This window comes from Malania oleifera, chromosome 6 (genome assembly GCF_029873635.1).
Source record: "Malania oleifera isolate guangnan ecotype guangnan chromosome 6, ASM2987363v1, whole genome shotgun sequence".
NCBI lineage: Eukaryota > Viridiplantae > Streptophyta > Magnoliopsida > Santalales > Ximeniaceae > Malania > Malania oleifera.
This window is the reverse complement of record NC_080422.1, coordinates 18,418,817-18,490,905: the sequence shown is the minus strand read 5'-3', so window position 1 is coordinate 18,490,905 and position 72,089 is coordinate 18,418,817. Positions and strand designations below refer to the sequence as shown.

Sequence of the window (72,089 nt, the reverse complement as noted above, 5' to 3'; positions counted from 1 at the left end):
AAAGAAGTTGAATTTTAGAAGAAATTTTTCATTATAATTGTAATTGACTCGTGAGTTTAATTTTGAAGAATTTTCAAGTTCTCTCTAAGATTTTTCCACTAATTATAATTGTATTTGACTCAAGCTTTGCTTTTCTTCTGGTAGCGTCTACTGGATCCTTACTCCTACGGGCAAATTCGCAGTACAATTAACAGAACAGTGAAGAAAACAAATATTTTGTGGGGTTGAAGAGGGCATGGAAACAACAGCTGGGACACTGCTCTTCACTCTGAATCCTAAGGTATGTGAATGCCCAAGTTTTGTTCTTCTGTTTCTTTGAGTTCGTCCAATCATTCCTCAGCTGTGCTCTTAGCCCATCCCCCCCCTCCACGTGTACGAAGAATTATTTTGAAAACTGTAATATACATATATAATATAATATAATATAATATATATATATATATATATATATACATATTTTAATGGTGATATTTTAAATTGATGTTCAAACTGATAATGACATTATAATATCTATATATAATAATATATATCATAGTTGCTAATATAATATTAATTTACCATTGATAGACGAGTTAAATTGATCTTCAAACCGATAATGACATTATAATATCTATATATAATATTATTATTATTATATTATAATACTAATATTATATTTATTTAGCATTGATAGACGAGTTTAGTTGATGTTCAAACTGATAATGACATTATAATATCTATATATAATAATAGTATTATTATTATTATTATTATTATATTCATTAGAGATAATATTTCAAAATAGTGGCACATAATTATTTATTAGTTAATCATAATATAAAAAAAATACTAGAAACAATTTAGAGAAAAATATTTTTCATTTTTAACATATTATTATGTATTATGAAAAGGGTTTAATGATGATTATTCATAATAAGAAAGCAAATAATAAATAATAGTGAAAGGGGATTTTATTTAATTAGTAAAAATTTATTGAAGAGTAAAAGGGTTTTATTGGTTCATAAAGATTGGAGTAATAGGTGTTTCAATTAAAAATATATTTTAAAGAGAGAGAGGAAAAGTTTGCACTTTTGAGCATGTCTTCTAATCCTTGCACAATGCATTCTTTAATTGTACCAAATAAATATTTTAATTAATTATTTTAAATAGGAAAGTAACGATTTCTCCTCTTTACCATATACTTTTAAAAGAAATGAAAGTAAGTATAATAATTAAAGTTTTCCTTCCCCAAAAAAAATGTATTTAATGCATTCTATAATTATATCTAAACATCTTTATTAACTATTTTTGAATAAGAAATAAGGGTTTGTCTTCAATATATATTTTTATTTTAAATTTAAAAAATAATAATTTTAAAATAGGTAACACGTGAGCAATAGGATTCAAATGCACATAGACAAAGCCTACATGATTTGTACTATTTTCTTCTTTCTTATCAAAATCTTAAAATTTATTGGCGAAACCTCATTTATAGCGATGGAGTTTGACCTAAGGGTGATATGTCATTTATTGGTGAATTATGGTGTGAGCATGAATCGCTCCGGTTATTATACCGTTGACGTAGATTACTCTGATCATCATGGCGCTAACGTTAATTGCTCTAACCGAACAGTTGACTTGGGTGATAACTGTCCTCATCAATGTTGGACTTTAGTCTCCTTTAAACTTATGGTATGTGATATATTTGAGGCATATCAGAGTATTTGGTATATATATATATATAAACATAGGAACTGAAAATTAGTTTATTTATCAATTATGTCATTATAGTATAAAAAACTTATTACATATAATTAATATTTTTTTACAGTAAAATCATTTTGATAATTATGTACTTAATTATACTTTGCATATTATATTTTATCATATTTTTATTATTATTTTGTTTTTAACTATATTATTAAAAATGATATGAATTTTTTTTATTATAATTTAGAAAATTAAAAATTAGAAAACGGAAAATACATTCCAAAACTAAACAAACCTTGCAAAAGCAAGGCACCCCGATATTTCCTTATCTGATGTATTGTATTTTTTTTTATAAAAAATTAAAGTCTTTAAATTAGACAACTTTTTAGATGGTCATGAATCGCCAAGCTAGTATTGTGACCGATAATTTCAAACTATTCCTATTTTGATATGCATACATGTACGGGTTACTTTTCGAACAAGATGCAATGAATTATTATTTTAAAAGTAGATCCTATATATGCATGCGTAATTAGTCATAAGGTTGACAAGGTGATCTAAGCCAACTCAAAAATCTTATCTTTTTTTAATGAAAGTGTCCGAAACAAAATATGGTATCTATAACTTTATTAAGGCAGTTGTGGGCATGTGTGGACCAAATTTTCAAATTTGTTATTTAGAAAATAATAAAAGTTATAAAGATGTTTTAGATTAAAAAAATCAAATCATTTTATTAATTTATAATTTGCAACTGTTAAAATTATAATATAGAATGTAAAATTAAGCACATTTTAAAATGAATGAAAAAAAAAATAGACTTCAAATTACCTTCTCTCCTAGCATAAATTATTCACCGTTAAAAAAATAAATTTTAATTAAAAATGTGGGCATTTTAGTCATTTGGGTCAACCAATAAGCAAATGACGGGAATAACTGAACGGGTGGGGTACGGGGTATGCCACCGAAATTCCGTTTTTATCCCTACTCCTAGGAGAGTAGGGCGAGCCGCGAGTTCGTGTGGGAGCTTTGCGTCTCGTGCTCCGCAAGCGGTAGGTGACGTTCGCCCGCTAGCTTTTTGCCACGTGGATCAGTTTCCATCGTTCATCTAGTGGATCGTTTCCCCCCATACCCCGTGACGAGAATATGCGGGGTAAACAGCGTGCCTTTTTTGGACCGTTCCGGCCCAACTTGCCGCTGCTGCCTAATCTCTGGGAATAATAAATACCTTGTGATTCCGTGCGGCACATGTCTTTGTTCCTACCAATAGGCGCTTTCCATGTCAGCACTCTGCCAACTTTTTGGGTCCCATAGGCTTTACGTTGGTATCTCTCGCACCGGATGAAACCCTGCAAAAATCTAAAATATATATTTTTTTAAATAATCCAAACATATGTTTAATTTTATCCTTCTTGTATTTGGAAATATGTTTTTTAAATGTTTATTTATTTGAAACTTGAAAAATGTGAAATAGAATTAATGTAAAAAATATACTTTTTTTTTCTGTAATATCGTAAAAACAAAAATAACAATTCAATGAAGAAAAATTTAATTTTATATATGATTAACATTTGGTTTTTTGTAATTTTAATTTTGTTAAAGTTAAAATTGTTTGGTGTTGAGAGAAAATATAATGAAAAATGAATTTTTTTTCCTTTTCTTTTTTCAAGCAAAATTTTGACTCAAATGCGGCCTTAAACTTAAAGTTGTGAATTTTGACAAACTTAAATATAATTTTATTATTTATTTATTTTGTCTAAATTCAATGATGAACTCGGATTTATGGCCTATTCTCAACAACAATAACAATAAGTCTCAAGTCCGATTATTTGGGATCAGTTATATGAATCTTTTCAAGATTTAATGGTCTATTCACTTATAAAAATAATATTATATTTTTATTTTCTAATATTTGTATAAAATATGAAATATGAAATATTATTATTTTTTATATTTTTATAAAAATTCTAAAAATAAAAAAAATAAGATGAAATTTTTATAATTAAAAAAAAAGAATATATTTTTACAAATAAACCTTATTTTTCTAATTATTAAAAAAAAGAATAAATAAATAAAATAAGTAAATGGGTTTTGAATTTACATGTTAAAATTTGTATTCTTTATTTTTAATAATGTCTTTTTGCTTCGATACATTCCCTTCTATAATATAATTTTCAAAAGGAGATACATTCCCTTCTATGATATAATTTTCAAAAGGAGATAGAAGGTGTAAACTTTGACATTTACTTATATTTTTCTTTTTTATTGTCAACTTTTTCCTCAATTCAAAAGGAACACACACGTAAAAGCAAAGTGTGGAGTGAGAATTAACCCTACTATATTCAATTATTAACTTCTTGTAATTTAGATCTTAAATGGATGAGTCTTTTAAGAGACATAGGAATTAAATCTACATCTATTTTATACTTTGTGTGTTTGAATTCTAAAAGAGTGAGAAGGGGAATTAGAATAGAATATCTCCCATTAATCACGCTTTAATTTTCACAAAACCACTTTAATTACCCTATAAGTATTATTGCTAGCTAGCTAGCTCTCGGCTGTCTCTATTTATTATGTGCCAACATGTTAAAGTGTGTAGTTAAACCCTAGTGGTAGACAGGAAAATCATTTATTTATTTATTTATTTATTTGATTACATAGGAACTTCAACCACCAACAAACCCTTCAAACCCCCTGGTGCGGCACCAAATTTGTTTTTTTTAATATTAAAAATTTGTCCTATAAATTTTTGTTTCTTTCGAGCATATTAAATATTAAGTAAATATTGGAGTAAGATGTTTTAGAAGAGAAAGAACTTATGATATGTCTCTTTTGTGGAATGGAATGAATATTTAAATACAAGATATGATGAAAGTAAGTGAGAAATTTGATTTCACTCCTTCATATTTGATTTCATTATTGCATATCAAACTTGCAGTTATAATTGTTAAAACTTGATATACATTGTTAGTCCACAACCTAGCAGTTTAGACTTTTAAATAAAGTGATAATCTAATATGGTATCAAAACTTTGATACCGTCCAAGAGGTCCTAGGTTCTAGTTTTGTCGCCCACTTTATTTTGTAGTGTTATTTATAATTTATTTATCTCTCCACATGTTGTTGAGTTACAGTGCAGGATAGTGTTTTAGGTAAAGTGATAATCTAACAATAATAACAAAAGAAAACTATGTTATCTTACAAAAACAACTAAAATGAAGAATTAAAGGAATAAAAAACTTTTATGCCTTTAAACATGTCTACCCCTATACTATATGTAAATGCCTTTTTGTACCTTACTCTAACTATGATATTAATAAAGACCTATAATTACATATTAATCACTTACTCGATTAACTTCTAATCTTACAATTGTTTTTGCGAGAGTTAGATGCTCAACGCGTGCTCAGGATTGATCATGAGGCAGTGGCAGGTCTCTTTATCAATCTCAAATTTTGAAATGTTATAAAGAGATTTGACTTGGTGGGCTCAAATTGTGACTCATTACGGACGGTCTACTTCCCTTAATATTTCCTGAGTTAGCTTAAGTGTTACTTACGCCACGTGATATTTCCTCATTTTCTTTCTAATCACATCTTGTTTTATCATTGAATAGCTCAGATTGCCATATTTCCAATTGGACGAATCCTCATATACAACTGTGATTCTCTCTCATTGAATAATAATCATACCTTTAATTTACACTATAAATACCACCATTCTCTCCTCATTAGGGATCTTTTAGCTCTTATTCTCCCTAAAAACTTTCTCTCTCCAAACTAGAGTTTCTCTCTCTAAGTCATCAACATTTTTATGTCATCCTCTCACCACTTGAAACTTAAGCTTCTAAGAATTACATGGTTCTCCTCTCTTGACAATGTCTAGTACATCCCATTGCTTGTATTCAACATTCCCTCCTATCCACATCTAAGAACAAACATTTGCACCATCTTAAGAGATCATGTGGACAATTTTGTCAACATTGGAGAAGTCTTCTCGTAGAATTACGAGTTTCTTGCTCTCAAATTTTTGTAGACAACAAAAAATCCATGTACTTTTACATAAGATACTTGAAGCTAATGTACTAGCATCCAAAAAAGAAAACCAACTATAAACATTTATCTTTTGCATTTAAAACCATTAAAATGTTTTATGTTAGCCTTGTTGGCTACACTATCATAGTTTATGTGTTTTGATAGTATTAACCTATTTGTGGTTCCTAATGTTTTCTTATCTTTGCAGATTATGTTTAGTACAGGTACAAGTGACACATTCATGAAGTATTGGTCAAAAGGCAAAGATCGAACTGAATTGATGTCGAGTAGGAAAGATCAAATGGACACTCACTCGGAAAGGACTCAAACACAACCGAAGGATGTTTTATATTGAATTATATGTAATATGGGTTGTGTGAGGTAGGAATAGTTTGTAACTCTTGCGGTCTTGATTCATACCTGATTTTTGAGCAAGAGTTGAGCAAAATGCATGCATACCAGGACACTTGAATTTATTGGTTTTCACTTAAGTCACAAACTCAATTTTCATAATTTTCAAAGTTCAATCAAAGAGTTTGTCAAAAGAATCATAAACTCAAATATGTTTTCCAAAGGGACAAGTTTTTGATATCTTATATTCAAGGGGAAACCTTGGATAAGTTTTAATCTTCATTAGACTTAATATATTTAATATACTTTTGTCCAAGAATGTGTTAAGTGATTAAAAGACTTTTTGATAAGGAAAAACGGAGCACTCGTCGACTAGTGCATATCACTCATTGACTAGAAAAACCAGTAGTTATTTTATGTCTCGTAACCCAGGTGACTAGTCGACTAGTGCAGGGTACTAGTCAACTAGTGAGTGGGACTAGTCGACTAGTGGTCTTGAGCCCACCGCAATAACAACTAGAAAATGGGTAGTTTCTTGTGGGATTTACTTCCAATGGTCTAATAACAGGTAGTTCGTGGTTTTGGCTATATATACAAGTCCATAGACTTGTTTAGTATGGTTTTTGATCATTCTTAGTGAAAAAAACATCTTTGATTAAAAAACCTAACATTTTGCATTTTAGTTATTCATTTCAAGTGGTCAATCTCTCTTGCTTTCCAAAATTGTGTTTGATTCAATCCTTGAGAGAATAGTGTGAGGTTTGTTTAGTAAGTGATATTAGCTCAATCAAGGAGCATTTCTTTGCATACTCATCCTCTTGTAAAAGGTTCTTTATGAACCAACTTGGTGGAGGTTCTTAGTGAACCAATTGACAAGGCATCTTGGTGATCCTTGTGACTCTTGGTGAGCATGGTAGGGATTTGTTCCTGAGTGGAGGGTTTGATACCCGGTTAAGGCTTGCTCCACCGATGAACGAGTTTTATAGTGGATAGTGGAATCCTTAGTTTGGTGCTAAAGTGTGGACATAGGCTTGATGCCGAACCACGTTAAATACCAATTTTAAGCTTCTCTCTCCCTACTCTTTATTATTTGTCTTGTGTATGATTTATATTTCATATATTGTGATATAATTGCTTGAGTCTTATCAAGTATTTTATTTTGTAGAGAAAATCGAAATACGCGAAAAGAGTCCATAAAATATTATTATTTGTCTTTATTATTTGTCTCCCGAGCTGGGACGTTTAACATTTTATAATATGAAAGATTTAAGTGAAGGAGGATAACTTTTGTCCATAAAGCTAAAATCTAATTAAGGAGTCCATTGGTAGTTACAAAAAACTCTAACCCCATGTTTGGATAGGTTTTAAATTTGGAGTTGGCTAAGATGCGATATAAAATTATATTGAAATTTGTCTAAATATACTCAAATTCAAATCCAAGATTCAAAATTTATGCTTCCAAATGTTGCACAAGGTAGTGTCTATAAGTACAAATTTTGAGCCTTAAACTTGAATTTGTATGAATTTGAATGGAAAAAGTACAATAACAATTATGTACCAAAACAAAATGATATATATTATGTTACTTTTAGGACATGAATTTAGATTTGAGTAGTGTTAAAGCTTGACATACACTGTTGGTCCATAACCTAAAAGTTTAAACTTTTAAGTAAAGTGGTAATCTAACATGACATTAGAACTGATTACCAAGAGGTCTTAGGTTTTAGTCTTGTTGTCCGCATTTATCATGTGGTGTTTAAAAAAAAAATTGTGTTCTTTATCATGAGTGTTATTTATCGTATGTTTATCTCTCCACGTATGTAGAAGTGTTAAAACTTGATATACATGTTGACATACAATCTAAAAGAGTTTAGACTTTAAGTAAAATGGTAATTTAATAGATAGATTTAGAAGAAATTTAATAATACAATCTTGTGTTGTATTTTTTTTTTTTTTCAAGTTCATACAAATTCAAATACATTATTTGAATTTTATGCTTGCAACCCAATGTAAGGGATGTAACGTCATATTCAAACAACGTATGAGATCTTCGGAATTTACTCTTACAAGAAAAAAAAAAAAAAAGAAATAAAAAATTCCCATTTTTTATTAAATTATTATTGACTTTTGAAGCAGCCCTGAAACACATGAACCTAGAAATTTATAAATTTTAATTCATGTAAAACGTGTGAAATTTACATTTGAACTTTGAAGTGCCAAATTTGAAGATGCGAGAGGCAAAATAGGCGAGCTTTACAATTCCCACGCATGTTCATGGGTGGACTTCAAAGTTCAACCCTTAATTAAACCTAATTGAAAGATTACAAGGCAGGTGAGACACTCACACACGCAACGCAACGAGGAATATACAACTTTGTTTGCCCGCAGCTCAACCTCTCCCGGAAAAAAAGATATTTTGTCTCCTATGTCTTCATTGGATCTTAGGGAATTTTCGATTTTGACTTGAGTTCTTCAGTTCAAATCTTAGAAAGGCATAACTATAAAGGACATAAAATTAAGGCCATGCAATTTATTAATTTGGTTGCTTTGATTACGAAAAATGAGAAAAACTAAATCAAATTGAATTTGATTAGAAGGGGTGCGTCAATGGAAGGACGCCTTTCACTTTCAAATTTTGTGTGGCACCATAGTATCTTAAGTAGCACGATGGTAGCGGGAGTCCCCAAATTATCAAAAAAAAAAAAATGCAAACTAGTGGTAAAATATAAAACAAAATTTGAGATAAGTTGTTAACTCAAAACATTATGATAAATCTATATTCAATATTTTTGAGTCTATTTGAATAAAAGATTTTGGTGGTAGAAAGGAAAATAAAAGGACACTTATTTTCTATTTTGATAAAAAAGATTAAGAAAATTTAAACTTTTATGGTGCTTAAAACCAAAATTTATTTACTAATTTGATAATTTCTTTTTTCTCTGATAACTAAACATGAAAAATTAAATTCTTTTATATTCTTCTTTCAATTTCTTTTACATTTTTCAAGTTCAAACGGGCCTCAAAGTCTTACCCTACTTTTCGCAGTTTGAAGGTTGAATTTTAATTTTAAATTTAAATTTGTATAAATGTGGGCAAAACGTAGTATACAATTATATATAATTATATTTCGTCTAAATTTGCACAAATTAAAATAGAAGAGCCGAACCCTATTCTCCAAGCATTACCTTCGCTCTGCGTTTAGAAAAGACTTTAAATTTAAATTCACGTTAGCTCAAACAAAGTATTTCAAAGTCAAATTCAAATTCAATACTTACAATCTATACTCTTAAATTGGAAGAATGAAGTTCAGATTTTGGATTTGGATTTGGACAAATTTTAATATAATTCAAATCATGAATTATCCAAATATAGGGTTGAGAAAAATTATTGGAAAGCAATGGAAGATCATTTTATGATTCGAAGTGCAAAGCTTTGAATTAATTAATGAGCAGGAGCACACGGGGTGTGTGTGTGTGTGTGTTGGAAAGGGGTGCTTCATCAAGCAGGAGTCCCATGGGATTCAAACTTTATAGAACCAACCCCTAGTGCCTTTTGTTTTTCTTTTTTTTTAAAAAAAATTTCTTATCACCTTAATTTTAATTATTAAATTAACTAGAAATATGTTAAAATTCATTACCACAAGATGAGCATTCGGGTTTTAAGCTTATGTTCAGAGGGACTAAAATAATTCTTTGTAATTTTTCATTATCGAGATTCAAATTTTCCTTACAAGTGAATGCCACTTGAAAAAGGTACGTAATTTTTAAAGGTGAGAAAATTAATGAGAATATCTATATTTTTATTTTCAATAATTAATATGGGGAAGATATTATAGAAGCTTCATAATTTCCGACTTTCTTTGATGTAAATTTATTAGGACCCTTTTAGTTGTGAAAAGTGATCTTTATTTTTTAGTTTTTAGCTTTCTAAATATATGATTGAAAATTTTTGCTTGTTTTTCAAAAATTTAAAGATTTTTATTAAAAATATAAAAAATAAAATATTTATTTGGTTGCAAAAAATATTTTAATTTCTAATTTTTATAAATTTTTAAATAATTTCAATTTTTTTTTAAAAAAATTGTATAAGAAGAAAAAAAATATAGGAAATAATAAAAAAATGTTATCTAATTTTCTTATATAAAGTTAGAAAACTAAAAAATAAAAGTGTGATTTTTTTAATTATTTAAAATATTGGAAAAAAATAAAATATTGACCTTATAGGTCACACCCGATTTTGATAATGGGAAATACTCTTGGTATTTGATGACTTTCAAGTTTATATGCAGGATCATACTAAGCTGGATCACATTGATAGCATGTAACAACTTGAAGAAATATGAAGACCCCGACACATTTATTATTTGTTGTAATATTATTGGTTTTGTAATAATTTCATTTCAAATGGATCTGTAATAATATGCATATTATGCATATAGGAACTACAAGCTCAAAAGCCTTAGAACGACCATAGGTCCCTGCACATCACATGGAAATCGAGAGACCTTAGACACGGTCGACCGACGCCAGGTTTTTTAGGCTAAGCTAAGATGCCTAAAACCTTAGAAAAAACCCTAGGTCCTTGCACATACACATAAATTTGTCTCCATATTATATATATTATCAGGGAAAATAATTGAATTAAAATAGGACATAAAGGGCCAAAATTGTGAGATTTCGGGCAACCAAACCCCTAGTGTTCAAAACACTTTGGGCGACTGAACCTTCGACTAGTTAGAAGGTTGACTTAGTTTCGGGCAACCGAACCTTTAACTAGTTAGAAGGTTGACTTGGTTTCAGGCGAGCGAACCTTTTTGACTGTAGTGTCAACGGGTGACCGAACCATTACTCTGACTTTTCCCACCAACTTGGCAACCCGAACTTATACATTCTAAAAGGCCTTGGGCGACCATACACATGCGTTCGGCAGACCGAACTTAGGATCGAGCACCCAAACCATGTTCTTTTGAAATCGCCTTTGGTTCAGCAAACCGAGCCCATATTCGGGCACCCGAACTTTAAAAAAAAACCTTTTCTGAGTGTGTTTGTTTGGGTGACCGAACTATGGATCGGGCACCCGAAACTCTCGGGTTGATCCAATTTTTAATCTAGGTAAATAGGGTTAAACAAGGGTTAATTTTTCTAATCACTTTTAAAACAAATTTAATAATTACCCTTTTGTCCCTAAGAGTCATAATTTTCCCCTTTCCTATATATATCTCCTCATTTGTTCAATTAAGGGGTGATTAGAAAAAAGGATTAAGTTAAAACTCTCTCAATTTCCAAATCCTATTTTACTCCTATCACTCCCATACACTCTCATACACCCATTTCTTTGATCATCCAAGTTTTGTGAGAGTGTCTCGAGTGTTTATAGTCCACTCCAATTTGCTTAAAACTCTCATTGTGTCATTTGTTGATTGATTTTGATATTGAGAGTTAAACATAAGTTTTTACACTGATTTAATCTAATAAATCTTGTGTGGGGAAAACTTTGAGACTTGCGGGTCTTTGCATTGATATTGTAAGATTTCTTATCCAATATTTTTTTGTGTGTAAAATATTTTTATAAGCTTGCATTCAAACATCTCTTGTGCTAAGTACATAAAGAAAATATTTTTAAGTTTGTTTGAATCATCTTGCTAGCATCTTTGAAATCCTAAATTGATATTGAGATTATTTCATACATTGTTTCAAAGAAAAGGTTGTTGATACACTCTTGTGCTTGATTGAGTATATTCTTTATTTTGAGTGTTGATTGCACACATTTACATCACTGAGCTTATAGTTCCTATTATTGATGTGCATTGATTATACTGTGCCGAATTGTTGTACATTTCTACTTATTGTGAAGCACATTTTCGTGTACGTAAAAATTGAATATTTGTTATATTCTAGGCATGAGCCTAAAGAGGGGGACTAACCCTATTGAATAGTCTCAGATTGGCTTAAACCCGGTTAGGAAAGTTAAGTGTACCATCCTGGTAAGGTACAGTTATAGGTTGAGGTCAGTTCCGTTAATTAACCTGATTATAACCTGTGCCGCTCCACCCATTAAGTGAGCATTAGTAGAATCCTTGTGTTGGTAAGTCAAGGTGGGGACGTAAGCAGTATTGGACGAACCCCGATAACATATCGTGTGTGCATTGTTTATATTTCCAAAATTTATATTTTCGCACATGTATGTTATATTGTGAATGTTGTGCACGATTTAATTTCAGCATATCATTATCTGCGCAATTGGTGTATGATTAGATGGAACCTAAGTTGTATTATACTAACATCTGGTTTAACCTAGGAGGCAAAAACTTTTAAATATCCAATTCACCCCCCTCTTGGGAATATACCAAAGTCAACAATTCGTATCAGAGTCAGGTTAGACTAGGCTTAACAGTTTTTGTAAAAGATCGCAATGGCTCTCATTGGTGTATCACCATTCGACGAGGGACGATCACCTTCCAGTCTTCCATTGTTTTATGGTATAAATTACACCCACTAAAAAATCAACATGAGCGTTTTCATAAAATCTACAAATTGGAGGGCCTAGCAGGTGATTGATAAGGGAATTTGTATGCCCGTTAATGAGAATGATACTAATATGTATGCAAATTCACATGCCATGGATTTACTGTACTGTGCTTTAGATACTAATATTCTTCATGAGATTATGGCATGTAGTAGTGCACATGAGATTTAGGTTGAGCTTAAGAAGAGATATGGAGAGACCCAGGAAAAAGAAACTGCCACTCTAGAAGCTCCAAGCTCAAATGATCAGGTAGTGACATATCATGAGCATGTAACATTTGCAATCAGTGAGGTATATAATTCTCACCTATCTCTTTTGATGACTCTTGTTGTGAATGCTGTTATATTACATGTACTGAATCTAATGATAAATCTATTGATGATGCATGCGATGATTCTGGTAAATTTTTTTTTGATATAACTTATGATGAATCATCTACTATTTCTATTGATACTGCATGCATAGATTCATATGATAGTTACTGTAATAAATCTTGTGATGAATCATGCAATGGCTAAATGATAAATTCATCAAAGTTCTGATTTTGAATATTAAAACAGCTGCAAGGTATTTTAATTTAAAAATTTTCAAAAATCAAATATCTAAAAATTATATTTCATTGATTGGAGTAAAGGAATAAAATCTAAGTTTTGAATTTGAAATTTGAAATTTATTTTTAAACTATCCTAATATGATTTTTGGAATTTAATCAGCTGAGTGTCAATATTAAAAATTTGAACTTGAGATTGAATATTGGTTAAACTTAATAGTATCGTGGTTGTTGGTAAATTGCTGAAAGTATATATTGCCGAGATTAAAATTCAACTAAGGAATTCTTAAATACAAAGTAAGCAAAGCAATTTCTTTAAAAAAAAAACCCAATTCGTCCGCCTCCCCCTCTTGGGAGTTCACCTTACTTTTCACATACTTGTAAGCACAAAAGGAAAAGGGAAATTAGACATGTGGGTTTAATTAGAATGCATAGTAAATTGAGCAATTTAACTTAAATTTGATTATTTAGTTAAATTCTGATGAATCAAATTAAAATTGATTGAATTGATCTCCCTACAGAAGGGTAGAGGACATACATATAAATAGAAAAAGAGAGAAATGACTCATTCAAATCAAGAAAGAATTGGGTGCTGAGATTGGGAAAAAACTAAGAGATTGAGAGATTGAGTTCTAAAAGAGGCTAGAGGGTTGGCATTAGGGGTCTACAAACATGAGGATTTCGAATTGAGGAACAAAGGTGCAAGCTGAAGCAGAAAGTGGGGAGAAATAGATAAGAAGGGACATAGGCGACAACAGAAAGAATAAAGGAAAAGAAGAAGGAATTAAAAAGGTATGTCATGATTTATTTAAATGCATGATCTATTTTTCTTAAAATTGACAAAATGCATGATTGGGTAATTTTGCAGAAATTTTTAGATGTTAGAGTTTAATTTTATAAGTTTATTCAAATTAAAAAACCAAAAATTCCTCAGAAAATCCTTAAACAGACACAGATATTTGAGCCAGACCTGAAAACTAGAATACACATGTTTATAGATCTAGGTCCAAAGCCCATATATGAATATCCTAGATTCGATCTGGGAATCCAGGTCCAAGTCAAAAGACCTAGGACCTAGGTCAACTTTGACCTAAATTTGTTGACTTATTGACCTAAATCCATTAAACTTCAGACCAAGTCATTCTCAAATTGAGCCCCATTGGCTTCGGCCCAATTTGCCGAGCCTCATCCAATTAGGCCCAAGCCCATTAGCCCAATAGTCTAATAGAGTTTAACACAACCCCATTTACCCAAAAATTCACAACCTAACTACTTGAAGCCCAATTAAAAAACCCAAGCCCATTTTAGTTCTGCTAGGTCAAGCCCAATTGGACTTAAATTAATTTAGCCCAAATATAAAGCAAACAAGCCAGCCCAATACCTACGCATACAGCCTAAGGCCCAAAGTTCAATTCGAAGCCAGGTATGTTGGCCCAATGTAACTTAACCTAAACCCTATTGCAACCTTAACTCAAGCTCGAAGTCAATTCTAATTTGGGTTAACCAAAACCCTAACCTTCCTTGTTTGGACTCAAAGAAAATCCATAGGAACAACTAGGAAAATTTTCAAAGAGAATTCAACACTCTGTCTTCATAGATTTGTACTTCAATCTATAAAATAAATTGGCAGAATTACAAAGAAGAACAAAATGCAAATAGAAAGAAATTGAAAAAAATGAAGAAAAGTAGAGAGAGAGAGAGAGAGAGAGTACAGGAAGAAGAAGAGAGAGAGAGTTGTGAAAAATTAAAAGAAAGAAAAAGAGGTTGAGAGAGAGATCAAAAACAAGAGCGAGAGAAGAATAGAGAGAGAGTTATGCGAAATTGAAAGAAAGAGAAAGATATTGAAAGAGAGAGATCGAAAACAAGAAAGAAAGAATAAAGAGAGACAGAAAGAGAGTTGTGCGAGAGAAATAGAGTGAAGAGCGAAGAGAGAACAGAAAGAGAAATTAAGGAGTGGAGAGAGAGAGAGGAATGAGAGAGAGAGAGAGAGAGAGAAAGTTGTGTGAGAGAAAGAGAGAGAGAAAGAGTGAGGAGTAGAAAGGGACGAGAGGAATAGAAAGGGAGAGATAGAGAAGAGAAAGATAGAGGGAGAGTGTATTCGAAAAAAAGAAGTAAAAAACAACAACAACAACAACAAAAATAATAATAATAATAATAATAATAATAATAATAATTAGTGAGACACATGTCACTATACAGACGATGACATGTGCGACGCACAGGACAACACATTTGGGGAGTGATGTAGTGTGACCCTAGCCATCCAATGTGTATTTTCTCTAGACGGTCGACTACTGCCACGTTAGTGATTCGTGTCAAACCCCTAATGCCTGTCATAGCTTGCCACGTGATAGGTGACGTCATGCTAACGTCACCCTGCTACAGTAAATTCAAAAAAAATAAAAATAAAATATCAGCGCCACATGTCGCCATCACTGGCTGACATGTGATACCTCTTCTCCAACTAAGTCAACCTGGTTTGCCTGGGTCAACTTGAGCTGACCCCTTGATCTAGTTCAAACTAGTTGAATCGGTCTAATTCGTCTTGAGTAGCTATTTCAGTTAAAAAAAAAATTTAATTTTAAATTTTTAAAAATTTAGAAAAATTGTAAAAAATCAGAAAAATTAGGAAAAATATTAAAAAATAAATAAATAAATAATTTTTTTTGAGTATTTGACTTAGATAACAAAAAAAATGAAAAAAATAAAAATACTAAAAAATAAATAAAATGGAAACAAAGTCTTTAAAAAGATTAGAAAATTTCAGAAAAATGTTGAAAACCTAAGATGTTTTAAAGACTCTTTTTGCTCAAATTTGATTAATTTGTTTGATTATATATATATATATATATATATATATATATTATTTTAGACCACACCTATATTAGTTATGAGGAGGAGTTTATCTAATAACATCTCATTTCTTATCGAAATTAAAAAAAAATTTCCAAAAATATGTTTTTTGCATAGTATTTTCTCAAATTTAAATAACACCAATAATAAAACCCTAAATTTTCAAAACTCATGCATCTTATCACATTTTTCAAATCATCACTCTTCTTCAAAACTCACACATTTCATTTACCTACTTCATTTATCAGTAATACAAGTCAGGTTTCCATTTTCTAAAACTTTGATTTTCAAGTCAACGATGTAAGTCTAACATTTTCAAAACCAATTGTTTTTATGTATTTATTAGCCATCACCATCATCACATTTTTACCAAAATTTAGGGTTCATAGGCTAACCCTTTTAGAGCAATGCTCTGGGTTTCTCAAATCCATATTGGAGTGCTCAGATAGTGATTTTGTTACTGGATGAGCAAGAAAGTATTTTCTCTCTTTCATTTTTTTTTTTCTTTTCGTTTTGAAGGCAACACTTACGTAATTGTGGTAATCGTTCTACGAACAGGGTATCGTACAGAGTGCTAATACCTTTCCCTCACAAAAATATACTCTCAAACTCATGTTTTGATTTTTAGTAGAATTCCAGTGTTTTTTTTTTTAAAAAACGTGACGACTCTGTTTTTTAAGTGTTTTACCCGTTTTTCATCAAAACCTCATCCTTTCTTATTCGGGAGCTGCCATTCCCTCTCTGTCAACTGCCTCGGGCTGAATCTGGCTTTGATGGTTGTGTTTCATTTAATTAAAAAGAAAAGAAAAGAAAAGAAAATAAAAGAACTAATTTAGATGCATACAAAGTTTGTGGTGTTCAAAATAGGAAAAAACTCTCAATTTGGCATTTTCTTAAATTCCTATCGAAACCAAAGTTAAAGTTATAATTAATGTGTGAGATCATGTCAATGACAAGTATTATATTTGCATTAATTTGGAAATTGAGCATCTTCTTCAAGCAAGAATTAAAAATTGTTAGAATAAAATAATAAATTATGTAATAAAGTTCTAAAAGTTTACTCAATTACAAACTTACTTCCTTAATCCTTCATCTTTTTATTCTCAAAGCTGGATTTATAAAGTGTTGCAATTTTTTAAATATTATTTTGGAGAATTTTAGATAAAAGTAATTACATGTTTGTTCAAAAAAGTAGATGTCTAAAACTTTAATACCCCAAATATAATATCTTGTTATGAATACTAAGCACTTGAAATAATTAAGATAATAATGTTATGCAAACACAACTATTATTTTAAAAAAAATTATATGCAGTTTATGTAAAATATTTGGAATGAATATCAATTTTGAGAATCCTAATTTCTTAAATCAAATGATTGATTAAGCATAAAATCATGAGAATTTAATTATTGCATTTAAAACATTAAAAAATAAAGATTTATTAGAAAAGAAAAATACTTTCCCTAAGAAAAATTAAACACTTGAGCTGTACAACAAAATGCAGTTGAATGGCCAATACACACACATACACACACATATATATAAACATATATATAAATTTTTTGAGAAAGAAAGTTATATATATATAGATAGGTGTAAAATGTTAAATTAAACCCAAAAGGTTTAACCTACCATTAGCCCATGGGCCATCTCATCGGACCCCTACCCTACACTCCTACAAGCCTCCCCCAAATGTAGCTCGGCTTAATAATTTGGGTTGGCAGCTTCACATACCCTTCACAGGCCACCTCATTATGCCAATATAAATATTAAAAAAGCATAAATAAAAAAATATTTTTGTGTAGCAAAAATACATAGGGGTGTTTTAGCCATTTCACAAGGCAGGGCCATTTTGGGCATCGTATCATTTGTTGCGGGGCAGTGCTCTTCTTTTCTTCACTGTTTCTGTGTCACATTTTCGCTTAGTTGGGGATTAACCATTAGCTTGAGAAATAATTTTTTTGTTTTTTTGTTTTTTCCACTTGTCCACACTAATTAATCCCTTTTTATGGCGAAATGAAATCTGGGCATCAGAGCATGTGAGCGAATGCTTGACTGCGTGGTGTCTCTTCCTCACATTTATTGTTCATTATTTTTATTTATTTTGTTTTTTTATTTTTATTTTTATTTTTATTTTTAGCCTTTCTTCAACCCTTTCAGGGTTTGGGTTCATCGTCTTCCGCTGATATATAAAAGATATTCGTTTCTCCACCGGGCTTCTCTGAGAAAAATCAATCTTCTCCAGCCACCCTATCTTTCTCTTTATTTTTGCCTGTCTCTCTTATGTTCTGAAGAGGCATAGGAGAGACATGGAGGCTGTGCTGCAGACCAAAGGGCTTCTCTCTCTGCCTGCAAACCCCAAACCCAGGGCTTTAAACCCGCAGCAGAGTCTCAGGCACAGATTTCTCGCTCTTAAACCCAAAACCCTTGGTGGGTTTCCTCTATCTGGTAATGGGTTCCAAAAATTTCATGGGTTTGTCCAAAAAAGGCGCGGGGTTTGCAAGAAGGAGAGAGTTTTGCATATCTGCAGAGCCGAGGCTGCAGCCGCAGCTGATGGGCAAACCTTGTTTGGGGAAATAGAGCAACCCAAGTTCTTGGGTATTGATATTTTGACGCTCAAGAAGATTATCCCACTTGGATTGATGTTCTTTTGTATACTTTTCAATTACACAATCCTCAGAGACACAAAGGATGTGTTGGTCGTGACAGCCCAGGGAAGTAGCGCAGAGATTATACCATTCCTAAAAACTTGGGTGAACTTGCCCATGGCTGTTGGGTTTATGCTGTTGTACACCAAATTGGCTAATGTATTGTCTAAGCAGGCCCTTTTCTACACTGTTATCCTTCCCTTCATCGCCTTTTTCGGGGCATTTGGGTTTGTTTTGTATCCTCTCAGCCACTTCGTCCACCCTACAGCCCTCGCGGATAAGCTTCTCGCCGCGCTTGGCCCAAGGTTTCTTGGCCCGCTTGCAATTATGAGGATCTGGAGTTTCTGTTTGTTCTATGTCATGGCCGAGCTTTGGGGAAGTGTGGTTATCTCGGTTTTGTTTTGGGGTTTTGCAAATCAGGTGATCATCTCTTGTTTTCTTATTGTGGAATTATTTGTTTCTAAAATTCCTCTTCCTGCTTGGTAGTTAAAATTTTTTAGTTTGAGGTTTGATTTTGAGTGCATAGCTAACCTGAGCTTTTGATTCAATAGTTTTTCATCTTATGTTTGAACTTCACAGTTTCCAAATGAGTCTGGAATCGTGCAATGATTGTTTAATAGTACTAACCTATATGGTTGGTCAGTGTGAAATCTACCTTTGTATTAAAAGTTAATTAATTGGGATTTGTTCTACTGTGTTGAGGATTTTGATGATGTATATTTTTCTAGTTTAAGGTACTGGAGTGGATAGCGTGTTTTATGCCCAACAACTGGTAGGAAATATGGAATTTGTGTGACATTTCTAACTTTTTGGCTGTTTGATTGTTATGATGTTATCTTCTTCTTTTCAGAATTTGATTCGGTTTCATGTGTTGAAAAAGGGCGTGAAGTCATTATGTGCTCTTGTTCATCTTCATTTTAATCATACTAATTTTAGTTTTGAGTGAGTGATGCTTCATTTGTTAGGCTTTGTTTGTTATCCACTTGTTCCTCCCCCTTACCCTTCAAGGAAAAAGACAAAATTATGATGATTTTTCCCTTTTTACACTTGGTTAAACCAATGTTCTTTTACTATAGAGCTTCCTTAAATAACTGAAGGAGAATTGGACAATCAAAGGACAGTTTATCTGTTAGAGCATGATATGGGGCTGTGTCAGGCTAAGGAGATGCAGTTATTATGGATATCTCTATTTTACTGAAAATGATGCCTCTGATGCTCTTGTGCCTCATACTGTAATGGGGGAGTTGATGAATGGAGCACTTCTGGACTCGAAAGGTTGCTTGCATCCTTCAGATCGGATTTAATATAATTATGGTCCATCAAATTAGAAGGATGCAAGCAACCTTTGAGTCCAAAATGGTTTGTTCATGAAATTTATCATTACCACATGCAGGACTAGAGTACAATAGAGCTATTCATTTTTTTTTTTTTAAACTGAAATGATAGAACTGCACCTCCTTCACCTGAGGCGATGAATGATAACTAAGTGTTCATGTATGGCTATATATGTCAATCAGGCTAGTAAGCTGGGTGCCTGGATGAACTTGATTAAAAGGAGGTGTTCATGGACATTATGCATGCATTAACTATTTGCTGAAGAAAATTGTAGAAACTAGATGAGTCTAAATTATAATTAGTGATGTTCAAACATGAAAAGGTGGAGCCAGATCTTTCCTTTAAATTCATTGTAGAAGTTTGTCCTAAACTGATATAAACACCCAAACTATTGTCACCCTTTTGACCCACCTATCATGAATTTAGTTAATCAATAAATCATAGGCTGGTTGATAAATGGAATTATGTTTCAATGCATTTTACCAACACTAGATGGACTTAAAATGCATTACTTTCTTTTTGGCATTACCTTCCTTTTATTCTAGGCTTTTAGTTTTAGACTTGTGTTGTGATTGTCGTCGTCATCGTCTTTGCTGTTATTGTTTTGCTATTTTCTGGGAAGGCCATCTGTTATTTAAAGGAATATTATGGTAGGACCGTAGGATTGTCAAACTACAGATATTATGTTGAGTGATTTTCCACGTTTCAAGACACTTTGGTGTATGAGTGAACTTGTGGGTTTGATGTTTTGGTTCATGCCATTGAATTGTTCTGTTGTATTCTTGTCTTTACGTCAACAGTGTTGTTTCCGTTATGGTCTTTAGATTGCATGCATGGTGCATTGTAATAATTTTTAATGCTTTTAAGTGGCATTGTATTTAGGGCTTCAGTGTATATGATTTCCTTGGTGTATGTGCGAGAGTGTGTGTGGACATGTCTTCTTAACATCATAAAGAAGTTCCACTTTCACCTCATGTTTTCCTTTGGGCTCAAAAGAATTGAGATTGAAATGAGCTTTTGAGCACTTAGGCTCAGTATGTCAAAGGGTTATTGGAATGAAAGAATGGGAATGGCTCGAAGGAATTGAGATTGAAATGAGCTTTTGAGCACCTTGGCCCAGTATGGCAGGGTTATTGGAATGAAAGACTGGGAATGCAAAATTTGTTGAGTCCAGGAAACGTTATGTGATATTCAGGAATGCCATTCAGCTTGAGTTGGAGAATCAGTTTCTTGAAATGGGGCTAGGGATGCCATTCCATTTCCAGATGGCAAATGATCTTAATTTTTTTAATTGTAAATTTACACTTCTATATCCATTCTGACAAATTAATATCAAACATGACGTTTAACAACCTAAGGAAACAGATGGTTACTCCATATATATATATATATATTCCAGCTTAGGAATGGGTAATCAATTCCTCTAGCAGTCTTATTTCTCTGAGTTTCATTCCCTATTACTGAACACAGCCTTTATGCTTTATCTAATTGCCAAGAAATTGGAGGAGAGTTGTGGTTAAAATTGCTAAATGAGAGTATAACTACTGCTGATTCAGAGTAGTGTATTCTTCACAATGTTATCTAGAATGCAGAATGTTGTGTTTTCTAGAATGGGAGCAGGATTGCTGTATGGCACATTCTCTAAATGGGTAGGTTAGGGGTATATATATGGATATATTGGGCAAAAATGTGTGATTGCACATATTTAAGAGAGGACATGTGTGATTACTGTTATATTCAAGAGAGGATGTTGGGATTGTTCTTAATCTAATATAAAAGAGTTTTTCTCTGGTGAAGTGAGAATAAAATTATAAGGTGATAATGCTGGACCTTTTATTATAAAAATGGCATGTAGAGTTCGTTGAATTCAAACTTTGGATCACTAGATTTAATATCTGGAATTGAAATGTAACCATGTTTTGGAACGTTTGTACCAATTTGTGGTTCACTAGGGCATTAGCATTTTGTGGTAATTATGAATCTGCATCACCATGGTTAAGTAGCTTTATTTTATAAAGTTTTAAAATTTCTTCTGAATTTATTGAAATTATTTTCTTTTTTGCCATTCGAAGTTTCATTTTGGATCAATTGAAAAGCGCTTTTGCCTGTTTTCGACTATAGGTTAGCAATTTCAAATTTGTGTGAGAAGTGAAGGATAATAGGGGTATTAGAAGAAAAGCTGTAGTGTTATGCATGATTGTTGGTTCTTGTCATCAGAATGATTTATTAATGCGACACATTTGGATACTTGTTGAAATCATGATTTCTTTATTTTAAATCTTAATTTAGTATTGTTTTGAAAATTCAAATTCTCTCTTCTTACAACCAAACTGGGGCATATTTATAACATCTTTTTAATTGTTCTGGCTACATCATGACTACAGTGTTCTATAAGCAAAACTCATGCGCACATGCATGCACTTAAAAATTCTTAAATAGACTATATGTATGTGGTTTGTATATTTCTTTTACCCAAATCTACGTTTGCATCTGAATATTGGTAATTGGAGATGCATTAATTGTTGCTGCTGGCTTTCTATCGCAGATAACTACCATTGAGGAAGCCAAAAGGTTCTACCCTCTGTTTGGCCTTGGAGCCAATGTTGCACTTATTTTCTCTGGCAGAACAGTGAAGTACTTCTCTAATTTGAGAAAAAACCTGGGTCCTGGAGTTGATGGGTGGGCCATCTCCCTTAAAGGAATGATGAGCATTGTGGTGTTGATGGGCCTTGTGATCTGTTTCCTTTATTGGTGGGTGAATAATTTTGTTCCACTTCCAACCCGTAGTAAAAAGAAGAAGGTAACTTTGTGCCAAGGGTGGTATTTCTTCGCTCATCATTTTTCTTATTGCATTTTCAGGCCATTTTTATCATTAAGCCACTTGAGTTTGGTCCTCTCACCTGCCGAAAGCTCAATTACTGCTTACTTTTAAATGTTTGGCTAATAATGTGTCATCTTAATTTAAGCTTTGGAAATCTGAAATAATAAGCACCTATCGTTTCATCCTATACTTGACTTTGTTGCTCTGAATGTCTCTGACTCCATATTTCTAAATTCAGCTCGAAATGAATATTTTTGACTACTTGTCTTAGTGTCAACTAAAGATTGATGGCCATCAATGAGGCCATGATACATATATGCTGAAGTATAAATAGCTCAACAAAAGTAACTTGTCATGCAGTAAAAATGTATATTTAGAATATAATTCTTGTTTATTCCAAAAAGAAGTATCATATCTAATTGATAATAGTCTTTACTAATAGGAACAACAATCACTATATCTTTAGAATTATTCTCTTATGAATTATTCAAGTTTGTTGTTTGAAAAGTTGAAATAATATTTTAAAGAGGGGATTCTATTTTTATGTCATCGGATGGTAGTGAATACTTGATGTCTAGAACCAATAGAGTAGGGATTTTTGTTGTTGGGCACAGAGCTAATGTTCTGATCATATTTTTTGTTTTGATTTCTACACTACGTATGTTCATTTATTTCATTGATTAAATGAGCGGAATTATTTTCCTTCATTTTTTTATTATTAGACATTCTTGATATGTACAGTTTTTTCATAAATTAAATGAATGAATTATTTTATTTCATTTTTTATTATTCGAAGTTCTTGATATGTACAGTTTTCTTGGTCTCTCTGCTTATGTGCTGATTCAAACTCATATCACTAGAAGTGAGTTGTACCATGCTTTGAATTATTTTTTCCCCCAACAAAATTGTCCTCATTGCATGTGGAACAACCACTACTTTGAACATTAATGGGACTATCTTTTCACCATAGAGTTTTCTAAGCAATGGGTGCTAAAATTATCCCATATCACATTCTTAAATTGCCCTCCCTGCATATAGAACTACTACTTCGAACATCAATGAAACTGTTTTGACCATAGAGTCATCCAAGCTATGGGTGCCAAAACTATCTCATACTTGAATTCTTAGTACCATAAATAATTGTCCACGTATTGTCATGCATAGATCCCCTTCTCCCCATCTGCTAGGTTGGTGCAGTTTTTTGTCAACTAATCAATGATTTTTGGGTAGAATTTCTCATCTCATATCTTTTATCACTTTGCAGGAAAAGGCCAAAATGGGGACAATGGAGAGCTTGAAATTCTTGGTGTCTTCAAAATACATTAGAGATCTTGCCACATTGGTGGTTGCATATGGTATTAGCATCAATCTTGTGGAGGTTACTTGGAAATCGAAGCTCAAGGCTCAGGTGAAGTGATTTTTGCTTCTACGACTTCTTTGACTCATCCCCTTTCATTTCTTAATTTCTCCCTCTTCATTGTGTAGTTTCCAAGCCCAAATGAATATTCCTCCTTCATGGGTGATTTTTCATCATGCACCGGAATTGCAACTTTCACAATGATGTTGCTAAGTCAATTTATATTTAGCAAATATGGGTGGGGCGTCGCAGCTACAATCACACCCACCGTCCTCCTCCTCACTGGAGTTGGCTTCTTTTCTCTGATTTTGTTTGGGGACCCCCTTGCTCCTGTTATTGGGAAATTTGGGATGACTCCACTTCTTGCAGCCGTATATGTTGGTGCCCTGCAAAACATTTTCAGCAAGAGTGCCAAGTATAGCTTATTCGATCCTTGCAAAGAAATGGCCTATATTCCTTTGGATGAGGACACTAAGGTTTGGACTCCTTACTCTTTAAGATTTAATTTATTTATTTATGAATTTGGCTTCAATTTGCCCCATGCTCAACACTAGCAACAAATTTGGAAGTTTAAATGGTTTCAATAATTTAATTTCAATCTTGGAAAATAAATGGGGATCTTTGGAACAATCAATTTGGTTTCTTCTAAACCTCGACATTTAACTCACCAAGGTCAAGTCTCTTGTGAAATACATTTATTCACTCTGTCCATTAATTCTTCGCTTTAGGTTAAAGGGAAGGCAGCTATTGACGTTGTCTGCAATCCGTTGGGAAAGTCTGGAGGTGCTCTGATTCAGCAGTTCATGATCCTAACATTTGGATCACTTGCGAACTCGACTCCTTACCTTGGAGGAATACTTATGGTGATCGTTGTTGCATGGTTGGCGGCAGCCAGGTCTTTGGATACCCAGTTCACGGCACTGCGTCAAGAGGAGGAGCTTGAGAAGGAGATGGAAAAAGCAAGCGTCAAGATCCCGGTTGTGGCCGAGAATGAAACCGGGAATGGTTCTCTTGCAAGTGAGTCGACAAGCAGTTCCTCTGAAACATCTGCTACTACCCGCAATAGTTAAGTAGTGTTTTCTTCCCTGAGCTGGTAGTGAAGGGAGAATAAGCAAGAGATGATGAGAACAACTGTTAGGGTATTTGTTTGTTGTAGAATTTTATTTACTTTCATATTTGTAGAAATAATCAGAGCTGAAGCAGGCATGCTACTGGGTTTTTTTTAAGCTCGCTTTTTTCCATAGGTAAGGAGCTCAGTATCTGCTTAATTTTGATTCCTGTTTCTTGTAGAATATTGCATTCCATTTACATTGATGAAAAGCTTTTCCCCTCTCATCTTTTGTTTCTCTTTCAGCCCCTCTCCTACTGCAAAATTCTTGTTTGGATGGTTAATAGGGCTTTAGAATTGATCTGAAAGGTGCGACAATGAAAATAATTTGTAATTAAAAATTCTATTTAATGAAAATTTTAATGCCAAAAAGTTATTAATAAAAAACTCTTATGTTATAAAAATTGATGATTAATAATTAATAAGATAATAAAATTAATTTAGTCATAAAATAGGTCAAATTAGATTTGAATATATGTAGGCATATTTGTATTTATTAAATTAAATTTGTTATTTGAATATTTTGTGGATGTCTTTCTATTAAAAACTAAAGTTGGTTGGGTTGAATTGTAAAATGGAGAAAGTAAGTGGATCTATTATGATCTTAACCCTATATAAATTTTTTTGGCACGCCAACATCTGAGATGCATTTGCTTCAAGACAAGAGTTTGCAAGCTTGGTCTGAACTATTTATCAAAATTATCCTTTCTTGTATTTTTGACCTACCATTTAGGGTAGGAGTGAATTTTTGGGGTTCAATATTTACAAAGTACCTTATTATATATTTTGATAATTGGTTTGGAATAACTTACTAATTTTAGGCATTTGGTAAAATTAAGTGTTAAGTACGAAATATTAAACTTAAATATGATTTTGTGAATCAGATCTAAATTGAATTTGAATCGATCATTCAATCTAAAACCTAAATTATTTAATTGTTTGTTATCTAATATCTAATATGTGTTATTTTTTTAATTTTAATTTTAATTTTATTTTTTTATAAATATTTGATAAAATTAATGATCAATTACTTGAGCTAAAGTTTTAAACTTAATATAAATAATATTTTTTTATCATATTTAATTAATAATTATAAATAAAAACAGTAGAATTTAGTATCATACAAAAAAAATTATTATTTTAATTTTAATCAGTTTAAAATTGAGTTTTATTTTTTTTTATAAGAGAAACAATTAGAAAAAAAGACTTCTAAATTTGAATAAGACATGTTTCCATATCTAATTCTATTAGAGAAATTTAAAGAGAATTAAGAATTACCACCAAACCCTATGGTGTCTAACTAATTCACTTATTTGGTGAACTAGTTGAAACATATTTCAATTCGGAAGTTATTCAGATCAAACAAATGCATTTCTTATCCAATCCTTATAGTGTCATACTAAATTTGAGTAGCAATCGAGAGTTTAGCCAATCTTATGTTACTTTAACTCAAGAAAGAAAAAAAAAAAAAAGAGCTGTGTTTTGCATGGTCTTATTTGTTTCATTTTTAAATTTAAGCCCTCTATAGCTTAAGTGAATAGATAAAAATGAAAGCTATTAAAATACACTTGTAAGTTGTAAAAGGACATGGGAGAAAATCTGGCAGTCCTAGGGGATAAAAATTGAAATACCAATTTTACCCTTCATCTGTTATTCACGCAAATTTATAATCACGTCCATGTCCCAAGACCAAGAGCTCATGCTTTTCTTGCATTCCGCGATTCATTTTCCAACTGCCCCGTTCAACTTTACATCGGCCGTTATGTGCGACCTCTCTTCTTGCTGGAGCCGCACCATCGGAATGTCAATCATCCGTTGGTTATGGCTAATGGCTGTCGTTGGACGATCATTGTGTACTTCCTTATAAATCTGCCCCATTCAATCGATATTCCTCGCAGGTTTTGAAGCAAATTTCTGCACCGAGCAATCACTGCTATAAAGAAGCGAATCGAATCCTGATCTGCAGAAAAATTACGATCGTCAGGTTAATCCAATACCAACCCTTCGTCCGTCCAAATTTATCTACGCAAATTTTGATTGGCATATGCAATACGCTTTATGCCCGCTTATACATTTATGTATACATCTTTATTTTGTGTAAAACATAGTATAGTTTCTAGCATATATGTTCTAATTAGAACACCATTGTTGAAAAGGAGAAATGCACATAGATTGTTTGATGAAATGCTTGTGAGAGGTGAAGTGATTGACTATTTAAATTTTTTCATTTTCATTAAATGTTTTCACTTTGTAATAAAAAATTACTCGAGTATTGTAGATGTATTGCAAATTAGGCAAAATTTTGTTTAAACCTTGAAGTTTGATGAACCAACTATACATGTGTATACACAATCATCTAAAACACCATGCTAATGAGCAGAAATAGATAATCCTGTATCAAGCATATGCATGCTATCTTTGATTCTTGTTGTATCTAGACCCATCGCCCACCTCTACAGTATTTCATATATATATATATATATATATATGCACACATATATTTGTAAAATTTATACATTCATTAGCATGCATTCTTGCCTCTTTGATATTGGCATATGAAACTTGACCTGTTCCTTACCTCTTTGCACTTTTCAATATTAGTACTGTAAGTTCTTTGTGTTTCCTTTATTGTTTTTTTAAATTTTATTTTTCGCTATATTGTGATATTTTGATTAATCTAGGATTACTTTCCTATGAGTAAATTACCAAACACTGAACTAGGATCTGGTTCCTCGTTAAGACCTCAAATAGTAGGTTTAATTGTTTATATTGCGACATTGAGAAGAAAAATATTATTATAAACTATATGTAAAGAACAAAAACCCTAAAAAGAGTAGCAGAAGTTTGGCAATCTGCCATGACATTGGTAGATTATTCATCTTCAGTTAATGAAGCAATGTGGACAATGAAAGGTAATCCCACAGTGTGTTATGGAAGAGAATTGTAAGGGGAACAAAAATCATATTGTTGTGCATTAATGAGGTTCTAAATCTGTCAATTGAATTGATTTGCCAAAGGGTCTTGGAGTGCAAGATGCTACCAATTGTGTAGTCCGAGGCCATCCAACTGAGATCAAACTACTGAGATCAAGATCAAACTATCTCATTGTTCCGTTGTGAACTTCTTGCAATCCTTACTACAAATTAGGCTGAGGGCAGCAGTTGATGATCTTGTCATTATTATAAAAATTCCCTTTAAGGTTCTCGTAAGATTTGGAAAAAAGACGAAGATTTCTTCTAAGATTTTAAAATTCTATTGGTCTCCCTTGAAGTTTTGAAAATGCTGTAAACCTTCCTTGAGATTTGCCAAAAAGATATAAATTTTCTTTCAAAAGACTTGTCTTTTTGTAAAATATAAAAAGAATATTTATATTTTTTTTAGCAAATTTTAAGAAAGGTTCTTAGAATTCTTAAAACCTTAAAAAAGAACTCTGAAATTTTTGAAATCTCGGGGGAGATTCCTATTTTTTTGTCAAACCTAAGGGGAGGTCAATATTTTTTATCAAAAAAATAAAAATAAAAATAAAATCATGGGTTTTTGATTTTAAAATTTTTTAAAAAATATATTTAAATTTTGAGTTTAATATTAAATTAATGAAAGAAGGGTAAGTAGTAAGTATTTTTTAAAATAAGTATTAATATGTTAAAGTATTTTTTTATTATATTTCAAATAAAAAAATTAGTATATTTCATTTGAAATTTACAAACTAATATTTTTATTTAAAAAATGTACAAAAAAAAAAAGAAAATAAAAAAGAAAAACAGAGCGAAAGTAGTTTGGGAGCGAACTCGAGTCACCCGTACACATTGTAGTCAGATATCACAAGATACAAAAGTTGATTGTTACTAATGAGATATAGTTGGTTAAGGTGGCTACACAAGAAAATGCAGTTGACATGTTGGTGAAGGCAGTAACTAAGGAGATGTTCTTGCATTGCCTAAACTTACTCCATATTGCTAGTTGCTAAATCAGTGATGTGCAACTTCAAGTGCAAGTATAGGTATGATAGCTCCAAGAGGTGAATATTTGTCAAGGTGAAAATTGTTGAGTTATGACTCAAATCCAAAAGGATTATCCACTTGAAGTTTTTTATAAATGGGGCTTGTAGGGGGCCCTCAAGCCTTCAATGCGTGGAACCTCTTTGTTTAATTAAACAAAATCCAATGGGGGTGTTATGGTACATCATGTTTGAGTTAGGGTGCAAATGTAATTGTGTTATCATATGAGGGTATTTTGGAGTTTTCATTGTTGGGTTATTTCCTTCCATGTGGAGGAAAGCCCAAATGGACTTTATTAAAAGCCCAAAGCCCATTCATTTTAGTGTGAAAACCTAAAAGAAGTTATAAAAAGAGAGGGGAGAAGGGAGGAGCCGTCATTTCTCAAAAAGAAGGAAAGAAAAACGTGATTTTTCTTATGTTGCCTAGATTTCATAAAGACTCCAATCCCGCTTTGTCTGTGGTCCGATCGAGTTGAAATTTGGAGTAGAGGTTCATGACTTAAGGAGTTACAAAATGAACAGTCGAGATCGGATTTGGAGCTCGGGAGTTGGGATATTTGCTCGTGAACAGTAACCGCGAATTTGGTATATTATCTCTAATTCTTTTTGTATTTGCCAAGATTGTTGATTTCTTGATGAGATATATTTGTAGCCTTTAATCGAGATTAGAGAAGATTTGGTGTACCCATTATTTGATTGATAGTGGAAGTTTTAACTGGATTAGGTTCCATGATTTTTCTTCCTCACATTGGGGAAGTTTTCTACCTAAAAAATTGATTGTGTTCTTGTGGTTTGGTGTGATTGATTATTTTTCTTATTATTTTCAGTACGTATAAAAGTAGAGATATACTATATTTAGTTGCATATAGGGAGAAGAATTATTCCGCTGTGGTTGTTTATTGATATCTCTCCCAACAAAGTGGTATTAGAGATCGGTTCACATATTGTCTGGTTGGCAGTTTGAGTTATGGAAGCAAATACTAGTAGAATGATTAATCTCTATGATTCAAATTATCACATATGGAAAGGAAAAATGGAGGATGTTCTTTATGTGAAAGATTATTACCTATCAGTATTTAGTGCTAAAAAATCAGAAAAAAAGTCTGTTGTGGAATGAACTTTGTTACATCAATAGGTGTGTGAGTATATCAGGCAGTGGGTAGATGACAATGTTTTGAATCATATTAGTGGAGAGACAAATGCACGTTCTTTATGGAGTAAGCTTGAAGAATTATATGCTAGAAAGACTAGAAATAATAAGTTGTTTCTGATTAAACAAATGATGGCTTTAGGGTACCAGGACGGGACTCTTTTATCTGATAACTTGAATACATTCCAAGGAATTATTAATCAGTTGGCTGGAATGAGTATTAAGTTTGATGATGAGATACAAGGGTTATGATTGTTTGGTTTATTACTAGACTTGTGGGAGACGCTCAGAACTTCATTGTCAAACTTCGCTCCAGAAGGTGTAATCACAATGGATATGACCAAGAGTTGTTTGCTAAATGAAGAGATGAGAAGAAAAACACAGTAAAAAATTTTGGTTATAGAAAAGAGAGGGAGAAGTAAGAGCAGAGGTCCGAAGAACAGAGATAATAGTAGAAGCAAGTCCAACAAGTTTGCAAATGTTGAGTGTCATCATTGCGGGAAAACGGGACACATCAAAAAATATTGCGGGCAATTGAAAAAAGAAAACAAGAATGAGAAAGGGAAGGAAACGAAGAGTGGAGATGACAAAGATGGTGATGATAGAGTTGCTACTACCACTCTTGCAGAATTCTTCATTGTTTATGATGATGAGATGATAAATGTTGCATATCATGAGACCAGTTGGGTAATTGACAGTGGTGCCTCCATTCATGCTACATCTCGAAAGGATTTCTTTACATCTAGATCTGGTGACTTTAGAATAGTAAAGATGGGAAATGATGACTTGATTAAAGTAATTGGAATTGGGGATGTGTATCTGAAGACAAATAATGGCACAAGTTTAGTTCTTAGAGATGTGAAGCATATTGCTGACATTCGTTTAAATTTGATTTCTGTAGGTAAACTTGATGACGAAGGGTATTGCAATACTTTCAATGATGGCTATGGTTGTGCTCCGGGACATGAAGCACTCTGCATTGTAAATTCTGCAAGCAATGATCTCCAACGACATTGTTAATGCAATGGAGGATAATGGTACAAGAGAGTTGTGGCACAAGAGACTGACTCACATGAGTGAGAAAGGATTAGCTCTACTAGGGAAGAAAAGTCTGCTATGTGGACTAAAATTTGCACTTCTGAAAAGGTGTACTCATTGTTTTTTAGGGAAGTTGAGTAGAGTTTTCTTCAAGAATTCCCCTTATTCGAGAAAGTCAGAGATACTGAATTTGGTACATTCGGATGTGTGTGGCCCTATGAAGACGAGAACACTTGGTGGTTCCAGATACTTTGTGACCTTCATAGATGATCATTCAAGGAAGTTATGGGTATATATCTTGAAGTCAAAAGACCAAGTGTTGGTTGAGTTCAAGAAATTTCAAGCCCTAGTTGAGAGACAGACTGGGAAGAAACAGAGGTGCGTCCGAATTGCTAACTGTAGAGAGTATTCTGGTCCATCTGATAAGTATTGCAGACAACAGGGTATTCGACATTAAAAAACTCCTTCGAAAACTCCTCAATTGAATGACAGCAAAAAAGACGAACACAACACTAGTTGAGAGAGTGAGATGTTTGCTTTCACAAGCCTGGTTGCCAAAATTCTTTTGGGGGGAGGCATTGAGCACTATTGTTCATGTGTTGAATCTTACACCTCGTGTTCCTCTACAGTTTGATGTGCCAAACTGAGTTTGGACAGGTAAGGATGTTTCTTATAATCATCTGCGTGTTTTTGGGTGCAAAACATTTGTGCATATTCCAAAAGATGAAAGGTCTAAACTTGATGAGAAAACGCGATAGTGTATAATTCTTTGGATATGGTCAAGATGATTTTGGATACAAGTTTTATGATCCAATTGAGAAGAAAATTGTGAGAATCAGAGATGTCGTGTTTGTAGAAGATCAGGCGATTCAGGATATTAAGAAGGCAGAGAAATCTATGTCTCAGCAGGATGACAGTTTGACTGATGTGGATCCAATTCCTTTGAATAATTTTTCATCTCAGGTTGAGAATGATGTTCAGGATAACCACCGGGGTAGCGGTGATGTGGATGTTCCCTTATAGGTTCAGGGAGTTGTTGAGACTGATGAGCAGTTGACAGTGCCAGAGATTTCACCAGAGATTCCATCCAGGTCAGCCAGAGACCGACATCCTTCCACTCGGTATTTAGCATAACAATATGTGTTATTAACTGACGGGGGAGAGCTCCAGTGTTTTACAGAAGCCATGGAAGATGAACACAAGACAGAGTGGATTGAGGCCATGCAAGATGTGATGTAGTCATTGCATGATAACCACACCTTTGAGTTAGTGAAGCTGCCTAAAGGAAAAAAAGCTTTGGAGAACAAGTGGATTTACAAGAAGAAGCCAAATGTGTTCTCTTCACGACCACGGTACAATGCTAGATTGGTTGTAAAAGGGTTTAGTCAGAGAAAATGTATTGACTTTGATGAGATCTTCTCTCTAATTGTAAAGATGTCATTGATCCGTACAGTACTCGACTTAGCAGCTAGTCTTGACTTGGAAGTTGAGCAGATGGATGTGAAAACTGCCTTCCTTCATAGTGATTTGGAGGAAGAGATTTATATGAAACAGCCAAAGGATTTCAAAGTGAAAGGGAAAGAGGATTATGTGTGCAATCTGAAGAAAAGCCTATATGGCTTGAAACAAGCATCGAGACAGTGGTATAAGAAATTTGAGTCTGTTATGGGGGAGCAAGGCTACAAGAAAACAACTTCAGATCACTGTATATTTGTTCAAAAATTCTCTGATGATGGTTTTATTTTCTTACTGCTTTATGTGGATGACATGTTGCTTGTTGGTAGGAATGCTTCAAGGATTGACCAATTGAAGAAGCAATTGAGTAAGTCATTTGCTATGAAGGATTTGAGGCTAGCAAATAAAATTCTTGGTATAAGAATCAGTCGTGATAGTAGTGCCAATAAGTTATATTTGTCATAGGAGTACATTGAGAAAGTGCTTTAGAGGTTCAATATGGACAAAGGTAAAGTGGTTAACTCTCCTTTTGCTACCCACTTCAGACTAAGTACAAAGCAATGTCCTTCTACATATAAGGAAAAGGAAGACATGGAAAGAGTTCCTTACGCCTTAGTAGTAGGAAGTTTGATGTATGCAATGGTTTGCACAAGACCAGATATAGCCTATGCAGTTGGTGTAGTTAGCCGATTCTTGTCAAATCCAGGAATAGAGCACGAGAATGCAGTGAAGTGGATCATGAGGTATCTTCGAGACATTTCTAGTTTGAGACTTGGTTTGGGAAACAAACAACCATTGTTAGTTGGCTACACAGATGTAGATATGGCTGGGGATGTGGATACTCATAAGTCTACTTCGAGCTATTTGATAACTTTTGCAAGTGGGGGCTATAGCTTGGCAATCGAGACTTCAGAATTGCATTGCTCTTTCTACGACAGAAGTAGAGTTCATTGCACCAACGGAAGCGACTGAAGAGTTGCTATGGGTAAAGAAGTTCTTGAGAGAACTTGGTTTCGAGCAGCAGAGGTATGTGTTGTTTTGTGATAGTTAAAGTGCTATTTATCTTGCTAAGAATTCCAGTTTCCATGCAAGATCGAAACACATTGATGTACGATACCATTGGATCAGAGATGCGTTGAACGATACGTTATTGAAATTTGAGAAGGTTTACACTGATGATAATGGTTCTGATATATTGACAAAGACACTACCAAAGGAGAAGCTTGAAGTTTATTGTTCGATCGCCGGGATGACGATTCCTTCCACATAGTCGGAAAAGGGGAGATTTGTTGGGTTATTTCCTTCCATGTGGAGGAAAGCTCAAGTGAGCTTTATTAAAAGCCCAAAGCCTATCTATTTTAGTGTGAAAACCTAAAGGAAGTTATAAAAAGAGAGGGGAGAAGGGAGGAGCCGTCACTTCTCAAAAAGAAAGAGAGAAAAACGTGATTTTTCTCATGCTGCACAGATTTCATCAAGACTCCGATCCTGCTTCTTCTGTGGTCCAATTGAGCTGAAATTTGGAGGAGAGGTTCACGACTCAAGGAGTTACAATGTGAACGATGGAGATCGGATTTGGAGCTCAGGAGTTGGGATATTTGCCCGTGAATAGTAACTACGAATTTGGTATATTCTCTCCAATTCTCTTTGTATTTGCCAAGATTGTTGATATCTTGATGAGATATATTTGTAACCTCTAATTGAGATTAGAGAAGACTTGGTGTACCCATTATTTGATTGATAGTGGAGGTTTTAATTGGACTATGTCCCGTGGTTTTTCTTCCTCACACTGGAGAAATTTTTCACGTAAAAAAATTGATTGTATTCTTGTGGCTTGGTGTGATTGATTATTTTTCTTATTATTTTCAGTACGTATAAAAGTAGGGATACACTATATTTGCTTGCATATAAGGAGAAGAATTATTCCACTGTGGTTGTTTGTTGATATCTCTCCCCACATTCATATGGGGTCATATATACATATATTATATCCAAGGTTTGAAATCTCAAGACAATTTTTGTATGGAAAAACTCTATTTGGAACAAAAAAAGTATCACAAGAGCAAATCAAAAGTGATGTGAGTTTACATAATTTATTAAAATTTATTGAATATGAAAAAGTCAACTAATTTCAACAAATGATGGGATGTCATGTTACTTGTGATGTTTTTCTTGTGATGAATAACAAAACTTTTTTCATTTGATAGTGAAAATTGAGTAGGGACTTCACGGACCCAGACACATTACCGAACCAAGTAAATTCATGTTTTTCTTCTCTTTTTTGATTTCCTCTATTTTTTTTGTATTTGCTGTGTCGCACACATAAGCTTAGGGGATAGTCTGAGTATCCTCTAGTTTAAGTTTGACCTATTCAGTTTTTGAGTTCAAAGTCTAAAATCAAGCTTGACACATTTATCTTAATAAGTGAATTTAAACACACGAGTCATCATCTAGTCGAGCACTGAGTAACTCGTAAATGATTTGACTCGATTGTAGCCCTATATCATGACAAGACATAGGGCAGACTGTAGGATAGCCCAACACATTGTTTGATTAGCTAGAACACTCCCAAGATACTACAAAAATATAATAGCACTATTTAAATAAGATTAATAATAGAGTGCCCCTATATCTAAGTTGAACCCAAAGACCAGGAGGGGCTGCAAAATATTTGGCATTTACACATATGGCATCCTTCCCTAGTTAGCCTTCATGCATTTTGATGAAAGAAAAAGGATGCATACATTTAATAATGAATGAACATCTTGTTGATTCTCTCTGCCATTTGCTCTTCATCATTAAATACTAGTGTATGCATGTTTGGGTGACCACAAGAGAGAGAGAGAGAGAGAGAGAGAGTCTCTTTCAATCTGGAATGGAGGTATCGTTGATTTTTATTCTGCATAGCCAGAGAATGCATGGGACAGAATATGATGATCGAGTTGGATGGGAATGGAATATTACATTAATCACGCTTTGTCCCCTTCTCTCTCTCTCTCTCTCACAGCACGTACAGCTTCCAAACTTCAACGGTAAAGGATAGATCACTGTTCATTGTTAAGCCTCGAATGTCTCTTTCACTTAGTTTCTTCCTCCACATAAAAGCCCAAATCGTAGAAGGTTATTCAGACATTTTAGCCAGCAGTGCTCCACCAGGAGCCGTGGCCTCTTCCTTTCTTCTCCTCCTCTTACCCTCGCGGCTCCACTACTTAATTGGATATGTCGTTTCTGATTCCTCTGATCACCCTTTTCTTTCTCTTTCTTTTAACCTTTTTAATTACCTTGTACTTTTACTAATTTATTATGTAATATTCATGCGCAGGTATATATATATATATACCCCTTACAAAAACCAGTCTCTCCATGCCTCCTAGCTTTAACGATGACTCTCTTGGTAAAAAGTTAGGATTTGAATTTCGAAAGTTATAATTTTTTTTTTAAAGATTAAATCTAATAATAATTAACTTTGGATGGAGAAGGATAGAGGAATGTCACTTATTTTAATTCAAAATTTGAAATTCATGCTCCCAAATATCGCATACATGCGCTAGCTTTGGATAGTCTTTCGATTTTGAATTTATATTGGATTTAAATAAGATATAGTACAAAATTGTATTGAAATTTATCCAAATTCGTCGAAATTCAAATCCAAGATCTGAAATTTATACTCTTAAACATAGTATAAAAAGTTTTTAATCTTTTTTCTCCATCAACCATATTTGTAAAAGACTCTTTGGAATAGTCTTCAAATTTTATATGTCTAATAAGACATATAATATAAAAATAAATTTTTGACACTTTTAAATAACCTATCTCTTGTAGAATATACACACTCTTGTGGACATGTGATGCGTTTGTATTTTACAGTTTCTTATTTTTAAAATTTTTAACAAATTATAAGAAAAAATCGTTAAGACTTAAAGAATGTTTTAATTATTTAATTATACATTTATTATAAAAATTTTAAAAAATTAAAAAGGTATTTTAAAATAAAATTTAAGGTAAATAGTTATAAGAACAAATTTGAAACCTTCAAAAGAAAAAAAGGAACTAAAAGGGTGAATAATGAAATATAAATGTAGATAAACACAAAAGGGTGGTTCTCTCCATTTTTCAGTACTACCTACAGCTAGTATGCGCTAAAATGAAGAAAGCAGCCTCGCCGGGAACCATAGCACTGCACGGAAAACCAGCCCAATTCGCCGCAGAATGCTGGTTCGACGACGTTTGCATCCTCGACATGGACTACTTCGTAAAAACCCTCTCCGGCATTAAGGCCAAAGGCGTCCGCCCCGACCTAATCGGCTCAATTATCGCCCATTACGCCTCCAAATGGCTGCCGGAGCTCTCCGGCGACAGCGCCGGCACCCAGAAGGACATGACTTTAACAAAAGGATCACCGGAGAGCGTGACGGCATCGTGGATGAAGAAGCGGTTCTTCGTGGAAACCCTGGTGGGAATTCTCCCGCCGGAGAAGGACTCCGTCGCCTGCAACTTCCTCCTGCGACTGCTCCGTACAGCGAACGTGGTCGGGGTGGAGCCGGATTACCGGGCCGAGCTGGAGAAGCGGGCGGCGTGGCAGCTGGACCAGGCTTCGCTCGTGGACCTAATGATACCGTCCTTCAGCTACACGTGTGGGACGTTGCTGGACGTGGAACTCGTGACTCGGTTGGTGAAGCGGTTTCTGAGTTTGGATGAGGCGGTTAGGAGCGGCGCCGCCCTGGTGAAGGTGGCGAAGCTCGTCGACTGCTACCTTGCGGAGGCGGCGGTGGACTCCAACTTGACGTTGCCGGAGTTCATTGCCCTCGCCGGAGCTCTCCCCGGCAATGCCCGTGCCACGGATGATGGATTATACAGAGCCATTGATACCTATCTGAAAGTGAGTTATCCAATTAATCTCAATTATGCATTTTTTTTTTTTAAAAAGATCTACTCACTCTAAGATTACAATAGTTCATTTTTTATAATTTGAACTCAAACACTCTTCACATAAAGTCTAATTGAAATTCAATTTTCTTAGTCATATATTTTACATATAACTATCTCATAATTAACAATGCTATGAATAATTCATTATGTTATATTCTTAATGATGGTATGAAAGTTTTGTGAGAAACATCTAAATTTCTAGTAGTTACTGAATGAATGAAACTCAAAATCCCCTTAATCGAAATGTAAAGAGTATATATATCAAACAATATTTCTATTGTGCAACTTAAATGGGTGTAGATTTTGAACTAAAAAATATTATCTTATAAATCAATCGGGTTTTAATAATTCATGGAGGAGAATATATCTGTATTATATTCAGAGCACAAAAAATGGCGTTCTTTTTTCATTTCCCTTTGTCTTGGAGGGTGGCAAAGAAATTAAAATTGGTTCTTTGAATTGTCACCAGCAAGAGATTCTTCATGTGAGGAGAGGTGGGTAGGTAGATGGGCAATGAGTAGGGTTTTAACAAGTCAAAAAGTGGGCTGCTGACACATGTAGATACCCTTCATTTTAAAATTTAGCTCACCAGACAGCCTAAATTTGGCTTTTGTTTTGTCCGACTAAGAAGCATGTGAGAGCGCATTGTAGTTTTAGTGTTGGATTTGTTGGCATTTTTGGCATTTCCTTACCAAACTATAAAGCTTTAGTACCAAATGGCATTTAAATTTAGTGTTCAATTTTTATTTATTTAAATAGATTGGCGTGCACCCATTACAAAATTTTTTGTGTTATCTAAAAAATAATTCACCAACTTATAGGGAAACCATCTATTATAAAAAAATCAATGTTTACATTGTGGATGCACCCTATGCATATAATTAATGCTATCTAATTTCCCGAAGCACCCCCTTTTAATATTAAATTAAAATATAGTAGCTTCCATTTTATAGGATGTGCATGCATTTAGGTCCGGTGATTTGTATGAGTTGGTTCTTAACTTCACTTTTAGTTTACTTTGGGACGAAAATTTTTTAACAAAACTTACTGATCGAACATTATGCAAGATTGACAAAGTATCATCCTCGTTATGTCATGCTAGAATTTTTCTTGCTTGTATGATTGATTTGTATTCATATTTTGTATAAATAAGATTCAAATTCTCAAATTTTGCTTGCATGAAAAATATGGTCGGCACAAAGACATTAGTTCAATGTAAATCATGTCGCTTATGCCTATTTCATATATATTTTTTTCTAATGTGTTCTTGAATTACTTGGGACATAAACTAATGAATAACCTTTGCGTTGTGGAATAAATAAGGCACATCCTGCTGTGTTGAAGCATGAGAGGAAAAGCATGTGTAAATTAATTGATAGTCGAAAGCTCTCACCAGAGGCATCACTTCACGCTGCGCAAAATGAGCGGCTACCAGTGCGAGCAGTGATTCAGGTGCTATTCTCAGAGCAAACTAAGTTGAATCAACACATAGAGTGGAGTGGGTCTTTCAGTGGATTGCGTAGCCCTAACCCCACTATCGGGCTAGAGCGATTTCCAGTGAGGTGCCTATCGAAGCGAGAGGCGACAACAGGCCAACACATGGAGATAAAGAGGCTAAGAGAAGATGTGTTGAGGTTGCAGAGGGAGTGCAACATAATGCAGGGGCAGATAGAGAGGCTACAACATGCAGAGAAAAAGAAAGGGTTTTTCTTTTTCTCATGGAGGAAGTTGATTGGGTTAAACCCTAATTCATTGAAAACTAGTAACAATGGAGGTAGTTCTTTGGGTGACCAGAGGATTAATGAGGAGGGTAGTGAGGAAGAAGGATTTGGGAGACAAACACCAATGGGGATGATGAAAAAGAAGTTGATGGTGAGGGGTACTGGTACTCCTTATAGGTGGAGGAACTCTACGTCTTGAGAAACAAGTACAAGGTAGGGACAATTATCCCATGTGGTATGATTTAAAACCAATTGATTACAAGATGTTATATTAATGTACATGTTTGGACGCATAAAAGTTATGGAGACTTACATTATTAGGATCCACATGTAACTCTTGCAATTGGTGGGCTCCAAATCGTATGTGAAGGAATGATTTCTTACAACTTTATATTGAGTTTTATACATAAATTGAGGAAAAAAAAAAACGTTATGGTGATGGTCTAATTGTTATGGCAATGCAGTGACAAAATTGTAGTTTTTGAGGCATGAATAAGATCTTTCTTTTTTTGTATATACATATTTTGAAAATCTAATAATACAACAACAATAAGCTTTAAGTCTCACTAAGTAGGGTTGGCTACATAAATTTTTTTTCCCAATTCACTTGATCGAGAGAATTTTTCTCTGCTAGATTAAGAGTTATTAAATCCTTCCTCCCTACCCGATTTCAAGTTATTTTAAGCCTACTTGTACCCCTTTTTTATGACGGAAACAATAACTAACTCACTTTTCTTCACATGTGTTATACTAGACCTTTGTTTCAAATACTCAAACCATCTAAGTTGCTCCTCCCTTATCTTTTTTTTGACCGATGTTATGCCTAAGTTATTGCATATATGCTCATTTCTTAGTTTACCTTTTAATGTTATACTACTCATCCAATTTAACATTCGCATTTCGACACTTTTTACTTTTTGTACATGTTATTTTTAGTTGTCCAACATTCTAAAACATAGAGTATAGCCGACCTTAAAGTTGTCTTCTAAAACTTTCGTTTTGATTCTAATAAATCTATATAGGTCATAGCATTAGCAACTACTTTTGATACATAAGAATGGAGTGGAGTCAAATTGAATGTAATGAAATTTGTCATTTGATTTTCATATGATTTGTGCAATCCAGTGCTTATGTTGATAAACCCAATTCTCTAGTCCTTTGATTTCAAATGTAGTGGTCAATAGGTTATATAAGATACTCACACCCCTACTAGTTTAACATAGGCAATGATTTTCTCATAACTCAAAATATGAGTTAGTTATCCATTATAGGATATTGTTACAAATCAAGATTAGTTAACTTTTTTCCCACACAACTAACTCCAACAAATTATAAAAATATATTATTTATAAAAAATTGTTGTGATAATCGTTTTGAGATAAATAGAGTTGTCACGCTCAAAATATTGTATCGAAAAAAAACATTAGAATCAAACAACCTCACATGCCCTTTTAATTACTTAGACAATAACATTTTTTGGCTTCAACAATAAAGACACCCAAAGTTTAAACACACACACACACACACCCTTTCCTTTTTCCTTTGGTTGAAGCACCCATTACCTTCATTGAACTACTTTGAGCTTTTGCACTAGAAAAACACCAAAGCATCATGTGTGTGAAAGGTGGAAACACTATACTTCAAGTAATTAGAGTTCAAATATATTCATCATGCTATTTTAATTAGACTTCAAATATATTTTATGTTATTTTAAAATCTTACTAAAATAAATCATTTTTTAAAATTATTAATAAAATTATATTTAAAAATATAAAATTTAAACTTTATATTTAAAATTGTATGAATTTTAAAAATAAATCAAATTATTTATTTTAATTTATTCAAATTCACACAAATTCATATCAAATTGTAAGAAAAATCTGATTTAAAATTATCAAGCTATCCATGTATTTATAACAAAAAAAAGATTATGCGTAGGAAGTGGGTGGACATAGTTTTTTAAATTACAAAAATTCATTGAAAAATTTAATGAAATTTTATCCAAGCTTTATCTTTATATATATATATATATATATATATATATATATATGTATGTATGTTTGCATGTATATATTTGACAAGTGTACCCTTATCCTGGGGTCATGGATAGGTAAGTCTTCAAGTCACAGAGAGGCCATGTTGGTACCAAGTAATGTTGTATGGAAGCATGTACCAAATTTTGGATCCAATCTAGTCTAGGTTTATCTTTGATTCCCCTAGGAAAGTAGATCCCGATGTGGTTGCAGGAAATCTCTCTTTATTTTTCGTTTTTGTAAATGTCAATTCTCTCTCCACATAAATGAAAACAATTATAAACATGAAAATTAATCATTTTCTTATTTAGTTATATGATAATTTTTTATTAGCTGAATAAGACCTTATGATTTGTTAAGTTGTGGAAATTATTTTATTTTAATTTAAATATTTTTTGAAATTACAAAAATCATTTTTTTTAAATTTTTCAACATTTGTATATATAAGAAAGCTGAAAAATATCTTTGATTATTTTTTGTATTTTTTATTCTAATATTTGAAAAGTTAGAGAATGGCATTCAAGCTTACTTCAAGATTACTTCCACTCTCTTAAGGTCTTAGCTAGTTTGGAGTTTCACTATTGTGAACTGTGCAATTAAGGACACCAAATAATTCAAAGAAGGATTTTTCATAAATAAACTTTAAAACAATATATAAAAACTCTCAACTAAAAATATCAAAATGATAATGGTCGTAAAGTTTTTTGTGTTTCTTTCTTTTAAATGAGAGAGCAAGAAAATAATTTGATGAGAGAAAAGGACAAAAGAGTTTGAGTTTATAGTTCTTTTGTTTTGTTTTAATGACCCGGAGACTCCAGCCACCATCATGCCACATTAGACACTATGGTGCGGTGCCAAATCTGGGGATGAAATGTTTGCCATCCGCCCATTGACGCATCCTTAGTAATTCACCGGCGTAATGTCCTAGTTACACTTAATAAGCCTTTAAAGGGCATATATGTAAAACTTTTGGTCAAAATGTTGGTTTTCGCCCGTTAAACTATCTTGGTCATAACAACTAATTGATCATGTTAGCATATCTCCCTAATTAAGTTGATTGACCAATCTCCATGATTTGGTCAATCCCCATGATTTGTGTAATTAGAGCATGATTTGTGTAATTAGCATTAATGCCATTAATGATTTACCTTTGTGAGCTTGTCTCCTTCAACTAGAAAAGGATGACCCTTGTATAGTTTTATATATACAAAGAATACATAAGTTATTTACTCTTTCTTTCTTCTCTTAGTTTTAACATGGTATTAGAGCCAAATTTGGTTCTTGACCGTTAGTTGGTGTCTTTCTTTTGGTTTCGCCACTCTATCGCCACTGGTATTCCAATACCATAAATCGATTCGGTTGCTCCAGAGTTTTTTGCTTGGTGCAAAAATCATTTCAATCCGACGCCACACGCCTCACGAGCCCAGTCACCAGAGGCCAGACACTGCCGCATCCGCCATCGCTCGTCGTCATCTTCGGTGACCTTCCAGCAATTTTCCAACCATCGTCCGCCGCCACTTTCGGCAAATCCAGAGCTCCGACGAATTTGGTTTTTTTTGACTAGTTTTTTGTGCTCATTCCATCGACGCCCGCCTTTTGCTCTAAATTGGTCAACATTATCATTTTTTTTTGTTATGGCTTCTTTAAATGATGTTGGTCGCCCTATAGAGATTGTTTAGAATTACTCCAACTATAATGCTTGGTGTAGAGACCTGAATCATTATCATAATTCAATAAGAGAAGAAGGAGAGGAAGGAAGAATTAAAGAAAGAATTTAATAGGGTCTCGTCGACGAACACAGGGGATTCGTCGACGAGCACACATGAGGGGCTCATCGACGAGAAGATACCGAGAGACTATAGGTCAGTTTCTGAACTTCGTCGACAAGGAGTAGGTACTCGTCGACGAACTTCCTTTGTGGCCTCGTCGACGAAGTAACGTGTCTCATCAACAAAGCCCAGAGTATAAATAGTCCTAAACTCTGAATTTTACGCAGATTATTCACCAAAACCCTCTCTCTCTCTCTCTCTCTCTCTCTCTCTCTCTCTCTCTTTCTCTCCTCTATAGTTTTCCCCTCTTCTCTCTAAGATTCTGGGCCCATTCTTCACTGGATTGACGATCTGAAGCCGCCATGACACTCTTGGAGAAGTTCTCTTCAATTTTGCTCAAGTGGATTGTTGGCAGGATCAACTTGGATTTCATCCCAAATTTAGGGTAAGACATTTTTTTCAATACATGACTTTCCTGCAGTTGTAGAAAATGTAGTAGTCGAAGAAATACTAAATTTTTGTTCTGTGAGATGTTGTTTACAGGGTGTTGAACGGGGAACCCTGTGGGTGTAGGACTCGTTATTGTAGGGACTTTTCAAAAATCAGGTAAGGAAAATATACTATGCTAGAAAATCTTAGTATGATTTTAGTATAAATTATATGTTTTACCAGATTATTATTCAGATCATAAAATGTTAGTATAACAGAAAATATAGTTTTCAGAGTCTGAGAATCTTAATATTTAATTGTGTGGTATGGGTTTGGAACAGACTAGTACATTATTTATACAGTTTACGAATACCATGTTTTACAATAAGCTAGATGGAAAATATATCATGAATGTTTATGTTTTATGGAATGATAAATTCTCAGTATACATATAGATAGAAATTTTGTAGAATATTCAGAATACCATGATTTATATATTTTTCTATGATTCCATGATTTAAAATATGTGTATAGAAGCTTATGATTTCAGTATTTTCAAAATGCCATGTTTTCAGAACCATAATGCTCAGATACTCAGATAATCAGTCAGATATTCAGATATATAGATATTAAATATTCAGTCAGTTATTCGGATTTTTAGATCAGTTTTATTGTGTTATGGTTATTTCAAAATCAGGGTAAAACAGTATTATAAAAATATCTATTACTTATATACTATCAGACTTTGATGGACCAGATTCAGTTAGCAGAGCATGATACAGTAGTTATTTTCAGTTCACAGTGCAACCACATAAGTCAGATAGTATGTAAATTTTCAGTGGTCGATCATGCCTATGTTGTGGACAGGCTCCCTGTCAGTTAGGGTTGAGGAGGCCGATTTGACATTCGAAGTTCAGTTGACTTATCCTGGTTGGCCAACCAGTGATAGGTCCCACTTACGGGTCGCACAACCCTGTCATGAGGGGTTTAATCATGACTTTCAGTTATCCATCCAGGGAATTTTCTCAGTTATTATATATATATATATATATATATATATGTATAATCAGTTTTGTAGAAAAGTAGACATACGTATAAGTATTAGAAGTATTATGAATAGAATATTCATAAAATCAGTTTATGTTAAGCAATATAGGTATGATTTATATTGTAACAAGTGTATGTGTTTTCTCAGATTCCGTTATTTATAGTATTTCTAAATCAGATTTTAAAAGTATGTAACTCATTTGCCATACACTAGCAATAACATATTTCGTCTTACTGAGCGTTGTCTCATCCCAGTAATTTAATATTTTTCAAGTGATCCAACTAGGCTCATAGATCAGGCTCGTAGATAGAGGGGATTACAGTCCTGCCCTATCTGAGGGTGAGTATTTTGGGAGATTATTTTTGTATAGCCCCAGTTTCAGTTGAGGATATTTTGGGGAATAGTTGTGTTTGTACAATTTGGGGAATATTCTGACACTCTGGTATTGTAGATATATATATGGATATGTTTTTATGTATACAATTTTCTGCTGCTTAGGTTGTTTGTGACATATATTAAAAGGTATAAGAGAAATGAACCTTCACAATATATATATAGAGTAAAACAAAGTTAATTAAAATTAGCAGGTCGTTACAGTTTGGTATCAGAGCCTAGGTTGCTAGGTTTTATAGACTTTAGAGTGCAACGGAAGCAATACCAGAGTATAGGAAAGGATTTGAGGTTTGTTCTGTAATTTGGGTACAGGAATTCCGTGGTGGTTTCTGTATTTTTCCTGGGATGACGATTTCAGGAAAGTCATAGTAAATTATTGTCGGGTCGTGTGTCTAGGTTGCAAAATTGAATTTTGAATTAAGATCAGGGAAGGTAGTTAATTATGAATATGAGATTTCAGTTGAATGAAATAGATTAGGTTTGTACAAGAGATGAGGTTTTTAAGTGTGCTTCTTGTTTTTCAGGATGGACCCAGGAAGTAGTGGTACGAACGCTGGGGGAGACAGACCAGGGCCTTCTAGTATGAGAGGTGGAGATACTGATGTAGTATTGCGTAGCATCACCCAACAGGTGATGGCTGAGATGGCCAAGAGCTCAGGGGAGCGTAGCTACACGATCGAGTAGTTTACGTGGATGAAGCCCCCATCTTTTGCTGGAGGAGATGACCCGATTATGGCTGAAAATTGGGTCCAGGACATTGAGGAGATGTTGGCAGTGCTTCCATGTACGAATGAATAGAAGGTAGTATTTGCGACGTTTAAACAGACAGAAGAGGTGAAACATTGGTAGGGATCAGCGCGACTGATTGAGAAGCAGAGGCCTGTTCCAGTGTCGGTGATGTGGCACCGATTCAAGGAGCTATTCTTCGAGTGATATTTCCCTGCTATTGTTTGGAGTGTGAAGGTAGCAGATTTTATGCACTTAGTACAGGAACAGATGACAGTATCTCAGTACGCAGCTCGATTTATTGAGTTATCACAATTTGCCCCACATTTAGCACCATATGAAGAGAAAAAGGTAAGAAAGTTTGAAGAAGGTCTGAGGCAGAACTTGTTTGAGCAGGTGATTGGTTTTCAAGCTCAGAAATTTGCGGAGGTCGTGAATAGGGTTGCGATTATTGAGAGTGGCATACAAGAGGTATCGCAGCTCAGAGTCAGAGAAAGAGACCCACACCTCAGGGTTTCTAGGCAGGTTCCATTCGGAGCCCATGGAGAGGAGGCCGTGATAGGGGAGATTAGAGGCATGATAGGACCTCGTGAGAATCTAGGTATACATACCTACCTAGTGTGTTAGACATGCGGGAGACGACATTCGGGGGAGTTCCGGGCAGGGTGAGATGTTTGCTATCGTTATGGAAGACCCGGTCACATGGCACGTGCATGCCTAGGACCGCTAGTCTAGGTCCTAGCTCCCAGGCCCTATCAAGGAGGTTATCAAGTGGCTAATGGAGGCCAGCAGAGGAATGTAGTCCCAACGAGGGTTTACTTTGACGCCGGGTGATGCTGAGACTGCCGCAGATGTAGTGACAGGTACTTTTACCGTTCTACCATATCGAATTATTATTTTATTTGATTTAGGTGCTACTCATTCCTTTATCTTTGCATTCTATATTACATATAGAATTGATAGTAGCTACACCATTGGGGTCAGTGTCGAGGTGTCGAAGAGTGCTAAGTGGTTATTCAATAGAAATTCAGGGGAGAGTGTTACCAGTTGATCTGATCGTACTGGATATGTGTAGGTTTGATATAATACTGGGTATGGATTGGTTGGCAGCTAATCACGCCAGTATTGATTGCCATCAGAAAGAAGTCATTTTTAGACTCCCTGGCAAGCAGGAATTTAGATTTGTTGGTTCACGAGTGCGTGCTTCGTTGTAGTTAGTGACAACCATGCAAGCGAGCATATTGCTTATAGGCAGAAATTCAGGGGTTTATGGATTTTGTAAAAGAGGTGTCGAAAAATGAATCAAAGCTTGACAGTACACCAATGCTACGAGAATTTTCAGATATTTTTCCAAAAGAGCTACCTGGGTTGCCTCTCGAACGTGAGGTAGATTTTGCTATAGATTTACCTCTAAGGATAGCGCCGATTTCTAAGGTTCCCTACCGTATGACTCCAACTGAATTAGGAGAACTAAAGGATCAGTTGCAAGACTTACTGGATAAGGGATTTATATGACCTAGTGTATCGCCGTGGGGAGCTCCTGTGTTGCTTGTAAAGAAGAAAGACGGGACTATGAGTATGTGTATTGATTACAGGGAGATAAACACGGTCACTATTAAGAACACATATCCTCTACCTCAGATCAGGTTATCATCAAGTGAGGGTAAAAGCAGAGGACGTCTCAAAGACAACCTTCTGGACCAGGTATGAGCATTATGAATTCCTTGTTATGCCATTTGGCCTAATGAATGCCCCAGCTGTGTTTATGGACTTGATGAATAGAGTTTTTCACCAGTATTTAGACCAGTTTGTAGTGGTTTTTATTGATGATATACTGGTTTACTCTTGGAGTTTGAGGATCATGAGACACACTTGGGGCAGGTACTATAGACACTTAGGGAGAAGAAGTTATATGTTAAGTTTAGTAAATGTGAATTTTGGCTAGAGAAAGTGTCGTTTTTGGGTCACGTGATCTCAGGGAATGGTATTTCCGTGGATCCCAATAAAATTAATGCGGTGGTGAATTGGGCCAGGCCGAAAAACGTTCAGGAAATCAGAAGTTTCTTGGGACTGACACGTTACTACCGTCGATTTAATAAGGGATTTTCAGCTTTATCAGGGCCTCTACTGCATTTGACTAGGAAAAATGCTAGATTTATATAGGATGAAGAATGTAAGCAGATTTTTCAGGAATTAAAGCAGTGGCTCGTCACTGCACCGATACTGACGATTCCATTAGGAGGTGATGGTTATGTAATTTACAATGACGCATCTTTGAAAGGGCTCGGTTGTATATTGATGCAGTATGGTAAGGTGGTAGCGTATGCTTCCAGGTAGTTGAAAGAATATGAAAAGAACTACCCTACCCACGATCTGGAATTGGCGACAATGGTACGCACACTGAAAATCTAGAGGAATTACTTGTAAGGTGAGAAATGTGAAATATTTTCTAATCACAAGAGTTTAAAGTACTTATTTATACAAAAAGAGTTGAATATGCGGAAAAGAAGATGGTTGAAACTTATTAAGGATTACTATTGCACAATCAGATGCCACCCAGGTAAAGCAAATGTGGTGGTTGATGCATTGAGCCATAAATCAGAGAGTATAACACAGTTAACAGCAATAATTCAACACCCAATTTTGATGGATTTGGAAAGGCTCGACGTGGAGTTAGTGGAAGATGATACTCAGGCGTTTATTGCTAGCCTAGGGGTGTAGCCTACGTTATATGAAAGAATTAAAGCTTCTCAGGAGAATAATCCAAAATTTGCAGAAGTAATAGCCAGAATACAGGATGGTCAGGGAGAGGAATTCAAAATTTCTGATGACGAAACTCTGAGATTTCGCACCAGATTGTGTGTGCTTGCGGATGATGGTATTAGGAGAATGATTCTAGAGGAGGCTCACAGATCTCTATATACGGTTCATCCAGGTAGTAAAAAAATGTATAGGGATCTGTGAAAGTATTTTTGGTGGAGCGACATGAAGAGAGAGATAGCAGAATTTGTGCAGCAGTATTTGACGTGCCAGTAGGTTAAGGCTAAGCACTAGAGGTCGGCAGGACAGTTGTAGCCACTTTTCATTCTTAAGGTGGAAGTGGGATCACATATCCATGGATTTTGTTATTGGGTTACCGTTGGCGCCGCATGGTTAAAATGCCATTTGGGTAGATGTTGATCGGCCGACAAAGACAGCTCATTTTCTGCCCATTAAAGTTAGTTACCCTATGAACAAATTTCCAGAGATTTACATATAGGAGAATGTTCGACCCCATGGAGTGCCGATATCTATAGTCTCAGACCGTGATCCACGTTTTACATCATGATTCTAGAAGAGCTTGCAGGTGGCATTAAGGACTTAGTTAGTATTTAGCACCGCTTTTTATTCTCAAATAGACAATCAGATAAAGAGAACGATCCAAGTACTTGAGGATATGATGCGAACGTGGGTATTGGATTTTGGGGGTAGCTGGACCTAGTATTTGCCAATGGTGGAGTTTGCCTACAACAACAACTATCAGGTTAGCATAGGCATGACATCTTATGAAGCACTTTATGGTAGGAGGTGCCATTCTCTTTTATACTAGAGTGAGCTAGGTGAGAGGTGAGTTTGGGAGCCAGAAATAATACAATATGTGTATGATAAAGTCTGACTTATTCGAAATAGAATTAGTGCAGCATAGAGTCGGAAGAAAAGCTACGCAGACACTCGTCGTTGGGAATTGGAATTTGAAGTGGGTGATCATGTATTTTTGAAAATAGTACCACTAGAGGGAATTATGAGGTTTGGGAAGAAGGGCAAGTTGAGCCCTAAGTTTATTGGCCCATTTGAGATACTCGAGAAGATTGGGTCAGTTGCCTATCGAATAGCTTTACGACCATCTCTATTTAGAATACATGACGTATTTCATGTTTCTATGTTAAGGAAATACGTCCCAGATCCTTCCCATATTATTAGCTACACAGAATTAGAACTCAGTGATGTTCTAGCATATGAAGAACTCCAGTGCAGATCTTAGATAGAAAAGAACAAGAATTGCACAATAAGAAGATACCATTAGTAAAAGTCCTGTGGAGGAATCACGTAATAGAAGAAGCTTCTTGGGAGCTTGAAGAGGAAATTAAATAGAAATATCCTCACCTGTTTAGTGGGTTACAATAGTAATGTGTAAGTTAAAGTAATGATAATTCTATTTTGTTTAGTACATTATAATTGTAATATATAAAATAGGATAGGTAGTGTTTTTGGTTTTGGGAGAATTTTTCTTTTATGGTATAATTGTAATCTCCCAGAACTACCTACGTAACCACGGTATTCCTCCACCATAAATGGGGGTAAGTAATAAAATAAGTAGACCATTTATTTTAAGGGATGATGAATCATATGGATAGCCAATTTCAAGGACAAAATTTTTATAAGAAGGGGAGAATGTAGAGACCCAAATAATTATCATAATTTAATAACAGAAGAATGAGAGGAAGGAAGAATTAAAGAAAGAATTTAACAGGGTCTCGTCGATGAACACATGGGATTTGTCGACGAGCACACATGAGGGGCTTGTCGATGAGGATGTGTCTCATCGACGAGAAGATAAAGAGAGACTATAGGTCAATTTCTAAACTTCATCGATGAGGAGTAGGTATTCATCAATGAACTTCCTTCGTGGCCTCGTCGACGAAGTCTAGAGTATAAACAGTCCTAAACTTGGATTTTTACGCAAATTATTCACCAAAATCCCCTCTCTCGCTCCTCTACGGTTTTTCCTTCTTCTCTCTAAGATTCTAGGTCCATTCTTCCCCGAGTCGATGATTTGAAGCCGCCATGACACTCCTAGAGAAGTTCTCTTTAATTCTATCGGAGTGGATCGTTGGCAGGATCAACTTGGATTTCATCTCAAATTTAGGGTAAGACTTTTTATTCAATATTTGACTAACCTGCAGTTGTAGAAAATGTAGTAGTCGAAGAAATACTGAATTTCTATTATGTGAGATGTTGTTTACAAGGTGTTGAACGGAGAACCCTGTGGGTGTAGGACTGGTTATTATAGGGACTTTTCAGAAATCAGGTAAGGGAAATGTGCTATGCTAGAAAATCTTAGTATGATTTCAGTATAAATTATATGTTTTACCAGATTATTATTTAGATCATAAAATGTTGGGGTAACAGAAAATATAGTTTTCAGAGTCTGAGAATCTTAATATTTAATTGTGTGGCATGGGTTTGGAACAGACTAGTACAGTATTTATATAGTTTACAAATACTATGTTTTATAGTAAGCTGGATGGAAAAATATATCATGAATGTATATGTTTTATGAAATGATAAATTCTCAGTATACATACAGATAGAAATTTTGTAGAATATTCATAATACCATGATTTATATATTTTTCTATGATTCCATGATTTACAGTATGTGTATAGAAACATATGATTTCAGTATTTTTAGAATGCTATGTTTTCAGAACCATAACACCCAGATACTCAGATAATCAGTCAGATATTTAGATATACAGATATTAAATATTTTGTTAGTTATTCAGATTTTTAGATCATTTTTATAGTGTTATGGTTATTTCAAAATCATGGTAAAACAGTATTATAGAAATATCTGTTACTTATATAGTGTCAGACCCTGATGGATCAGATTCAGTCAGCAAAGCACGATACCGTAACTCAGAAATTTTTAGTTCAAAGTGCAACCATATAACTCAGATAATATGTGGATTTTCAGTGGTCAATCGTGCCTATGTTGTGGACAAGCTCCCCATCAGTTAGGGTTGAGGAGGTCAATCTGAATTTCGGAGTTTAGTTGACTTATCCTGGTCGGCCAGCCAGAGATAGGTCCCACACAACCCTGTCATAAGGTGTTAAATCATGACTTTCAATTATCCATCTAGGGAATTTTCTCAGTTATTATATATATGTGTTTGTATGTATAACCAGTTTTGCAAAAAAGTAGACGTACCTATAAGTATTAGAAGTATTATGAATAGAATATTCAGAAAATCAGTTTATGTTAAGTAACATAGGCATGATTTATATTGTAATAGGTATATGTGTTTTCTCAGATTCCATTATTTATGGTATTTCTAAATCAGATTTTACAAGTATGTAACTCATTTGCTACACACTAGCAATAACATATTTCGTCTTACTGAACGTTGTCTCATCCGAGTAATTTAATATTTTTCAGGTGATCTAACTACGCAAGCAGATTAGGCTCGTAGATAGAGGGGGCTATAGTACTGCTCTATCTGAGGGTGAGTATTTTGGGAGATTATTTTTGTATAGCCCTAGTTTCAGTTGAGGGTATTTTGGGGAATAGTTGTGTATGTATAGTTTGGGGAATATTTTGACACTCTAGTATTGTAGATATATATGTGGATATGTTTTTATGTATACAATTTTCCGCTGCTTAGGTTGTTTGTGACATATATTAATAGGTATCTGAGAAATGAACTTTCATAATATATATATATATATATAGTAAAAAAAAAAATTAATTAAACTTAGCAAGTCGTTTCACTTGGGCCCAACAAATGTCAGTTTTTTTTATTGGTCGGAGATTTTGGTGTTTTGTCATCGGAACAAAAAAAAACCCACAAAAACTAACCAACAATCCATTGAGGAGTTTGATGAGGCTCTTGATGAATGGGAAAGTACTCACTGTAAGATCCTTTCTCGGTTTATTAATACATTAGTTCCTTCCATTCAGAGTCTACTTCCTAAGTTTCAGAATGCCAAACTTGCTTGGGATTTTTTGGAAAAAATGATACAATTGTGGTAGTGATGCTTCTCTCGAGTTTCAGTTGGAAACTAGGCTTTCCTATATGCGTCAGGAACCTGGATAGTTTATTGCCGAGTTTCATGCTCAGGTTAGTAGCATTTGGGATGAGCTTTCTCAAGCTAACCTTACTTTTTCAGATGAGCAGTCGATTAAGCTTTTTGCTGCATATCGAGATCATCGTTAGTTTATATATATTTTATGATGCGTATCCGGGATGAATTTGAGAATACTTGAGCATCTTTGTTACATCGATCTCCTCTTCCTACACTTTAGATTGCTCTTGCGAAACTAATTTTTGAAAAGACATGACAATAGACTTGTCGGGTTCATTCTACCGATATGGTCTTGGCTATTGCTCTGTCTAGCTTATCTACTTCAGCTAGTCCTGCTGCAGCTGTTGCTTCTTCTAAACTGTGCCATTTCAATGGCCAATGCCACTATTGTAAGGAAGACGACCACCGTATTTTCGATTATCCTAAGAAAAAGGCTAAGGATGCAAGGGATGCTTTTAAGGCTAAGGAATCTTACTCTTCCAAGCCTGTTGCTGCTGTCTCCACCAGCTCATCGACTTCTTATTTTTCTTCTACACCTTCTTTGTCATCTCTTTCTATAGTTTACCTTGAGACAATTATCACCCAGGTTCTATCTCGTACTTCTTTTGCCTTATCAGTCTCCACAGGTAACTCTGCATCTTGGTTTATTGACTCTGCCTGTTGCAATCATATGACCTCTGATTCCTTTTTAGTGACCCATTGGAAGTTTTTAAATCCTGTTTCCTTAATTTATATTGCTGATGGTTCACATATGTCGATTAGTCATCTTGGTCATATTTCTACTCCTACTCTTTTTGTACCTGACACTTATGTTGTGCCTAACTTGTCTCTAAATCTCCTTTATGTTGGTCAACTTGTTGAAAGTGGTTTTATCTTAACCTCTTCTCACAAAGGTTGTGATGTGCAGGATCTGAAGACGGGCCAACTAGTAGTGACCGGGCATAAAGTTGGCTGCCTTTTCGAGCTTACATCTCTGCATTTGCCTAGTTCTTGTTCTCCTCCGTCTCTTACTGCTTCTATGTCTTCCAGTGTTTGGCACTCTCGTCTTGGTCATACCTCTTTGTCTCGTGTTTAGTCTTTAGCTTCTAGTGGTTGCTTAGGAAATGTTAAATTTGAAACTTTTGATTGTATGTCTTGTCAACTTGGGAAACAAAAAGCTTTACCTTTTAATGAAAGTAATTCTTTGTCTTCTACACCTTTTGATTTGGTTCATTCTAATATTTGGGGACCTGTTCCTATCTCTACTAAGGGTAGGTCTCATTACTTTGTTATTTTTATCGATGATTACTCTTGGTATACATGGATTTATATTTTGCATGATCACACTGGGTTACTTAATGCTTTTCGCAATTTTAAGCAGATGATAAAAACTCTGTTTAATTGCACCATTAAAGTTTTTTGGTCTGATAATGCCTTGGAGTATACTTCTACCCCTTTCATTGAAGAAATTAAAAAGGCAGACACCTTGTCCCATCAATCTTGTCCATCCACCTCCCAACAGAATGGCCGTGTAGAACGTAACCATCGTCACATTATTGACATTGTTCGCTCTCAACTTTTCTTTGCATCCCTCCCAGATTCCTTTTGGGGGGAATTGCTCTTATTGCCGTTTACACTATTAATCGAGTTCCAACCCCTACTCTTTCCAATAAATCTCCATATGAGGTCCTCCATGGAAAGGTACCTGATTATTCTCTTCTTAAAGTATTTGATCGTGCTTGGTTTGTTTTACTCCCACCTCATGAACATACAAAACTTGAACCTCACTTTCATTTCTGTTGCTTTCTTGGTTATGGCACTGAACACAAAGGTTATTAGTGCTATGACCCCATAGACAAGTGTCTTTGAGTCTCTCAACATGTTTAGTTTTGGGCACACAAAATGTTCCTTAGTATCTCTCCACTTTCATCCGATTGTCCTTCATACTCTCCCATTTTCATTGACCCTGCCATAGATCCCTCTCCAGATTTTTTCTTTAATACAGATCGTGACAGCTCATCAGGTGATCACTCCACGTTTGCCTCTCACGAACCTGGATAGTCTGATGATTATGCCATCGCATCCACTCCGCCAGAGTCCTCTGATTTGGATGTCTGTCGTTCTAGTAGAGAAAGGGCACCTCCTACCTATCTTAGTGATTACCATTATTTTTTTACTCTTGACTCTCTTCACAAGCCTCACAACTATCGTGAAGCTTATTCTGTTCATGTTTGGTAGCAAGCTATGTCTGAAGAACTTGACGCATTTCACAAAACTTATACTTGGGACCTGGTTGACTTGCCTCCTAGAAAGACTATAGTTGGGAACAAATGGGTGTATAAAAGGAAAATGAACTTTGACAATTCTGAAGTAAGATATAAAGCTCATTTAGTGGCAAAGTGCTTTACTCAGTAGTATGACATTGATTATAAGAAGACATTTGCCCTTGTTGCTCGTATTACCTCCGTTTGCTCCCTTTTGGTTGTTGCCTCTGCCCGATGATGACCTTTATTTCAGATGGATGTCAGGAATGCCTTCTTACATGGTGATTTAGCTGAGGAGGTATATATGTAGCCTCCTCCAGGGTATCCTCATCCGCTTGTTAAGGTCTGTTGTCTCCGACATGTATTATATGGGCTCAAGCAAGCTCATTGTGCTTGGTTTGCCAAGTTCAGCTCCACTGTTGCAAAACCCGGGTTTGCTTCTAACCCGTACTGTAATGACCCGAAGAATAATGGTATTTAAATATTAAAAAGAGAGGAAAATGGAAATAGAACAGAAGGAGGCAGCAGACTTCGTTGATGAAGGTGCACCTCATTGACGAGAAGATACCGAGGGGATCTTTTGGGCAACATATGAATTTCATCGACGAAGGGGAGAGTTCGCCGACGAATTTCCTCTTGACCTCATTGACGAGGTGACGTGACTCGTCAACGATACCCATGGTATAAATAGTGTAAACGTCAGATTTTGCACGCAAAAATCAGAAAAAATTTCTCTCTCTCTCTCTCTCTCCCCTCCCTACAATTTCTCTCTCCTCTCTCTTCGATTTCGGCTCCGTCGTTAGTCAGATCGATGATCTGAGGCCACCACGACACTCCTGAAGAAGTTCTCTCCAAGTCCGCAAGAGCAGATCGTTGGTGGGGCTGAGTTGGAATTCATCCCTAGGTTAAGGTAAGACTTTTTATGCCAAATTTGGTTTTACCGTAGTTATAGGAAATGTTATTCACAGAAAAATACTGAAATTTAGTTATGGTGATTGTTGAATTCAGGGTGTTGAGTGGAGAACCCTGCGAGTGCAGGACCAGTGCATTTAGGGGGTTTCTTTTTAGTATCAGTTAAGGGAATAAACTAAAACAGTTATTTTTCATACAATTTATTATTATTTATCAGCAAATTAATTTTTAGAAAAACATGTCTTATTTTTGTATATTATGGTAAAAATGAATATTTGGAAAATACTGCTGTTATACAGGAAATATGATTTTAGGATGAAATGTATGATTCTACTCAGCATTGTGTGGCATGAATATTATTTTAAATGATAAGTATTATATTATGAAAATTTATGAATAAAATATGATTTTCAGAAGTTATGAAATATTCTGCACAAGGCCGTGATTGATAGCTGGCGCAAGGCCATGTATATGTATGATTTTGGCGCAAGGCCACATATATGAAAGTAAATGGCACAAGGCAGTATGTATTTACATTATTACAGAAAATGATATCAATCTATTTATACTAAACTATATATTATCATGTATTATGTATTATCAGAGCTCGGATGATAGTTTAGTTCAATTACAAGAGCACGGTATCGTAGCTATACAGATTAGATTACTATGTTCAGATTTGTGCTAACTACCCCACGAGGGGGTTGGAGATGGATAATTGATGTGGCTTTTAGTGTAGAGTGGTAGACGTCTACCTGGTAGTCTAGACCAGGGTGTGGCAGGCCCATCGTACTTACAAACATTTTTGACTTGGCAGTGGTCGGCCAGCCATTATCGGGCCCCGCCTTCGGGCTGCACAACCCGTCATGGAGGGTAATACATGACATTAGTTAGCTATACATCTTGGGTGAATTTTTAGTATTATCAGTTATATTAGACATTTTATGAACTGTATGATTTATTAGAAAATATGAAAGTATATGATTATTCAGTTTGATATGATGAATGTTTTCAGGTATATGAAATGTATTGTATATGTATAATTGCATTAAATATTCATATTACCATACAACTGCATTTAGTTTATTTTCCCTTATTGAGAAGTGTCTCACCCCCCAACATTAAATAATTTTTCAAGAAATTCAGAAAGACCGGCGGATCGAGGCCGCCGTTGAGTTAAGTCTGTGTTACCCCGTTAGGAGGGTAAGTGTTGAACTAGGATCAACGATTTTTGTTGTAGAATCCTAGGAAATACATTTTGGTATTTTTGAAATTGTATATAATTACAGAACGTGATGGTTTATAGTTAACTCTGATATTATGTATTTTATAGTTTGAGAATGCGATTTTATATTTACTGCTGCTTAGGTTTTCTGCTATAAATGTCAGATGCGTCCCCATTACCCACAGGTTCGGGTGGACTGTATTATTATTTGTGCTTAATTATATGTTAGGATAAGCAGGTCGTTACATCTACGGTTCAACTCTTTTTACTTGTCACATTGATACTAGCATCACTATTCTACTACTTAATGTTGATGATATGATCATTACTGGTGATGATACTTCTGGTATTCATGAGCTTAAGCAGTTTCTATGTCAATAGTTTGAGATGAAAGATCTCAGTTCTCTTAACTACTTCCTCAGCTTAGAGGTGTCCCCTACCTCTATGGCTATTATTTGACCCAAGCCAAGTATGCTTCTGATCTTCTCACACGTGTTAGTCTCACTGATTGTAAGATAGCTGATAGTCCGCTGGAGCCTAACATCAAACTCTGTTCTACTGATAGGGAGCTCCTTCCCGATGCCACTCATTGCTGACATCTTGTTGGGAGCTTGATTTATCTCACTATCACTAGACCAAACATTGCTTATGCAGTGCACCTTGTTAGCCAATTTATGTCGACTCCTCGTTCCATTCACCATGCAACTGTTCTTTGCATCTTACGCTATGTGAAGGGAATATTATTTCATGGGTTTCATTTTTCCTCTCACTCATCCTTGACGTTGCAGGTTTGTTCTGATGCTGATTGGGTAGGGGACCCTACTGATTGCCGGTTTACCACTGGTTTCCTTTTTCTACTTGGTGACTCTTTTATCTCTTGGCAAAGCAAAAAGTAGACTATTGTTGCTCGCTCTAGCACTGAGGTTGAGTATCAGGCCATTGCTAATACTACTTCTGAACTTATTTGGCTTCGTTGGCTTTTCCAAGATATGTATGTTCCTTAGCCTTCGAGCACTCCGCTTTATTGTGACAATCATAGTGCTGTTCAGATCGTTTATAACGATGTCTTTCATGAATGCACCAAACACATCGAGATCGACTGTCATTTTGTGCGTCATCATCTTCAAGAGGGGACACTTCGCCTCTTGTCAGTTCCTTTGGCTGATCAGTTGACTGATATCTTTACAAAGGCTCATCCACTTGGTCACCATCGTGCTTTAGTTTGCAAACTCTAGTTGGCATCTTCGATACCACCTTGAGTTTGATGGGGAATGTTAGCATATCTCCCTAATTAAGTTGATTGACCAATATCCATGATTTGGTCAATCTCCATGATTTGTTTAATTAAAGTATGATTTGTGTAATTAGCATTAATGTCATTAATGATTTACCTTTGTGAGTTTGCCTCCTTCACCTATAAAAAATGACCCTTGTACAGTTTTATATATACAATGAATATAGAAGTTATTTACAGTTCTTTCTTTCTTCTCTTAGTTTTAACAGATCAATCAAAGATATCAATCGATCTATCATTAATTATTAATGTACATAGATGATCATTGATTTGCTAAAAAGTAGTAGTAGTCGCTTATTCTAAGAAATCAGTAGATTATTCTCCTAGACCAGTCAACTGTTAATTGTTCCCAATACTTTTACCTAGAACGATATGTTTTTCCTCCTGTGTGCGCCATAACAAGATAAATCTTAAAGAATCTAAGCACATCTACAATAAAAGGATAAATTTTAAATACCGTTCTGGTACAAATTTAAAATAATTGAAATGCTTTTCAAACTTCTTCAAGTTTCTATGTTTGAACACTTAAAACCTTATTTATATAACACTTATAAACACCTAACTCAATTGCAAAATCATTAGCCACTAAAATTTGTTATTATCAAAATTTAGGCAATGAAAACTTAGGTTCGCATTAGTTTATTTCTTTTAGTAAATGAAGCTTATTTACTATTTATTTTTTGAATTTTAGACGCTTAACTTATAAAAATTAATTTTATAAATGTAATTTTATTTAGTAGTGGTTTAATTTACTTTATTTTAAGAATGTTTTGTCTTATTTTTAAAATGTAAAGATATTATTTTTACAAAATGATTTACCCTATTCATAATTTCATTAATTTCTTATAAGTTGTATGTATGTAAAAGAAATATTCTTTTTTTTTATTCAAACAATAACTTCTAAACATTCTAAATGTACTTTTTCATTTAATTTTGATTGATTTTACTTTTTATATCTATTATAGAAATTTGTTTCTTTTAATAATATTCATGCTTTTGTTAAATTATGATATTGTATATATAAATGAAATCTTTTCTTTTATGTTCAAACAATAACTTCTAAATATTCTAAATGTAATTTTTGATTTGCTTTTCATTGATTTCAATTTATATATATTATTAAAAAAAATTTACTTTTAATAATATTAGAGTTTACTTTCAGAAGATAATTAAATTGTGTACAAAATGATTTATCCTTTATGAATAATAGAAATTTATTTATTTTAAAACAGTACACTTTTGACCATAAACTGGTTTGCACTATTCATACTTCTATATGTAATATAAAAATTTATTTATTTTACAATATTCGATCTTATTTTAAAAGACTAGTTTTTTTATCCACAAATTGATTTACACTATTATTACTTATATATCTGTTATAGAAATTTACTACACATAGGAATCAAATAAAATCGAGAAGAATGAAATCAATTTCATTCACTAATCTCATCATATTTTACACTTAAATTTTCATTTCATTCATTTCTGATGTAATTTGTGTGATCCCAAGAGGGGAGGCGTAACGCCCCGAACCCGCCAATTGGGGTCCGGGAGGTTATGTGTTCCATTCACCTTTCTCTGATATCATAAATATCATTCACGCTGTGGAAATAATTAAACATTCTCCAATAAAAATACCAGAGTTCTATGCTATACATACCAAAAAGTGTATCAATTCACTTTATATTACATTCCCAAGGAAATATAAAAACATAACATTACATATTTCAGTTCCTACGACTACTTGTAGTTACAAAAACTAACCTTGCCTTGGAGCTTGCTAAGCTCGATCACCTGAAGGACCTAAAAAATTAATATTTTGTTGGGTTGAGATACTTCTGAGTAAGATTGGAATAAATTATAATAGTGTGTGGGAGATGAGTTTTAGTATATACAAAATATAATTTTTCGTTAATCAACAACAATTGACAAGACACATGCAGACTGTACTCACACATATATAAACTATTTATAAGCAAGAGTTCCCGAGGATTAGAGAGTTTACACACGCATACATGTAACGCTACTTTACTCTGGTACTGTTTGTAACTTTGACCTTTTTAATTGAGTGTGGCTACAACTGATACTTATCAGGTCACTTTATTCAGTAAGCCCTCGGGCAGAGAGTTTTATTTCGTCATAAACATTTGAAAACTAAGGTGTAGTCCCAAGAGGAGGGGGGAGGGGTGAATTGGGTTTAAAAAATTTTTAAAACTTTTTTATGGATTCACAACTTATTGTAAATTTAGCAAACACAAAAGAATGATTTTTTTAATGCTTAATTAAACCAACCACAATCCACACTCAATACAGACCAAATACTTTCAACAATATCAATCAATCAACCACAAGATACTTAACCAATTATATGAGCTACAACACTTCCTTGATTCAGCGTTTGCAAAAACTTAGCTTAGAGTTTAAATAAAGCATTGTATGTATGAATATTGGTGCACTTCTTTTAACCAAGATTTTTGTAAACGATTAATCAACATCCTCCCTTTAAGGTTTCCGCAAAAGATTAATCAACATACTTTCCTAAATTAAAAGTTTTCTCAATCTCAAACTTTCAGCTTCCTGTACTTGGATACACAACCACACAATTTATAAATGTAGAAAAATTAAAGAGAAAGGGTAGAGAGTGATACCGAGTTTTTTATAAATTCGGCTTATATCTTTAACTCAATCACGTATATATTTTTAGTCCAGATCTAGAGTGTATATCTAAGCAAGATTTGAAACATAATATTTAAGTATCACAATATCGGATCAGGGTTTCAAATATGTTAAGCAAGATAAATCAAAAAAACTCAATAGGATATTTCAATATAAGGCACAATGGAGTTGTTTGAAAGACTAGCTTTTTGATAAAAGATTTTTGCACACAAAAACTAGGTTTAGGTAACTTGCAACAATAATGCAAGAACCTAAATCCTCAAAGTCTTCCCACACAAGATTTATCAAATGAAATCTGTGGAAGAACTTTAACGCTAAACTCTCAAAGAAAATCAAATAATCCAAGTGAGAGTTCTAGCTAAGTAGGTTAAGCTCAATAGCCTTGAAATACTCACAATGCTTAGAGAAATCATGAATGAGAAATATGTGAGTGCTTGAAAGAATATTTGGCTAATATAGGGTTTAGGATGTTGAAAGAATTTTGCCCTAATCAAATTTTCTAATCTTTTTTTAATTAAGACAAATGAATTGGTATATAGAGGCAAGGAGGATTTTTTGGCCGTTGGGGACACAATGGGTATAATTAGAATTGCTTAAAACAACATTAAGAAAATTAACCCACTTTACCCCATTTAAAAATCAGTAAAAAATATTTTAACCTGCAAGATTCGGGTGCCCGGCCTGAGGTTTAGGTGCCTGAACAAACACAGTCAAAAATCAATTTTAAGAGGTTCGGGTGCCCGAGTTAAGGATCGATTGGCTGAACCAAAGTCAGTAGCCAAATGTATGAGGTTTGGGTGCTCGAAGGTGAGTTCGGTTAACCAAACCAGGTAGTTCGGTCGCCCGAGCCTCTATTTAAACGCAAACAGACGGTTGCCCGAGTAGTTGAAAAGTGCTTGGAAGAGCATTCGGGTGCCTGAGGAAGATACGTTCAAAAGAGGTTCGGTCGCCCGAAGATAAGTCAACATGTTGACTTTGATCGGTCGCTCGAGCCACTTTATACGATGTGGGTTCGGTCGCCCGGACCCTCTCAACCTTTTCAATTTAAGTCCATATTTTAGTCAGTTGTAATTCCCTTGATATGAAGATGATAATAGGGACTTTTTGTGCATTTGTTTAGAGACCTAAGAACTTTTTGTTTTACCGGGAAAGATCCCTAAGGTTTGTGTAGGTACCTAAAGTCCAACTATGGTCGTTTTGAGCATACCTACCTACCATGCATGATACAAATTATTACAAGCCATACACGTGCATAGTTCATAATAAATTACATCCCAGCATGAAGAGATAAATACATAAATACAAATACAACACAAAAATCTTCATTCTTCAACACGAACACCGCACGCCATCATGATATGTCCTTTCAGTCTAAATACACGTGCACGGTGAACTTGCATGCAATTCTTAGTGCAACCATCAATACCAATAGTATTTGTCATAATCAAAACTGGGTGTGACCAATGAGGTCAACAAAGAGTATGTGTGCAAGAGGGCTTTAAGAGAGAGTGAGCAATATAGCTTGAAAACTGAATTTTTAATTCTTGGTATTGATTTGATTTGAGAAACCATGTATTTATAGGTTCAAAAAGTGTTAAATTCGTGTTGCCCAAGTTACTTGTAGTGTTTCCCAAGTTTATACGAAGTTTAGGGCACAAGCAACTCAATTTTTTAATTTAAAAATCTATTTAAAAAACTATCTGTTCAAGGGTCAGTCGACTGAGCCCTTAGGGGTTAGTCGCCTGAACCTTCTAAATGTTGTGTAAAATTTCAATTTAAAATAGGGTTAGGCACCTGAAGATTCAGGGGTTAGTTGTCTGAACCTTCACTGCTTATTCAAAAACAGTTCAGGAAAATCTTAAGTTGCCTAAGGTTTAAAGTTCAGTCGCTTGAACAGTTATAAAAACTATTTTTGAGGTTTGTTTCCAAAATCCTTAGCCATCTTGCTTTGATACATTTAAAAAGCATTTTCCAAGGTTTTCAAAGTAAGGTCTCTAAGTCCGCATCAATCCTTAATGAGCTTCAAAGCATTCAAAATGATATTTATAATGAAGTACTTATATAAGACTTCCTAAAGACTTCAAACTCTCTAAGCTTGAAGTCTTCATGTGTTTCTTTGCTTTGAGTCATCTTTGCCTTGAGCTTGAGTCTTCTTTAAGCTTCCATATGTTTTGAACATCTTGGTCCTCTTTAGCTTCTCTTTTGATCACTTTGTTGATGAAGTATAGCTTTATGGTACTTGTGATCTTGGACTTTTATTTCTTTGAACCTTCTGAACTTTGTCATACTAGGTTTCCTGAAATATCATCACTTAAACAATAACTTGTTAAATTAACATTTATTTGTTAACATCAAAACAAGATTCGAAAGCCATGTTAGGCCAACAACATTCATGCATTTAAATTCACATACATGTACCCACAAACCATCAACATCAATCATACCACATAACTTGCATACACACACACACACACACCACAACACATCCACAAAGAAACCATACATTTCATTCACATCCACACATGATACTGCACTATTTTCACATCCACACAGGATAACACAAGTTCTTCACAACTGACCTTCATTGCTACACTTTAACAATGACCTATTTAGAGTATATCAGTAAAACAAACTCCTCAGGCCTGCCAACGTTATATTGTGATTTAAATCCAGACAATATAACGAACTCCTTAGGTCTACCAACGTTATATTGTGATACACACGAATAACCACACAAAACCAATCATCCAAACATATCAATTCATTCACCACTGTAATCACCCAAATACATAAGCTTAGATACCATAATGACTTTCAATCAGTTTATTATAAAAAGTTAATCTCATGCCACACAGTTTGGATGTCAACCATACTGTTATATACTATTAATAAATCATATACCCAACTCATATTGGAATATGAATTATAATAAAAAAACTATCATTTTCAAATGCCTAACCTGTTCAGAAAATCATACATATATACACAGACTTTTATACTCGAATTTAATTGGTTAAAAATTAATAAAAAGCTGGTATAATTTATTCCTTTTACCTGTTGCTCGAAGTTTTGCCTAAAACGAACGGGAAAACGGAACCCTAGCTTTGCGAACTTGTCAAAGAACGGAAGCCCACAAGTTGGAAAGATGAGAGACACCACCAGAGAGTGCGAGAGACCTTCAGGTGAGCTCAGGAGAGTAAGAGGGACTCATGAGAGAGAAACTCCCAAAAACCTAGTTTTATGAGAGAGAAGGGAAGGAATTTTCTGAAAAAAAGGAGCTAAAATATATATATATATATAGGGGAGCTACCTCGCACGAAACCATCGACGGTTTCGTGTAACCGTCGATGGTTTGGCTTTAACCAAACCATATTCCTTTGCGTTCAGCTCTCGGTATCTTGCACTGCGGGAAAATCGTCGACGGTTTTTATGAGGGTCCTCAAACCGTCAACGATTTGGTCATTTTTCAAACCATTTTCTTCTTTTCTTTATTTTTCTTTTTTTTTATTTTCTTGGTTCAAGTCTCTACAATATCCCCCCCTCCCAAAGAGAATTTTGTCTTCGAAATTTGTTAACCAATCATTTTTCATGAACTTAAAAGTTTATTAACTAACCATATTTCACACATTTCAATATACTCTAACATGTGAAAAATTACATCACTTAGAATCAAATAAAACTATCGCTTATCCCTAAACATAAATTCGTTACCTGTGCCTGTAGCATTGTATGCCTCAGTGGGGTAAATGTGTAAACACGTGCCGGGCCGCCACAAGGCACCAGATTGTTCATTCGGTTTTGATTAGGAGCAAGTGCGTTGTTTGGCGGTCCACAACATTCTCAGGCTATATGGCCGTATCTACCACATCTATAGCACACAGTACTCCCAACCCGACCTTCTCCTCAATGCCTACGATTACATGTAGGACAATGTGGGCATGATGAATTTTCTCGATAGTCTTGATTAGTCCTATCTGACCTATGACCCACAGTATCTTTGTCTCCCCTCCATGAATCCCGTCTGACATCTGCATGGGAGCTGGAATGCATAGGTCTCTTCCTATGCTCTGACATCTCTGCACCTCTCTGCAGGCTGAACTCTGCTATGGTGACTTTATCCACCAGTTCTGAGACGTTCTGCATCTACAAGACTGCCACCTGCTTATGGATCCTCTGTTTCAGGCTCCTTTCAAACCTCCTGGCATAAAGGGGGTGAAGTGAGAAAGCTCCATGAACCTAATAGAGTATTGCTAAACGGTGAGGTGCCCCTGAGTCAGGTTGAAAAATTCCTCCGCCTTCACATCCCTAGTGGTGGCGGGGAAGTACTTGTTATAAAAAACCTCCTTGAAATGACTCGATGCCATAACTGTAGGTACCTCCCACTACTCTTCCAGTAGCTTCCCCGCTAGCCACCATCGTTCAGCCTCTCATGTTAACTTGAAGGTGGTGAAGAGAACCTTCTGCTTCTCAGTGCAACTCAGCACTGTCAGTATCTTCTCCATCTCCTGCACCTAAGTCTTAGCCATGATTGGGTTAGCGCCACCCGCAAAAGTAGAGGATTTCAGGCGAATAAATTGCTCAATTGAACAGCCTTGGTTCACTGGTGGTTTCCTGACTTGCCGATCTAATCCTCATAGCAATCTGGAGGTTTCAATCTCATCCCCGCTGGAAGCCCCTAAATCATTAACTCCTCCAGCGTCCACGTATTTACCTCTAGGATCCATCCTGAAGATAGGACAGAGGCGAGTTTAGAATTTCCATATCTTGACATAACTGGTACAATTATAAAACAAAGAAACCAGAAAACATTAAGATCCTCAATTTAAACATCAAACACCCAATTGACCTCAATCATTAAATCACAACACCTAAATTACCAAAATTCTCTTTCAGAGGCTTATCCCCATAAATCAATCATCATAACCTTTGAGTTCTAATTTTCAAGTTCTAGTCTCTCTGCTTGGAAACATCACCGTCGATGGATTTATCATGATTTTCTAAAACTCGCGACTCATTCAAAAAATCATAGAAGACCATCAAGGGGTTTTTACTTCCAGGCCACGAAACAAACTCAAAATTTCTTACTGATATCCTAATCTACCCGTTTCTATCATCATCCTAACTTGAACCTATACTTTGGTATTAATCCATCCTAGAGTCTGTAGAACCTAACAACCTAAAGCTTTGATACAAATTTGTAATGCCCCGAACCCATCAAGTGGGGCCTGGGGTGTTATATGTTCCATTCACTTATCTCTGATACCATAAATATCATTCACGTAGCGAAAATAATTAAACATTCTCCAATTAAAATACCAGAGTTCTATGCTATACATCCCAAAAAGTGTATCCATTCACTTTATATTACATTCCCAACGAAATATAAAAACATAACATTACATATTTCAATTCCTACGACTACTCGTAGTTACAAAAACTAACCCTGCCCTGGAGCTTACTAAGCTCGATCACCTGAAGTACCTGAAAAATTAATATTTTGCTAGGGTGAGACACTTCTGAGTAAGGTTAGAATAAATTATAATAGTGTGTGGCAGATGAGTTTTAGTATATACAAAATATAATTATTCATTAATCAACATAAATTGACAAGACACATGTAGAATGTACTCACACATACATAACTATTTATAAGTGAGATTTCCCAAGGATTGGAGAGTTTACACGTCTATACATGTAACGCCCCTTTGCTCTGATAACGTTTGTAACTTGGCCTTTTTTAATTGGATGTGACTACAACTGATACTTATTAGGGTCCTCACCTTACTCAGTAAGCCCTCAAGCTGGAGATTTTTATTTTGCCATAAACATTCATGCATTTAAATTTACATACATGTACCCACACACAATCAACATCAATCATACCATAGAACCTGCATACACATAAACCACAACACATCCACATAGGATACCATACATTTCATTCACATCCGCATAGGAAACTACACTAGTTTCACATCCACACAGGATAACACAAGTTCTTCACAATCGACCTTCATTGCTACACTTTTACAATGACCTATTCATTGTATATGAGTAAAACAAACTTCTCAGGCCTGCCAATGTTTTACCCCATTGATATATATGACAATGTAATGAACTCCTCAGGTTTGCCAACGTTATATTGTGATACACACGAATAACCATACAAAACCAATAATCCAAATATATCAATTCATTGACCATAGTAATCACCCAAATACACAAGCTTAGATACCACAGTGACTCACAACCAGTTTATTACAAAAAGTTAATCTCGTGCCACACAGTTTGAATGTCAACCATACTTTTATATACTATTAATAAATCATATACCCTGCTCACATTGGAATATGAATTATAATAAACAACTATCATTTTCAAATGCCTAACCCGTTCAGAAAATCGTATATATATATATACGATTAAAGCACAATAATAATAAAATAATAAAAATGGTTATTAAGTTAATATCAATACAGAAGTGTTTTTCTGTAGGATCTTTGAGCTCATGTTTGATGCCTAAGAAAGATCTTATCTTAGCGAGTGCTCAAAGACCATTGCGGTTCAGTCGCTTCCTGGAGGTCGGTCTGGTCAAAATGGAATTTCATAGGATAAATATGATAAACACTGTTTGCATACGTAAATAAGTACATAAAATAATGTTTGACTGACATAATTTGCAGAAATATATGATAAAATAATAATAATATAGGTATCATATGTGGGGCCCACAAGACTATGTGGGACCCATATGAGTCCCGAAGCCGTGTGGAGGTCTACACGAGTCTCGAAATTGTGTAGGGCTTATAAAATCGTATGAGGATTATTGGAGTTTTGTAGATCCATTTAGGTCTCGAAGTTGTGTGGGGCCCACAAGACCATGTGGGCCCACATGAGTTTTCAAAATTTAAATTAATTCTTTTTTAAAAATAAATAAATACTAAAAATAGTTTAAAAGTAATAACAATGATAATAATAATGATAAAATAATAAAATAATAAAATAATAAAATAATTAATTAACTAATTAATTAATTAATTAATTAAGTAAGTAATTAATTAGAAATTTATTTAAATAGTGGCAAGCACTCCTACATGACCTTCATCCCCATCCCATACTCAACCCATACCTTACCCATCCCTTGCCCATTCTTTAATTTTAAAAAAATTATAGTTTCACCCATCTCCCAACACTTTTATAAATTCCATTTCTTCCCAAAATTTTCCTATAAATAGGAAGCTCTCAACCTTCATTTCTCACAACAATTTTTCCAAGGAAGAGAAAGATTAGTGAGTGAAAAAATTTGTGGTGGAGAGAGAATTTTTAAGTAAGTTCTCACTCACCCACTCTTTTCGATCTCATTTCTTAGAGATAGTTATTGTGTTCGTAGCACAACATAAAAGAAGAAGGTAAGTAAATTTGATTATATTGATTTTTTTTTATTCTTTAAAATTCATACCCGAGTTTATTTTATAAGTAAATTTCAATTATGTTAGTTAGTTCCACAAAATTTCTCTAAGTTTAATTTTATGCATATTTAATTATACCAGTTTTAATTTTAATATTCTTGCATTTATTTTTGGGTTAAGAAATATTCTAATCCACTCGGGTAATTTTTAGCATTTCTTTCTATTAAAAATAAATAAATAAATATTTTTAACATAAAAATTGTGTGGCATGAGTTTATTTTTACGTTACATGTATTTATGAAAATATAAGTAAATATGAGATTTTCACGCTATTATTTTAAATTACATAAATTATAATAAGATGATTTTAAAACCCCTTATGACAACGAAAGTTCAAAGTTACAGATGCTCGGTACCACAACTTAAAGTTTAAATGGATCAGAGTGCACTCACACTGTTTACAAAGTGGTTATTTATATTAGTGGATTTCTCCTGAGTGCACACCTGGTTCCAAAGCAGGACTTAATAAGGAAAATCTCACTTAATATTTACGTACGTTGATTTAGTTTAGTCGGCCAGTCAGCTAAGTCCAGTCTTTGGACTGCACAATCCAGTCATGGGGGTAAACATAACTTACGACAAACAGGCCTAAGGGTAATTTTTTTTACAATATATGTTTATACATATTTAATTACGTGTACAAAGTTACTGATGATTTAAAGGAAAAATGTAAGTTTACATGGAAAGGATCATTCTGGTGCTTAAATGATGATCTAAGGAAAACGTATGAGGAAAAGTATATGTATGTTTATCATTAAATATTTTTACAGTTTTAAAGTTAAAAGTTTAATTTAACAGTTATATTATATGATTATAAAATTTTACTGTTGTAATTGATGGTAAAAGTTTTATGTAGAAAATTTTAAATTTATATTTATTCTAGAAGCAGTTTTGAAATTATAGTATTAAATATTATTTTAAGAAATTTTTAAAAAACTCATTTTGGCCACACACTAATAATAATCTTATTTACTTACTGAGCGTCGTCTCACTCTAATCATATTTTTATTTCAGATAACTCTGAAGAGCATGTCAGAAATCAAGCTTAGCAAGCATGCTGGTGGGGATAGAAAAATAAAGATTTATTTGAAATATTAGTATGATGCCAGATATTTATGCTTGTGTAATTTTTCTTCTTTTGAAATAAATAATTGTAATATGGATAATTAGCGCTCTAGTTTAATAATAATTGAGTTTATTTACTTTCATTGTAAATTAATAGTAAAAGGTAAATATCCCAGACCCTTCGGGGTTGGGGTGTTACATATACACAGGCTTTTATACTCGAATTTAATTGGTTAAAAATTAATAAAATGATGGTATAATTTATTCCCCTTACTTGTTGCTTGAAATTCTGCCTAAAATGAATGGGAAAATAGAACCCTAACTTTCGAACTTGCCAAAGAACGGAAGCCCGCAAGTCGGAAAGATGAGAGACACCACCGGAGAGTGCGAGAGACCTTTGGGTGAGCTCGGGAGAGTAAGAGGGACTCGTGAGAGAGAAACTCCCGAAACCCTAGTTTTAGGAGAGAGAAGAAAAGGAATTTTCTAAAAAAAAATGAGCTAACATATATATAGGGAAGCTGCCCCGCATGAAACCATCAACGACTTGGCCTTAACCAAACCATATTCCTCCGCATTCAGCTCTCAGTATCTTGTACTACAAGAAAACCATCGACTGTTTTTCTGAGGGTCCTCAAACCGTTGGCGGTTTGGTCCTTTTTCGAATCGTTTTCTTCTTTTCTTTATTTTTATTTTTTTTATTCCTTTTATTTTCTTGGTTCGTGTCTCTACAAGAGGGGGTGAATTGGGTATTAAAAAAATATTCTTAGGTTTAATTCAAATCATGAACAGTTTTTCTCAACCTAGGGTCTTTCTAAGCAGTCTCAATTTCCCCAATTAATTATGTAAATATTTTTAAAAAAATATGACATTCTCTACAATTTAAATATTTGCACACAAACATCTCATCATATCCCATTTAAGATTTAAAGCGTGTATGTGAAATGATCAGCCCTAAATGTAAACATACATGTGAAGCATATCTCATTTAAAATTAAAGACATGTATGCAAAATTAATTATAACAGTAAATGAACGAGCATACATGTGCGGAAATTAAAGTGCGAAAATTTAAATGGGAGAGAGAGAGAGAGAGAGAGAGAGAGAGAGAGAGAGAGAGAGAGAGAATATTTGTTATCGTGGTTCGGCCAAACCAGCTTACGTCCCCGCCTATCTTCTAAGAATTTTACTATTCCTGCTCACTTAATGGGTGGAGCAGCAACCGTTACAATCTATCCTTATGGAGCGAGGTAAACCCTAGCTCAATTACAGGGTTGAGCCCCAACCATATAGCCTCTCCTTATGGGGCGAGGAATATCCTAACTCAATTACCTAGCTGAACCCAACTAATCTCCTTTATGGGGCCTAGTTCAATTTATTGGGCTAAACCAAACCAGTCTTCTTTAGGGGACAAAGACTCTCCAGTTCAATTTACAACCTGAACCCAACCGGTACATAAAACCAATTTTTGTACATATAAAATGCTTCTAAATACAGGTAAAGATGTACAACAATAAAGCTCTTAAAATACACTTTCATATGATATGAAATATGCTCAAGAGAGTAAGAGTGTTTTTCTCAAAATCATATTTTCAATCTTTGAAAGATGATATATATAATAAGTGCTTCAAAGATTTTACCCTAATAAAATTTTCTCCCTAAAATATATTTCAAGAAATAGTAGGAGAACCTAAGATTTGCTTTCAAAGGTATTTTTGCACAAATGAATATGTATGATCTTTAGTTTGAAAAATAGTGTGTAAAAATATTCACATGCTAAAAATGAGTTTCTCCAAAAATACTTTTGAAGAAGGAATATGTGGAGAAACACTAAACTAACTCTCACAAAATGATTTTCAAGAACAAAAGAAAGAGTGAGAGTATGTGCTTATCAATGAAAATAAATGACCAAATAAAATACTCTCTTGTAAAATAAATTTTCAAAGAATGACGAAAGAGAGTTGGGGAGAGTGTAAAAATTTTGCCCCAAAAGAAAATTTTGCAATAAAATGTTGTATGGGGGAACTTTGATAAAAAAATAGCCCAAAATATTTGAGAGAAATTTTTGGCTAATCATGTTACTAATTGAACTAATGAAAAGGGTATATATAGAGTTTCTGAAAATATAACCGTTTGGGGACATTGTTGGTATATTGAAATTTGTTTAATTAAAATTTAACTGCGTTTAAGCGCTGGAAATTACCAAGACTTGAGAGGTTCGGTTGACCGGTGCTAGCACCGTTCGGTTGACCTCACACAAAAAATTTGAATTTCTTTAAGGGTTCGATCGGCTATGAAAGGTGTCGATCTGCCGAGCCAAAGGCGATTTCTAAACCTTCGTAGGTTCGGTCGGTCGGGGCTAAAGTCGGTCTGTCGGGCATCAAAGGCCGATCCGCTGAGGCCATTTTG

At 34.3% G+C, this 72,089-nt stretch overlaps 2 protein-coding genes across 2 annotated transcripts; both read left to right on the top strand.

Annotated features, from left to right (window-relative positions):
• The first annotated feature begins 17,896 nt into the window (after positions 1-17,896).
• LOC131158259 (plastidic ATP/ADP-transporter-like) lies at positions 17,897-25,494 on the top strand. The gene is made up of 5 exons (XM_058112999.1): positions 17,897-19,066; positions 22,527-22,781; positions 24,067-24,210; positions 24,288-24,635; positions 24,888-25,494. The coding sequence occupies exons 1-5, from the start codon at positions 18,308-18,310 to the stop codon at positions 25,227-25,229; spliced, it is 1,848 nt and encodes a 615-aa protein (XP_057968982.1). The 5' UTR covers positions 17,897-18,307; the 3' UTR covers positions 25,230-25,494.
• An 11,480-nt stretch (positions 25,495-36,974) lies between these two features.
• LOC131158258 (root phototropism protein 3-like) lies at positions 36,975-39,993 on the top strand. The gene is made up of 2 exons (XM_058112998.1): positions 36,975-37,783; positions 39,157-39,993. Exons 1-2 carry the CDS (start codon positions 37,049-37,051, stop codon positions 39,751-39,753), a joined length of 1,332 nt encoding a protein of 443 aa, XP_057968981.1. The 5' UTR covers positions 36,975-37,048; the 3' UTR covers positions 39,754-39,993.
• The last annotated feature ends 32,096 nt before the right edge of the window (positions 39,994-72,089 follow it).

Bases quoted from the DNA above. Each gene is read 5' to 3' on its own strand.
- LOC131158258 (XM_058112998.1), top strand. From the start codon at position 37,049: ATGAAGAAAGCAGCCTCGCCGGGAACCATAGCACTGCACGGAAAACCA. The intron at 37,784-39,156 runs GTGAGTTATCCA...GGAATAAATAAG, and splicing joins CCATTGATACCTATCTGAAA to GCACATCCTGCTGTGTTGAA.
- LOC131158259 (XM_058112999.1), top strand. From the start codon at position 18,308: ATGGAGGCTGTGCTGCAGACCAAAGGGCTTCTCTCTCTGCCTGCAAAC. The intron at 19,067-22,526 runs GTGATCATCTCT...TTTCTATCGCAG, and splicing joins TTTGGGGTTTTGCAAATCAG to ATAACTACCATTGAGGAAGC. The intron at 22,782-24,066 runs GTAACTTTGTGC...ATCACTTTGCAG, and splicing joins CCCGTAGTAAAAAGAAGAAG to GAAAAGGCCAAAATGGGGAC.